Source organism: Rhinolophus sinicus, linkage group LG14 (assembly GCF_036562045.2).
Source record: "Rhinolophus sinicus isolate RSC01 linkage group LG14, ASM3656204v1, whole genome shotgun sequence".
NCBI lineage: Eukaryota > Metazoa > Chordata > Mammalia > Chiroptera > Rhinolophidae > Rhinolophus > Rhinolophus sinicus.
Window position 1 is genome coordinate 50690949 of NC_133763.1, and position 60358 is coordinate 50751306.

The 60358-nt window shown below is 44.0% G+C and overlaps 5 protein-coding genes across 15 annotated transcripts; 3 read left to right on the plus strand and 2 right to left on the minus strand.

Moving 5' to 3' along the window:
• Nucleotides 1–3598: 3598 nt before the first annotated feature.
• ANP32E (acidic nuclear phosphoprotein 32 family member E) lies at nucleotides 3599–33616 on the minus strand. Of its 7 annotated transcripts, XM_019739920.2 has the most exons (9): nucleotides 33484–33616; nucleotides 31524–31770; nucleotides 28842–28958; nucleotides 13879–14028; nucleotides 12857–12979; nucleotides 11913–12078; nucleotides 10646–10824; nucleotides 6621–6678; nucleotides 3599–5941 (listed from the first exon to the last, which is right to left on the minus strand). In XM_019739920.2, exons 2-9 carry the CDS (start codon nucleotides 31575–31577, stop codon nucleotides 5871–5873), a joined length of 918 nt encoding a protein of 305 aa, XP_019595479.1. In that variant the 5' UTR covers nucleotides 31578–31770; nucleotides 33484–33616; the 3' UTR covers nucleotides 3599–5870. The 7 variants fall into 7 exon arrangements, with proteins under 7 accessions (XP_019595479.1, XP_074174951.1, XP_074174953.1 ...); XM_074318850.1 differs by lacking the exon at nucleotides 33484–33616 and having other exon boundaries at nucleotides 3599–5938; XM_074318852.1 differs by lacking the exons at nucleotides 28842–28958; nucleotides 31524–31770; nucleotides 33484–33616 and adding an exon at nucleotides 18216–18236.
• Nucleotides 33432–39462, plus strand: CA14 (carbonic anhydrase 14). Its single transcript, XM_019739917.2, has 11 exons — nucleotides 33432–33559; nucleotides 35507–35527; nucleotides 36592–36771; nucleotides 37154–37296; nucleotides 37518–37613; nucleotides 37782–37848; nucleotides 38036–38193; nucleotides 38290–38410; nucleotides 38653–38673; nucleotides 38782–38866; nucleotides 38990–39462. Exons 1-11 carry the CDS (start codon nucleotides 33505–33507, stop codon nucleotides 39051–39053), a joined length of 1011 nt encoding a protein of 336 aa, XP_019595476.1. The 5' UTR covers nucleotides 33432–33504; the 3' UTR covers nucleotides 39054–39462.
• Nucleotides 39463–39789: 327 nt separating this feature from the next.
• Nucleotides 39790–43168, minus strand: APH1A (aph-1 homolog A, gamma-secretase subunit). Its single transcript, XM_019739929.2, has 7 exons — nucleotides 43034–43168; nucleotides 42320–42490; nucleotides 42088–42161; nucleotides 41724–41846; nucleotides 41448–41575; nucleotides 40921–41044; nucleotides 39790–40594 (listed from the first exon to the last, which is right to left on the minus strand). The coding sequence occupies exons 1-7, from the start codon at nucleotides 43144–43146 to the stop codon at nucleotides 40530–40532; spliced, it is 798 nt and encodes a 265-aa protein (XP_019595488.1). The 5' UTR covers nucleotides 43147–43168; the 3' UTR covers nucleotides 39790–40529.
• A 375-nt stretch (nucleotides 43169–43543) lies between these two features.
• On the plus strand, nucleotides 43544–51768 carry LG14H1orf54 (linkage group 14 C1orf54 homolog). 4 transcript variants are annotated; one of them, XM_074318854.1, is made up of 8 exons: nucleotides 43544–45239; nucleotides 45387–45530; nucleotides 45659–45723; nucleotides 47516–47599; nucleotides 48114–48172; nucleotides 48566–48685; nucleotides 50892–50993; nucleotides 51675–51768. In XM_074318854.1, the coding sequence occupies exons 3-7, from the start codon at nucleotides 45678–45680 to the stop codon at nucleotides 50988–50990; spliced, it is 408 nt and encodes a 135-aa protein (XP_074174955.1). In that variant the 5' UTR covers nucleotides 43544–45239; nucleotides 45387–45530; nucleotides 45659–45677; the 3' UTR covers nucleotides 50991–50993; nucleotides 51675–51768. The 4 variants fall into 4 exon arrangements, with proteins under 4 accessions (XP_074174955.1, XP_019595492.2, XP_019595489.2 ...); XM_019739933.2 differs by having other exon boundaries at nucleotides 50895–50993; XM_019739930.2 differs by having other exon boundaries at nucleotides 45387–45526.
• Nucleotides 51769–53284: 1516 nt separating this feature from the next.
• Nucleotides 53285–56962, plus strand: CIART (circadian associated repressor of transcription). 2 transcript variants are annotated; one of them, XM_019739915.2, is made up of 6 exons: nucleotides 53285–53418; nucleotides 53959–54383; nucleotides 54559–54634; nucleotides 54899–54977; nucleotides 55099–55210; nucleotides 56314–56962. In XM_019739915.2, exons 2-6 carry the CDS (start codon nucleotides 54018–54020, stop codon nucleotides 56836–56838), a joined length of 1158 nt encoding a protein of 385 aa, XP_019595474.2. In that variant the 5' UTR covers nucleotides 53285–53418; nucleotides 53959–54017; the 3' UTR covers nucleotides 56839–56962. The 2 variants fall into 2 exon arrangements, with proteins under 2 accessions (XP_019595474.2, XP_019595475.2); XM_019739916.2 differs by having other exon boundaries at nucleotides 53319–53418; nucleotides 54212–54383.
• The last annotated feature ends 3396 nt before the right edge of the window (nucleotides 56963–60358 follow it).

Here is a 60358-nt window from a genome sequence, read left to right on the forward strand (position 1 = left end):
GCATCATGAACCCATCCCTTAATATTGTTCTAAAAATTGTGTACACAAGAATTCAATTGTCTTCTCCACCTTCAATAACTCCAAAGAAACCTTTCTGGTGTACAAGACAAACCGAAGCAAATATTCTCTAAAAAGTATAAAATGTATAATTTGATGACAGTTTTTCTTCAATAGTTTGAGACGCTTCCAACAAACTACAGCTCAGTTGCCCTAACTGAAAAAAGAAAAAAAGTCCTAAGCCTGCAAGTTGACCTTTACAAGATTTCTCCTATGGAACCAGTCTTTCTTTCCAGGAGAAAGAAGAAAAAGACCCTACAGACGTTAAAGCTCTTTATCATTTTAAATGTGGGCGGGTGTGCAAAGTGGCCTCAGGCCAATACCATTTCCACAGAACTTGAAAAGGTACAAAATACACCACGGCTCACAGTTAGTTGCTAAATTGGACGGTATTCGTGAGTGTGGGGCTAAGAATAATTGAATATTTGGAATTAAATTAGAAAGGAAACAGAAGCTCTGCAAGTCGTTAAGCGAGGATTGTAAAATGTGTAAGTGAATGAAGGAAAGGAAGGTACCAGGGCCCTGACAGGCGAGTTAGAGTGCGCATTGGCAGGGTGAACCCCGCAGGAGGGAAGAAGCCTGCGGGGAACCGAGCGCACCTCCCGCAGAGCGGGCGCTCCTCGGCCCGCGCATGCGCGGCTCGAGGACTGAGCGTTGCGGCCGCGCGCCCGCCCTTGCTTATCTCGGGGAGGGTGGGGCGAGAGCACGTGACCGGGATTGCAGCTTTTCTAGCTCAATTGGAGGCGCTGCGGCAAGCGCCCCTACAGAGCGATTTCGGGAGCCCGCGTTCCTCCGCTGGCTTGACCTCTTTTTAATCGCCTTGCGTTTCGATTCCGCTCTTGAATCGAAGACTCTGCTTTGGCAGAACTTTTTGCCGTATGTCTGTCCCCGAATCACGAGGGGACTTCCGGTCTAAATGGCGGAGAGAGCAAACAGTCTTAGAGAAGCCGAACAATTTGGCCAAGGTCACACAGATGATTACAAAATGAGGGGCACACGCTAAAGTGACGCTGTGCATAGCTAAAGTGTCATTTCTCCCGTTTGAAGGCCCGTTGCTCTCCTCCTAAAACTCTCAAATCCTGTTTCTACTGCTGGAGACTCCAGAATGGCTGGAGCGCGGCGTGGTAAAAATAGTACCCTAAAGAAAGAAAACCTGCTTTGTGTCTCAGGGCTTGAGGATTTCGGGAAATTAAAGTAAAAATGTAGCACTGCGACACATTATTGACCTCACAATACGTGGCCCAGAAGAGCACTTTGCCACAACTTAAGCACTTAAGTAAAATTTCCCGATCTGTTTATTCAAGCCTATCAAGAATCTGAAGTAGTGATACTAGGATAAGATTACCTGCCCGATGTGGTTGGTTCGCCCCAGAGCAGCGGTGACGGGGGTGGGGAAAGGCGTTAGAGAAACTCAACCTTAAGGCCTGGAGTTCCTGAAGTGAGAAAGGAATGGGGTAAAAAAGCAAAATGGTGAGGCTTAATTCTAGAATTCTAATCCTTCACGTACTGACACCTACAGCCCCGGAACCTGTAGGAACCTGTATTGCAAACAATAGTGCAAAAAGATAAAATGCCAAATACGTCAAAACAATTTTTTTAAAAAAAAGGAAAATTTCCTCCACATATCCCAATATAGATCGCTTGGTAAAAAAGTAAAATAAAATAAGCCCCCTCACCTGGAATCCTATTCAGAAATCCTGCTCAATTATTTCCTACCACTCTAAATCCTCCACATTTCAGAAATGAGTTTGTTAAACTCAATGTTCTCAGAAAACCAGAGGCAGGTGTGTGCATAGCTAAAAGCACTGGACTTGCACTGCCTTCTCTGCCCGAGTTGCGCTGTGATGGTTAATTGCCGCTTTCCTTGGGGATTCGTTTCCTCTGGTGCTGCTGTCATTTGTTAACTTTAGTTGCTTCAATTGCAGTTCCTTCCATTACAGTTATAGATTCTTCTACTAATCCCAGTATTCCTCAGTCACAGCTGACTATATAAGTGACATTCAGCTCCACTGAGCACGCTGCTGCTGGCTTCTAGGTGCCAAGAGGACTCTGGGAGAAAATGCTTCCAAATGGAGAAACCCAGTAGCCTTTGTGAGCTAATTCTGGGGCTGTGGAGTGAGTCTGTCCAAGAAAAGTCACAACTAAAGTGGAGGGCACAGATCACGGCCTTCATCTGCAAGACGGTGCAATCTGGGTATTTATAGGAGAATCAGAGAAATGGGGAAGCATTTACAGTGTCAAAATAACTTCTTAAATGGCTAGAATAGGTTGTTTCACCAGCGTTGTGTGCCTCTTTAATGGCCTATGTCAGTATTGACCAGTAAAGTCAATGGATGTGTCCATTTCGTAAGTAACCAGGGCTAAATGATACCTTAACAAGAATTTAAATCATTTGTAAATATTCATGTAACGGAAAAAGTCATACTTGCTTCTGATCCTTTCTTAATCAGAATGAATTCTGGAGTAACCCTGCTTCAGAGTCTTACCAGCCCAAAAAGTGGCTAGATTTGCATGAAATAAAAGTATTTCACCAGTATATAAAATCTTTTTAAAGATTCTCCTGGATTTCAACTCATTTTGTAATTCCATCTTGTGGTATAACCTGTTCTCCTTCAAGTTAGGGTTGTCCAATAGACTACTACCACAAGTAGCTGCCTGGGGCCAAGTTACCCAAGCCAGGATCTCAAATCTTAGGCTGTTTAATACATGAAAAAGGAATGCAGTAGTAGAATGCTATTATTAAGCAACAGCTGCAGAATATCATTGCATCCAGTCCAGGAACAACAGGGGAAATTTTCAGCAACTGGAAGAAGAAATGTCGTATGTTCCAAAGCCTCTCTTAAAAATATAGAACAAGGAATAAACAATACTTCCTTAAAAGTGTTTTGAATTACTCTTTCACAGAATTGCTTCGTTAACACCTCCACCAAAAACTTTTAGTGTAGTTCTACTATTTTCTTTAACCAAGAGGGGAAAGGCTTTGAATTTTTTAAAGATGTCAAACAAAAAAATAACCTACTAATTTCAATAAACAATTCTTGTAGTTGAAATATATTTCAATATTTTCCATCTCTCAGGAAGCGGTTCCATGATTAAAATACCTTTTCATTAAACTGTAAAGCAACCACAAAAACATTACTTAATATACGTGTGCCTTGACTTGATAAAATACATTCCAGAGTTGTCTACAAATGAAACATTTTTAAAAATCACTTATCACAGCAAAATCAAGAGAGCAGGAAAAAACCACTGTTTAGTTCAGGTTTGATTTACTCAAGGTAAACATGCAAGAATTATGTATGTTTGTATTTACATTATCTAAGTATTCTGAAGATAAACAGAAGGAAAATTAAGGGAATCCAGTACTTTTTCTGCTTGTTGGAAAAAGTTAAATAGACCGATGAGTTAAACTTTTAAATTGTAATGCCTCATGTAACATCCAAGTGTTTAAGTGAGTTAACTTCAAGCTGTTTGTTTTTAAAAAGACCTTCAAAGCCCCCAATAGTGTTCAAAAGTGAATGTCAAACACTGAAACTAATCATTAACAACAAATCTTCAATTTATTTGAAGCAATTCGGTTTCAAAAACTTTAAGTTACAGCAGTCACAGAAAAAACAGGGAACAGTCAGAAACAATAAAAGAATAATCAGGAGTACTGCATTTTTTTTGTTTGTTTTTAACACTGTCATGGCTTTATTCAAAACACAGTTGCACAAAAGTATTAACTTCAAAGTTTTTAAAGGAGAGTTTTAAGGAATTTAACACACTATATACATACTGCCATACAAAGAGCATTAAAATAGGACCAAAAACTTCTACAAAATATAAAACCCAACCCACCCTTACTTATTTGCATGAAAATACCACCCACAAAGCTAAATAAGTCTTAAAAAGTTATTTGGAGGCTCTAAATGTTGTTTTCAAACCAAAGAACTCTAATTTTGATTGCACAATAAGATGATTGATAAGAAAGTCAACATACAGATTAAATTTTAAAAATAAGTATTTTATAATCTGGCATACTATGCGATGAGAATTCTTCGGGACTAAAACAGGACATTTCAATTGTTAAAAAGGAATAAAATGTTAGCCATTTGCAGATTCCAATCCCCCCACCAAACTTATCCCAAGAGTTTTATTTCAGTCAATTGTGTAATTATTTTTAGTTTATACACAAATAACTTTCTAATTTTTACTTTAAAATCCCAAGTCACACATTTCAAACTAAAAAAGGAGTACTACACTCAGTAATTTAAATGTGCCCCAATGTGGAAATGTAACTTCAATTAATTTGCTGACACTAATTTAAGAAATTTACAAATATTCCAAAGTGGGGGAAAAAATTTAGAGCCAAGATTAAAAAAGCAATTGCCTTGAACATGGAGCCTCCACAACAAAAAGTGAGATGCACTTGTCTACTCATATTATATTTAGTAGCCATATAAGGAAACACACACTCACACTTATCCCAAATATTTTTCTATTTTTAATGGATATCCACTTGAAAACAAATCTTAATTTTAATATGGATTTAGTTTCAAATATTTTTCCAACTGCCCAATATAAATATTCCAATCAAATGCTATATCTGCTTTAAGACTACAGAAAGAAGAGTTAAAGACTCTATTCAGAAAAATTAGAAATATTTTACAGAGTGGTATCTAAATCATTTGAGAAGCTAACTTAAAATTTTGACTTTGAATGTCTCATTAATTATCAACAGGCAATTGTTCCAACTTTTGAGGAACACTATTGTTGCTTCCAAAAGACCCTCTGCTTCTTTTCTTTCTTCACCCTACTAACACAGTCTGTACATCTTGTCAACCAAGAAAGAGTTACAGTAAAAAGAGTCTGTTGCATAAAACTGTATTGATAACATTATTCGTATCTCAGAAAATACTCAGTTTCTTTCACTTAGCTTGTTTAAAACTGAGACAGGTCTGAAAAGGTGGTTGAGGTATAAGACTAAAGGTTTTCCCGGGTGCCCATAAGTTTCCTAACTTTTTTTTGAGATAAAGGGAGGAGAGTGAAACGGGAAAGGAAGGTGATCGTAAAGGGATTGCTGAGAGGAAAACAAAAAATGCACACACAAAAATACACAACAACCGTTAGCATGTCGACATCTTCAGCTTGAAGAACAAAGGGCTCACCTGCATGTCTCTAAACTTATTATAACCAATTTTTCCTTCAAAAATAAAATCTTAATCACCCGGCTTAGGTTTTCAGAAGCTTCCTCGAAAGCCTTGAATTGTTTTTGAATAGAACCCTTACCTTTCTGCTCTACTTTCCAAGTTACTCATGTTTGTCACATAAACCCTTAGCCAAAAAAAAGTCATTGCCTTCAAATTAAAGATCTCTGGATGACTGCTAAAAACATAACAAACTTATTATTCAAGAGACTACTTTCATTTCATATTCCAGCTGACTGTGATTTCAGTTAATTCATAAATAACTTTAAAACCTTATGAATGAAATGCACTATACTATGCCTGTGTAAAAGCAATCATGTTTTAATTATGGGCTAAAATGACTAATACACTGAGCTTGTATTAGAAAAATTAAGATTCTAAATAAACTGCTAGGGAATTTCACAATGGGGGGGGTCAATGAAAATTTTTCTCTACATACAATATGATCATTAACAGACTAGTAAATCTTATTTGGAATGATAAGGCAAAAATAGTAAAACCACACTTTTCCTATAAAAAGTTACGTTATCTTCTGTAGGGACAGCTATCGTACATGAAGAAACAAAGAAGATGTGATCACTCTATTGCACACCCAGGAAATAGGGAATATGGTCTTAGAATGATCTAGTCATCTTCTTCCTCTCCATCATCTTCAGCATCTCGTTTCCTCTTTTCCCCTCGAAGACCTTCTTCTTCTGAATGAGTGAAAGAAAAAGTGTACAATACTTAATTTTAAATGAGTATTTGTGAAGTTACAAAGTTTTGTAACTATCTTAGTGAAAAGTTAATGACATAAGGAAATTGTTAGTTTCCTTTCTGAATTTCTTTCAATTTCAGCACAGCTTGCTACGCACCCTTGTGGCCAAATCATGAAGTACAGATCCAGAAACTAAGGGCTTGACATTAACGGAATTAATGAATTTTTTTTTTTAAACTTTTATTTAAGTGTGTTTTTCCAGCACACGCCAGCTCCAAGTCAAATAGTTGTTTCAATCTAGTTGTGGAGGGCGCAGCTCACACTGGCCTGTGTGGGGATCCAACCTGCAACCCTGGTGTTACAAGCACCGCGCTCTAACCAACTGAGCTAACCGGCCACCCCTGAATTTTTTAATTTATGTTGAAAGACCTAAGCAAAGAATACCAGAGAGCAAATCTAAAAAGGGCTTATCTGGAGTTCAACTGTTCTCTTATAGAGAAGGCTTCACCCTCTCTAAAATGAAAGACACTAAAAAAATAATAAATTGAGCTCAAAGATCCATTATCTCTTCATTTCTGTTTTGAAAATAAATGTTATGCTTTTTTCTTAATGGAATTAATGAATTAATGAATACCCTGAGAATATTACTCTTTATTTTTATGGCTAATACAACTCACCCTCTTCTTCTTCTTCTTCCTCCCCTTCTTCAACATAGTCATCATCATCTTCTTCATCCTTGAAATCCAAATATTCAGTTTGAGAATAAATAAGCCAAGACACAGATTTTTCCGTTTGACAATAATACAGCCCAACAAGAGGAAAAAAAAACTATGATTATTCTGTATTCTGATAAACTCTGCCTGACTTATATATGTCCTTTTAAAAAACCCAATTAAATCTAGTATCTTTATGAAAATAATATTTTAGACCAGCAATGTTGAAAAACCCTCAATAGAAATGTTTAATATCTGTGTTGTGGTCCAACCCAGTAACCACTAGTCACATGTGGCTACTGAGCACTTGAAATGTGACCAGTGCAAATGAGAAACTTTTTATAAGAAATTTTTAATTTTATTTAATTAGTTTAAACAGACAAAAGTGCCTAGTGGCTATTATAATGGACAGAATAACTTTTGAATATTTCAAAGACAGCATCTTCGATTTTATACATTATGGTAGGAATTACCTGAATCCTGGACCCAACACAGTTATGTGTTGAATAAGTCACCTAATCTCTCTGGACCTCAGTTTTCCAATCAATAAAAGAAAGTATTCATCTAGAAAGATCTATAAATTCCTTCTATATCTAAAAAAATCTACACATCGAAATAGCAAATGTCAATTAAAATCACAATAAACTTGATCTACAACTCTTGTGGAATGAGTTGTTCTGGACAGCTAAGGTTTAAACATTGCCTTGACATATCAACACCATTTTTTTAACTTTAGCCAATTGGGATACAAATTTCTTGCTAAAGTACACTGCCCACTTCTCTACCATTTTCCACTAAACCTAACAAACCTTCTTCTTGAATTATCATAGTCACCATTTTGATCACAAACACCATACTAATTAGTATCTGTCAGCGCCCTCAAAGCCTATTAATATATGTAGGATGATTTTTTTCCCCTTTTTAAAAGGACCCTGGACTCTACTTTGAGTTGTATCTTTTCCTAGTTTTCATGCCTTGTCTTTTGCAGTCAGTTACTATTTCAATTTTAATCTGCTGTGGATTCAGAAAATAGATCAACAAGCTTATCAGAGGATTGAATATAAGAGAAAACAGGTTTAGAATAACAGCTTGAACACTCTCCTACAAAGAAAATGTCTTTTGTTACTTATATTTTGGTTACTCAGAGGCCTTTTACACTTATTGCCTTTTTCCTGGATATGTTCCAAACAGTTGAGTTCTACTATATGTTGGAAAACATGGAACCAATCTAGGGTCTCCCCTTTAACCCCTCAGAGTTTATTGCTCCTTAAAAATACTTTAATTGGCAAATGTCAAGAACTGCTAGGTAGTTAGGGGAAACTTGGACAACCCACCCTTTTCACAGTATCCACAGCCCCATTTGTGTCTAGAAATACTAAACTGAACCTAATTTTCCAGTATTTAGCTAACAGCAAACACTGTAAAGTGTTTCATTACCAGAATACCACCAAGCTACAGGGAACAGGAATAGATGGGGTATAAATGGTACAGAAAGGAACCACAATAAAAATCAGGAGAACCCGCAGGCTTAACCTAAAGAAAAGAGAGGAAGAAAGAGGAGTAGAGGAGACAGCAGAAAGGAAGAGAGAGGGAGGGAGGGACAGAGGGAGGGAGGGTGGGAGACAGAGACAGAGAGAGAGAGAGAGAGAGAGAGAGAGAGAGAGAGAGGTCATTTTAAACATCTTGAATCTGCAAAGAATGATAAATGAAGATATTTAAATATTTATAATCTTTTTAAAAACACTTGAGATACTAATCACATTTATTCCTTGATAATTTAGAAAAACTCAAGTCTGAAAAGCTAATTACTTCTCTGGATTTGTTTTAAACAAAATATGATTAGATTAATTGGCTCATGTTTTTAAGCCTTTTTTGTTTTTTTTGTTTTTTAATAGCATCTATTAGACCACCAGAGACTTGCTCTGTAAAGACTTCAGTCTTTCCCTAATTAGTGAGAACTAAAATGTTTTCTCATTTGTACTATGAATAGTACAAGAGCACCATAATTCCCAAATCTTCTATTCCCTATTTTTCATGAAATATATACTACACTGACATAAAGTCCTTCTTTATACATATTAACGCCTTACCTCTAAAGAGCAGCTGAAACACAAATAACACTCAAACAAAAAATAGCTAATCAAATGCCATTTCTGTTTCCTTCTCATTTCTTTTTAAATCTCAATAGTCTCTGAAGCTTCTGCTGGCTCTTAGTTTCTAAAAACAAGACTTCATTTTAAACATCCAAATTATCTCATCATGACCGAAAACAACTTGTGGTCCCCGCCACCGGGGTTGCACACTGACTTAATGTATGTATTATCTCAAAGGTTTCTGCTCATACTGGACCATGCCATTTTCAGTTAATAATTCCCAATATTCAATGGAGTGATAAACATAAACATTTGCCGTTAGATGAAGGTCATTTTTAAATTACTTAATACTTAGACTTAAGACGAATTACTATTGGCAGAGAAAATAAAAAGCCAAAGGTAAAATAACATAAGTCCCATGAATACTTAAAATCCTTAAAGTTCTATTCTTCTTTATGGTACAGCTCCTAATTCACTATGGCCCCAAACAAGTTTGAGTTCTACTTTTTCCCACACTAGTTTTATATTTAAAATGGTATCAGAGCAAATATATCATTAAATCAATGATATCATCTATCTAGCCAATGTAAAAGGCATTAAGAAAACAAATGAGAATACTAATAATTTCTAGTCTAAATAAGATGTTATTTTTAATAATAAAAATTATTTTAAATTACGAATTATGAAAACAAAACTCAATAGTTGAACATTAGGAGAAAATAACTTATCTAAACTCCCAGGAGCTAAAAATCATGTGTTCACATCCACTGCCATTTCCCATGAGTCTGTCCCGTCAATGTGCTAGAGGCCGAGGTACAAAGATGAATGGCCCTCCCTTAAGGAGCTCACCATCTAGTAGAAAGTGGCCAAATAACCAAGTTTTTATAAAAGTGGCTACACGTAATAGAAGCCTAATCAAAGGTCAAAGGTAATAGAGAAAGGAGTGATTGTCTATGAAAATTACAGGAAGCTTCAAATGAGGCAACTCCAGAGTTGACTTTTTAAACAGAAAAGTTCATGAGGCACGATTTGGGTGGTGGTTACACAAGTATACAAAGATATAAAATTTCATGGACTTGTACATAAAATCAGTGCACTTTACATGCTTTACTGTATTTATGTTTACCTCAGAAATGAGAAAGTTATCACAGGACATGGGTACAAAGTCGTTTCAGATAAACAATGTATTATATGTTATTTACTCTGTATTAACAGAATACTCATATTATATACAGACAGGAGGCAAGAAGAAATAACTTCGTGGGATGATTTAATCCTGTGTTGAGGGAGATAAACCAGAGAAGGGAGGAGGCTAGATAATGAAGGGTCTTGGTGGCAACAGGGAAGCATTCCAGGGTTAAGCAGGCCAGGGATAGGCTCACATTTGCATTCAGACTTCGCCTGCACCTTCAAAGGATACACCTCAGTGGAAGGATACACCTCAGTGGTGAGGCCGTATTCAGAGAGAACACTTAGAAAGCTACTACAGAAGCACAAGCAAGAAAGAATCAGGGGAAAGGAACGTTTTCCTGAGTGCCTACTATGTGCCAGCAACTACTTACATATATTATTGTTAAATCCTTAAAACAATTCTATGAGGTTGGTATAATCTCAGTGTTACAAATGCAGAAAAGGAGGCTCTGAAACATTTGTAGTATGTTTCTACCATACTATGCCTGAGGGCAGAATGGATTTGAAAGAGATTTGGGAAGTCAAATCAGTAGATATTTACGAGTGTTTGGATATAGTATGAACTGGGGGACAGAGAGGGGAAAAGACACCGACACATGTACCCCATTAGAAATAACTCAGATTTCTACACAACTTACTTTTCGTGATACTTAGCCCTATGCCTTAGTAATTAATTTTCAGTGCACGTAAGAAGGGTCTGTTCACCTGAATTTCTTCTTTCATTAAGTATGAGAGGCCCACTTCCTCTTCTCCCTCTCCCAGTTCTGAGCCTGCTTCATCTTCATCCTCGTCCTCATCTTCCTCGTCCTCGTCCTCCTCTTCCTCATATCCTTCAGGTGGACCAGCTTCATCTTCGTCTTCATCTTCATCATCTTCATCTCCATCTTTAAAAATATTTTAAAAGAAGAGCTAATGGCTGGGGAAATGTTTCTCAATAATATGTTGATCTTTTTAACCTTTGCCCCAGTCATTTCAAACTCTTAAGTCAATGGGTGGGAAGTATCTCATGATTTTTTTATCTTTAAAGATGTCCCTTTTGTAACATGCATATTTACAATTTGAGAAATATGGTTTCTAAATAGTGAAATTTTTCCAACATATAGATTTTCATCAAAACATTCATGCACTAAAGTTTGTTTTACTTTGCGGACACAATGTTGTCCATCATTCCATCACTTTATAACATTGTTTATCCATCAAATAATAACAAAGTGTCCCATTACTAATAATAGTTATTTTGTCATCTGATCTGTTAATCACCCATTTATCCAAAAATGTATTATATATTCACCACCTAATTCTAGAACATTTCCATCACCTCCCAAAGAAACCTCAAATCCAACAGCAGTCACCATTCTCCTCTCCCCCAGCCCTGGCAACCACTAATCTACGTTCTGTCTCTGAATTTGCCTACTCTGGACATTTCATGTAAATGGAATCATACAATATATAGCCTTTTGTGACTGGCTTCTTTCAACATAGTAGTATGTTTTCAAGGTTCACTCATATTATAGCATGTACCAGTACTTCATTCATTTTTATGGCTAAATATCCCATTGTATGAATATATAACACTTTGTTTATCCATTCATCAATTAATGGACATTTGGGTTGTTTCTACTTTGTGGCTATTATAGATAATACTGTGATGAAAGGTTCTTTTAAAGTACTATTTTAAAAGCTGCAAAAAAAAAAAACCCAGAAAATAAAGTTGCCACTTTTACTAAGTGGTGGTTACACAAGTTTATACAGATATAAAATTTCATGGAGCTTGATATAATAATTATTAAATTCCTCCAAAGCTATAAAAAGTCTGAAACAAGAAATACAGGACTAGGGCTGTGGGTTTTTAAATGTTTCTTATCTTACATCTTTTTTTTCCCTACACCTACATATCCATTCCCAATCTAATTTGCATGGCTGGAGTGTAGGCTATAATTTTGACACATTTAGGAGTATTAAGAACGATTACCTTCATCATCATCCTCTTCCGAGTCTGGTGCTTCATTATCCTCCTGATCAAATCCATCTAAGTATGTGATTTGCTGCAGCAGTTCAAAAATACTCTCTCTATAATCTTCCAGGTTTGTGATCTCACAGTTAAACAAGTCAAGACTTTTCAAATTTTTAAGATTTTGCTGGAAAAGTCAAAAGTTAAAACTTACACTCAAGATTTAAAATATCATGTTATTTCTTTTTAATTCACAAACCAGAATATATATACTTAAAATCAAGAGGATGATTTTTGGATTTTCAGAATTTTAGAATGAAGAGTTATTATCAAGCACAGCCATTCTCCTAACCAGGTGCTGGTGTGGGAACTCAACGAGAGTAGGGACTTCGTTTCATTCACTGCTGTGTCTCTAGCACCTGGGTGAGTGCCTTACTTATAGCAGGCACTCAATAGATTTTATTGACGGAATCTGTGCACAAATAGGCACGAACAATAACATATTCAGTTTAAACCCACAGTCAAGCTTACTTTCAACCATTTCAACCTCTTCCCAAGCTTTTTAAAAATCAGAGCAACAATTTTCAGAATTTTATTTCCTCTCCTTTTCCTTCCCTCATGCTAGGAAACAAAGGAGCAAATAATGAAATAACTCAACAAAAAAAAAGAAAGAAAGAAAAAGAAAAGAAATGAAGAAGGGAAAAGAATAGAATTTAAGAAAATACTAGAAATTTTCAAACCAGCTATTCGATCCCTGAAGTTGAGATAAAATAAATTTCGCACCAGTTTAAAATTTTATCTGAATGTTTTACCCCAAAGGAAAAGCAATAACCATCTAGATCACAACATGTAAAAAATTCAGAAGTTTCAAAAAAGTGAAATAGAAATCGATAGGATAAATCACCAGAAAATCTCACAGAAGTCGATCAAAAAAAGCAAGTCCAGAGACAAACCTTCCCACTTACCAGAGCTTCTACTGTACTGAGATCTTTGATTTTGTTTCCACTCAAGTTGAGGTAGGTAAGATTTGGACATTTTTCTGCCAGGACTTCCAAGCCTCCAGAAATTATATTGTCACTAAGTTCCAACTATATATTCAACATGAGAAAACAAAAAATGGTGAAGATTTAGGACAGATCAAAGATTTTAGAGTACGTATTATCAATTTGAAGAAGCAAAATAACTGTCATTCTCTCTAGCTTTAAGAGACCGTCTTAAGCTATTCATTTCCAAGTTCCATCTACTACCGCCAAATAATATATTAGAACCCCTATACAAATAATCCTTGACTTATAACGGGGTTACCTCTCAATAAACTCATCGTAAGTTGAAGATACTATAGGTTGAAAATGCATTTAATACAACTAAGCTACCAAACATCACAGCTTAGCCTTGCCCACCATAAATGTGCTCAGAACACTTGCATTAGCCTAGTTGGGCAAAATCATGTGACACAATGAATGTACTGCAGAGTATCCGTTGTTTACCCTCGTGATCTCGTGGCCAACTGGGAGCTGTGGCTCAATGCCACTGCCCAGCGTCATGAGAGAGTATCGTACCACATATCGCTAGCCCGGGAACAGATCAAAATTCAAAGTACAGTTTCTACTGAATGCATAGGGCTTCCCACCATTGCAAAGTGGAAAAAATCATAAAGCAAACCATCGTAAGTCAGGGACTGTCTGTATAATGGGCTCTTCACCCAGATTTGGTTCCAGTTGTGTAACAGTTGGATTTTATGTTTTAGAGAAAAACATTTAGTAGCTGTTAAATCCAAATTCATGCCATACAGCAATTTCATTATTAAATTTAAATTTCTAAAAGCACTATTAGAGCTGATTCCAAAATCCTACATAACCCTTTTACTTAACTTTAGAATCTGAGAACCTCCTAATTAAAAAGCAGGACGGTCATTCCATTTGGCCAAAAACTAGAAATAGCCTTTGCATCGAACTCATAATGCATTCCTGCCCTATTGTCAACTTACCTTTCGAAGTTTATTTAAGCTGGGCAGCCGGGCCAGTGAACTGAGTTCCACATTAGCCATACTCAGAAACTCTAGTTTTTTGAAAGTATCATTCAGGCCCTCAATTTCCCCATTGACACACAAGCAATTATCAAGGACTAACTCTGTCACCTGTAAGAGAGAACATAAATGATTCTTTAGTTTGCAGTCTGTTCAGCAAAAGACCTGGGTCCTGACACTCTGGAAATGTGAATATTAAAACGGCCAATCCCCTTACACATATCCTTTTCGTTCTCCCCCCAAATTGAAATATAGTCTAGGGCCGGCCCAGTGGCTCAGGCGGTTAGAGCTCTGTGCTCCTAACTCCGAAGGCTGCCGGTTCGATTCCCACATGGGCCAGTGGGCTCTCAACCACAAGGTTGCCAGTTCAATTCCTCGAGTCCCGCAAGGGATGGTGGGCTCTGCCCCCTGCAACTAGCAACGGCAACTGGACCTGGAGCTGAGCTGCACCCTCCACAACTAAGACTGGAAGGACAACAACTTGAAGCTGAACAAAAACCCTCCACAACTAAGATTGAAAGGACAACTTGACTGGGAAAAAAGTCCTGGAAGTACATACTGTTCCCCAATAAAGTCCTGTTCCCCTTCCCCAATAAAAAAGAAAAAAAGAAAAAAAAGAAATATAGTCTAAAGTCATCGTTATAAGTTAACCTTTTAAATTTAAACTTGGACTAAGAAGTTTAATGCCAGCTTCAAATCACTGATGCATAAAAAATACAACTTTGAAAACGGTCCCATGTGAAACTTGTTTCTGCCCCTGATGAGAAGGATTCTCAACATCAGGGCCTATTTAGTACCTGGGCTCCTGGGAAAGGATGCAAGGGAGCTTTCCTGAAACAGTAGGGAGAAGAAAGGAAACTGTTTTAGTTTAAACCCCCTTATCTTTGGTTGATAAATGCCACCATAACTCAAAATTTTCTTGTTACCCTTCGTGAAGAAACGTTAGAAGCTCCTTCTGAGACAGCCCAGCTTTCAGATGTTAACTGTTCTACTATCAGGCCACACAGTTCACCCAGAACAACACATCCTTGACAAAATGTTATTATTTCTCCCTGCCATCCTGGTAGCATTTTTGTGGACTTCACCCCATTCTTGGTGGGGAAGGGCTGGATCCTCTCTATTAGGTCAGAGTTGTAAAACAAAACTGTCTGGTGTGGGCTTAAATGGACTTAATTGAGAGAGGGGCAGGAGACCCTGACCCTCCATTCCCAATGCAAAAATATGTTCGAAGTATTTTCAGGGCTAAAAATTAGCAACAAGGAATGCCACATTCTCAGTTTGAAAATGACTTTGACATAATGACTTCAGTGAGCACAGATGGCATCATGATCTGTTTGGAGATGAGGAAGCCGAGGCCCAGAGGATGAGAATGACTTGCCTGGTGTCACACAGTATGTGGCAGAGCTGGGCCTCCACTCTTAAGTCTTCTGACTCCTGGTCTAGCTGAGTGAAGGCGAGAGGGCCACTAGATTTGGTGTCAGAAAACCAGTTCTTCCACTTGAGTAAATAACTGCAGGCCCTGAGACTCCATTAATTTGGATTCTAGAACAATACAATCCACCTTACACGTTTGTCTCAAGGAGGAAAGTGAATAACAAACACGGAAAGTGCTCTTTGTAAACTGTAAAGAGCTATGCAAATACAAGAGACCGTTATTACACCACAGGGGAGGAAGGGGAGGCTGCAAAAAAGCAACGCGTGGCACTCCCCAAACCTGGCAAGGAAGATACCACGATGGGGTGGGTAAAAGAATGGGGCAGGGGGAATCCACTTTTCCAAACGAAGACATAAAAAAGCATTCTAAATGTGTGCTTCTGAGAGACAGCCTTTTCAGTTTTGTTCTTTCTGAAGCCCCTAAAGAGTAGGCCCTAGAAAACTTCAAGCTCTCTCTGGTATGATAGCGACTGTTTCCTCCTGCCTGCTCCTGCCAATTTCTGGGAAACTTTTTTTTAAGTACATAAAGATCTTGGGTTCCCACTCAGCTCCCTGGGCAGACCCTACTCCTCATCCTCTCTGCTGGTATGCACAGGCACCGCCTCCACCCCAGTCGAAAACAATTATATCCCTGATATGCCAATTCTGGGGTTGAACTCAGAGGCCGCAATTAGCAAGACTCCAGGCGCTCGCCTCTGCGATTAGAAGTGTGAGGTTCCTCGCTGGTCACCGGCCCCACTCTGGCGACCTGCCGCTCCGACCGACGGGAAACCCCACACGGGGCGGGGACTCCCCAAGGAAAATAGGGGTCGCCCTCCAGCCGCCGTTCCCCTGGCGCCTCCGCCCCGGACGGGAAGGGCTGAGTGAAGCAGGGGAGGCGCCCTCGGAAAGGAGGCGGAAACGCCTCCCGCCCGACCCCCGAAAAGTCGACCGCGACCCCGCCTCACGTGGCCCCTCCCAACCCCGTCTCTTTAACTAAAGCGACAGCAGCGAGCGCGCATCATTTAGTTTCGCCGAACCCATCTTTAAAGCACACAACTACCACGACCCATTTGTTGAGTTCTGTGAAACCGTTTCCAGGGATCAAATTCGGAGTTGCGGCCACCACGACACGATACGACCCGCCGAATTTCGTTACCCCGCGGGGGGACGAAGGGGATGACGCCTCGAGTCCCCTCCCCACCTCCGATTACTGCGACGGGTCCCAAAACTTACCCGCGGCCGGACAGCCGGCCGCTGACCCAGATTCCGCCTGGCGGCGGTCGGCGCGCGCCCTTCCCGGGGGAGTGGGCGCCGCCGGCAGCGGGTGGTCGCCGGCTCCCTGAGCGACCCCAGCCCGCGCCCGACGCCCAGGGGCCTTGAGGCCGGGGGCGCCCCCCCAGAAAAAAAACAAGAGTTGTTAGCAGCACTGGAGAAAAGTTGGACTAACTTCTCAGGCAACGATGGCTGCGGCAGGGGCGAGTGGGACCGGGGGGTCGCGCCCACGCCTCCCGCCCCCAGGAGGAGGAACTTGGGAAGCGGAGGGCCCCCCAACACCCTGCTTCCCGCTCCCACGAGGCCAGGACGCCCGACTCCAAGAGAGGCGAAAGGGACTAAGCCCCCATGCACACACAAAAACGCCCCTAGAAACTTGAACCCTTCGCCATTTTAAGTAAAAGATTTTAATGATTTAAAACTTCAAATTAAATATTTCCCTCGACCCTAACCCCAGGTTGGGGTTGATTCATTACCCCTCCCTACACACCCTCCCGGACCCCCCGAAACCCGATTCCCCGAATACAGAGCTGGAGGGGAAGGGGAGGGGGCTGAGTCATCTCACCTCCTCCGGGGCTCTGTTCCTTAACTCCAGGTTAATCCTCTTCTTCATCTCCATGTCCTCCTCCTGCTCTTCTGCTATTGCTCTCCTCCCTTACCCTGTCCTGCCTTTCCTGCTACCCCCAACCCTCAAATTGTAAAAGGTGTGGAAATGAATGAAAAGAAACGCAAATATAAACGCCCACCACCACCAGATAGGTGTGGGGGAGAAAGAGAATAGCAAATGGAGTCCAAGGAGTTGGGACTGTAACTCGGCTGCCCCCACCTCCTTGTCTACACACTCGCGCGCGCACTCACACGCGCGCGCGCACACACACACACTCACACACACTCACACACACACACCCGCAGTTCCTTCCCCTTCAATGGCTGCTCCGAGACTGAGCCTCCATGACACGGCACCGCCAACCCCCTGGCCTACACTCCACCCACCTCCCGAATGTATTGGTTAATTCTTCAGCATCACACTATTCCATTGGACTGCACAAATGTCTATCAGTCTTGAGGGCGGACCTGAACCAGAAACGCTGTGTCTATTGGCTACGACCAAGCGCGCAGTTAACTCCGATAGGTCCAGGAGGGTGTTCGTCCGGAAGAAATGATTTTGAATCCCAGTAGCCCCCCTCCTTCTCTTTGTGTGGTTGGCGCGCTTTCCCTAGGCACTCGGGCGGTTTTGATGCCTGTTTGATTTGTTTTGGGGTTCGGTTTTGTTTTTCTGTTTTTAGTGTTACAGGCAGAAAGAAAGCATGCTTCTTACGTGCCCAAGTTGCGATACTGGTAATTCAGCACGCACAGCTCCTGCTTTTACCGCCAAGGTGCACAGCAACGTGCACGTCACATAAAAAGCATGCCTTCGTGACACTGCCCTGCTGGGGACAGGCTTCTGGTCCAAAACCAAAGCCGGAATAAAGACGGTGTTTTAACTTCCACCACGAAGGACTGAAAGCAGTTGTGTGAAGTATGTAAGTTAGGCACCTTTAAACAAATTGTTATTGAGGTAGTTGTTGCTGTAATGAACAATAAGACCTTGGAGGAAAAACAGTACTGGCCTAATGAAAATGAGACATCGATTCGCATATAAACGGTACTGCAGTACCTCTCTAATTTCCCTTTGGTTGGTTTCCATGAAAGTCTTCAGATAAAATGTGCTTTTAAAAGTCTGTCAATGTGGGATAGAAAAGAGCAGGGTAAGAATCATTTTTTAAATTTTTGTCTTGAGAGCCTAACGTTTCTTAGCTCTTGATTAAATTCTGTCCTTTTTATTCTCTTACACCATTATCAGGATAAATACCCAAAGACAGTCCATATAATGTGGGGAAGGAAGTGGGTGAATTAGTCTAACCCCTCTCAGAGCGCAGTATTTGCTATTTTTCCAGTTTCTCAGGTTGGAGACTTTAGGTTTTACCAATAGACTCCTCACTACTCCACCACCACCCCTCTTGCCCCCTACAGAGACACACAGCTCCTCAAATAGGCTTATGTTTAAAATGTAAATATTTAGTATTTAGCATGTTAACTACTTTAAAGGAAAACAAAATAATCATTGCCTTCTCCTTGCTGTTTCCTTTGAATTCCCTGGAAAGGAAATTTTGTGAAGAGGAAAACAGGGAGAGGGAAAGCTTTTGGAATGAAATAACATCTCTAGGGGGCAATTTGGAGTTAGTTAAGTTTGTTAGTTTTAATCAAGCTAAAAGAAGTGAGGATGATATAAAAACTAAAGCAAAATGGACTAAGGAACATTTCAAGGAAGAGTTGAAAAACAAGGGAAGGGAAAAAAGGGCTAAAAAGAAACCTGAAAGCCCATGTTAGTACCAGCTTGAGAAGAAGAAGTCCTGTGTTCTGATGCCACTGCAGAGTCTGGAACTCTGGAATGGAATCCCAAAGAGAGTTCTGGGAAGGAGTACAGACTTAGGAGTCATCCACAGTGATAGTTGAGGCCATGAGAAAAAAAATCAGACTTCCACAAAGCTTGTATATAAGAAAACTATCAGGCAAAAGAGAGTAAAACATGGTTGAGGGGAAAAAGAGAAGACAGGGATTGTCTACCAAAATAGTCAAAGAAACTAAGAAGCAGGTAATAAATAAGGAGGTGAATTGGGGGGGGGGGGGAAGTATGGAAGACAGAGTTTCAACAAGAGATCATTATTGGGGTTAAATGGTAGGGTTTCTGTATCAGAATACATTAGACAGAATGGGAGAGGGTCCTGGAAATACTAAATGTGAGGAAAGGCCCTGAATTCGTTTTACCGTTGGCTAGTAGCTTCCGAAAGTACACCATAGTAAGCACAGACAAAGATCTACCAAAGTGGGCCTTTCTCCCTGTACCTGGTGTCCCCACCCTTATATCATCTCTCATCTGCATTACCTCAAGACCTTGGAACTTACCTGTTTCCAATCTTTATCAAGAAGACAGGATAAACAAGATGCTGGGGGAGGCGAGATTCCCCATAGGACGGGGAAGAGGTTGGATGAAGAACATTACTAGGCTAGTACGTGGACGTATGGAACTAAATGAAGGATGAAAGAATGAAATGCAGTCAGAAGAAAAGCCAAACTCATGAACTAGAACATGCTTTAAAAGGAAGTAATGAGGCAGGGTTTAAATGTTAGAATCAAGAGTGAGGTTAAGTAATCAGGAGGTGGTATGAAAGCAAAGGAGCAAGGAGTGGAATGAGTAAGAGGGTGGTTCAGAACATGCCTTTAATCCACCAATAAGAAGTGTCCACCAGGATATTCTTTAACTCGACGTGTCTTTAAGGTTCAAAAACTAAACTCATCTTCTGCTGCAGAATATCTTCTGTTGCCCGCCAGATCCACTCTTCACTCTGTGACTCAAAACCCCACAGAGTCCTATGAACTTCCTGGGTTTGGGGGAGGGGGAGAGGGCTGGCAGGAGATGGGGAGTTTGGAGGGGAGTGAGGTTGGAGTATTTACCCCCCAACTTTCTCAGTGGCAGGTTGTTACAGGATGGCCTCTACTGAAAGCCACCGATCTGGTCAGGGCCGTGGTGGACACAGAAATGCACGACCCAGGTTTTCCTTCAGGAATGAAGAACTGATTCCCCTCAGTGCCGGGATGACCTTCCGCTGTCGGCCCTTGTAGGGGGTTACCTCAGCTGAAGGAAAGTGCCTTGCCCAAGGTCAGACCTCCTTCAACACAGAGCTATACAGGCCCGGCCAGCCCTTTGCCCCAACTTAGACTAACTCTGAGGGGTCATTCATCAGCGCTCCAGAGCACCCCCAGGGGCCTGCATTGCCATTCACTTTCTCCCACTGCTTCATCCTGCTTCCTTCTCCTCTCTTCCACAGATATTGAATCCAATATCATCCCCCCAATAAATGTTCTGAATGCTATTTCCATCTCAGAGTCTACTTCCTGGGGAACCCAACATGAGACAATGGCCCTCTCCAAAGATCTACCCCCTGAGGAAGCCCAAACTAACGTATAGGAGAGATCACAGGGAGAAGCCTCAAGCCTCTGTGAAGAGAATGAGAGGTACCCACCCAGCCCCCAGCTTCTCCACCCCCTACTTTTTCCAGCTCCAGCCACTGTCTGATTGCAACCACATAAATCCTGAGCCAGAACCACCCAGCTGAGCTCTTTCCAAATTCCTGTTCACAGAAACCATGAGAGGTAATAAAATGATCATTACTGTTTTGAGCCTCTAAATCTGGAGTTGTTTGTTATGCAGCAATAGTAACTAGAACAAGTCCCTAGAACAATTTTTCTGACCAAGTCTCACCAGTGCCATTTTGTTCCATACAAGTCATACAGGCATTCTCCTCTTTCTAGCGGTGCTTATGCTGTTCTTCTACCTTAACCAAAACCATTTAACCTTCTCCAAATTCGTAAGACTTATTAAATGTTCTATTCACCCAGCGTTTGCCCTGGTCTGCCTAGCCACATCTTCTATATGTCATTTAATTTTGGTTCGCCCAAACTCACTGAAATTTCCTAGAGAGAAACCAAGTCAGTAGCTTGGTTTTCTCTTGGTACTTGGCACAGTGCTGAGCACACAGTGGGTACTCATGTTTAGTAATTGATTCTGTACCAAATAACTCTCAGTTGGCAGTTTATATCCATACTTCCGTTAGGAAATATAGAGGTTGGTTGATGCCTTTTTGGGAAACAGGTGATGGAGTGAGAGTGAAGGATAACTCCAGACTGTTCTTCCTCCGAACTTTTTAACCTTTCCCTTTTCCAAACTAGTTAATTTGCAGTCTCAAGACAAAACTACGGCAGTGCAACTAATGCCAACACATTTTCTCCAGAATTCATTTTCTCCAGAATTCAGACTGATTTGGAACCACCAGAAATCACTCCTACACATACCAGGCTAGATGTAATGAAAACTGGCAGAGAAGGTGAAAATCTGTATTTCAACCAGTGAGAACTCTCCCAAACCAACCCCCTTGTCTCCTCCATGCATCTTAAAGTGGGGTGTGCCTTCAGGTAAAAGGTTAGAGGCTTCCTCTCTAAAGAAACTGACCAGCCTAAGAGACAAGTCCAGAAATACTCACAAAATGGTAGAAAGTAGCCAGCTATCTGTGCCATCCCCTCACCATCAGTCTACTAGTCAACAAGCTTCCATACATGATTACACACATCTTACTTTTTCTTAACTTTCGTTTATTCCTTCTCCTGTACGTTTTTGGCCTATATCATTTTACAGCTGTCTGAAGAATTTATTTCTGTTAAGGCAGGTTTACTAACAATGAATTCCTTCAATTTTTGATTTTCAACGAAGCCATTTTCTTCTCACTTTTGAAGGATAATTGTCATTGAATATAGAATTCTAGAATTTTTCTGGCTTCCTTCAAGTTTTTTTGTTGTTGTTCAGATTTCTATAGTCTGAATATGGCGTATCAAGGTGGTTTTTGTTTGGTTGGTTAGTTGGTTGATTTGAATTTATCTTTGCTGGATGTCCTCTGTGTTTCTAGGTTCCTGGTTTGCTTTATATAATTAATGTTTGGAAAGTTCTTAGCCACTAATCCTTCAGATATTCTTGTTACATTTCTTATCCTTTGTTATTCAAATTACATACACATTACACCTTTCGATACTGGACTATAGTTATTTTATGTTCTGTTTTTTGTTGTTTATTTATTTTCCTTCTCAAGGTGAGAATTTCTATTGACCTATCTATATATCTTAAGTTCACTGATTCTTTCTTGAGTCTTCTTTTTCCCCCTTTCTTGTGCCCCCCCGCCGCCTCCCACTCCCCATTCTTGTTAAAGCTGTTGTTGTTTCCACCAGTTTCTCACACGGTAGCCCACGGCAGCCCAGCTCACGGCAGCTTAGCTCCAGAGGGTGCAGCTCACTGGCCCATGTGGGAATCGAACCGGAGACCTCGGCATGAGGAGCACAGCGCTCCCACCACTTGAGCCACCTGGCCGGTCCCTTTCTTGAGTCTTCTAATGAGCCCATAAAAGGCATTATTTGTTACTGTGTTTTGGTTTTATCCCTGATATTCCCTTTTGATTCTTAGAATTTCCATCTTTGCTTATGTCACCCATCTATTCTTGCAAGTCTTCCACTTTTTCTATTACCACCTTTAACATAATTAATCACAGTTAATTTAAATACTCTGATCATCCAACATATGTGTCGTATCTGAGTCTGGTTCTGATGCTTGTTTTGTCTTTTTAGACTGTTTTTTCTTGGCCTTTTTGAATATATTCTTTTTTTTTTTTTTTTTTTGACAAATATCCTGTACTGAATAATGTAAACTAAAGTAAATAGGACTTTACTGTGATAATTTATTTTAATCTAGCTAGGTGTTGGGCTGTGTTTAATGTTTGTTGTAGCTATAGTTATTAGAGGCTTCAAGTTCATCTAGTACCCTTGTCTTTGCCTCCATTCTTGGCTTGGAGGATTCACAAGGTACTACTACTCCTTGGAGAGAGTCTGTGTTCTGCTGCTCTTTCAGCTGTCACTTACTGTGTCATTATAGTGGGGACTTGTTGGTGTGGTAGGAGGGTGTGGCTCAGGGGAAGTATTTTATAATCTTCTGAGTAAGTCTCAGTTTTGGTTTTCTGATGTGTCTCAGGGCTGTGGCCTTCTCAAGGGTTCTGTTTCTCTTCCAGTGCTATAGTTTATTTTTCCCTTTCCTGCTACTCCTTTCCCTGGCCAAAGCATTCCCATTCTATTTCCTTGAAGCCCTGTCTCCTATTGATTGTTTTGTCCCCCTAGATGAGACCAGAAAGCTGGATGGAACTGGAGGAATAGAGAAATTTGAGAAGATTTTTAATTTCTTAAGAAAATCTTTCTCAAATGTTTACCATGAGAACTTAGTTGCATTCTGAACGGAGAGCCTAAGAAAAAGTGGAGATACTCCTAACACTGTGACACCTGAGAATTTCTTCCTCTTCTGCTAGTCCACACTCAGCCTCCAGAAATTTATCAAAATCACCAGTTTATGGCTTCAGAACTTCTGCTCCTGGTGAGAATGCTTCCGTAAGTCTCTGAATACACCCGTCTCTCCAGATTTCAGGGGGGTAGTTTACCCTACAGCTTTACTTCTCTGATGGCCCAGAAAATTTTGCTGATTTTCAGTTTTCCCAGCTTTTTCCTGTTGTAAGGATGGAAATGATAACTTCCAAGATCTTTTCACATTGGATGTGAGGTACTGAGAGCCCTCAAAATCATAGAGGAAAGTAGAACCATGGTTGCTGGGGGCTACATGAACTGTTAACGGGCTTACAGGCGGCATGACAGCTTCACTCTGTAAAATTTTCGGCAGCTCAGGCACCATGCAGCTTTGGTGAGTGGAGGCTTCATCTTCAAATCTGCAAGCTTGCCTGCTCATTCCAGCCAAGAGTCCAAAGCTATGGCGGCTTGATGCTGAGATGCTGAGAGTGGGTCCCAGGAAAGGAGCTGGGCGGGGCCACTCCGGCTGCTCCTGGTACACACTGCCCCTACAGCAGCTTGCTTAAACAGTTGTTTCTTGATCATGTTTGTTTGTTTAAATAAAAAAGGCTCTTCAGCATTTGGCCAGAGTGTTGTGTAGGTTGCTTTATCTATGCGCACTTACAATTATGCTCCAACCAAGTGTGTCCCAAAGATTTCCCATGCAACATGCGTCCATCACGATGGTTTAGGAGGCTTGTCTTAGGCGCCACAAGATGAGCAGAGCTCCACACACTCACCAGAATCTTAAAAGTTTATATAGAGGCCTTAACGGGCTTCAGTCATGTACTAATTACAATATTCAAAACAATATTCATAGAAGGAAGAGCTTGTGAAAATTAAAAATATAAAGGCAGAACTTAATAATACACATCTTTTAAATGCCTTACTCATAAATGTGAACGGATAGGTAAGACCACCAAATATCTTAGAAAGGGTTTTCACATAAAAGCAGAGACCAAAAACAAAAACAAAAACTCCCTGAAAAAAAAAAAAGAACTCAGAGGAAACAGATGGTGCAGGAAGCAAAGAAAACAATTTTTTTAAAAAAGCCTAAGTTAATATCATAACATAATGTATTCATGAAAATAAAAGAAAATAACTATGAAAACAATATTCATAGAATGAAGAGCTTGTAAAAATTAAAAATATAAAGGCAGAACTTAATAATTCAATAGAAGGAGTGACAGATAAAGTTGAGGAACTCTTTCTAAAAATAGAACAGAAAGCAAAGAGATGGAAAATAGAAGGAAAAACTTAAAACTATTAGAGAAGGGTTCAGAAGATTCAGCATACAATTAACAGGAGTTTCAGAGAAAGAGAACATATAAAACAAAATTGTCAAAAAAAAATATGAGAAAATATCCCAGAGCTGAAGAACACAAGTTTTTAGACAAATGAGCCCACTGAATACCCTTCCAAGAAATAAAGAAGACCTACGCCATGGTACATTATCATAAAATTATAGAACACCTAAAAGAAAGGAAAGATACTAAATTGTAAAAAGCTTCCATAGAGAAAAGAAGCCAGTCTAACTTAGAACTGGAGGATAGAGGGCTCCAAGAGAAATATTGCTGTAAAAAAAAAGTTAGGACAGATTACCTGATCTGTTTGAACATAATGAGAGAGGAGTTATATTTTAAACAATAAGTTTAGAGATGAATGAGCAACTAAAAAACTAGAGCCAAAGGGGGGGGGGGGGCCATTATTAGTTCAAAGGAAATTAAAAGTTGCACAAGAGAGGAAATATACACTCCTTGGCTTTGCTGTGAGTAAATATTGATGATATTAATAATTTAAATGCTGAATACTGATTTAACTAAACTTGTGATAAACTATATCAGAAGGATAGCGTAGAAATACGGGTTGGGGAGGGAGTGTTGCATAAAAGAGATAAGTCCTCATCTTTCATAGTTGGAAGTTAATAGACAATAACATCTAAAATGAAAAAAGTCAAGAAACAGTAGTATTTCTAGTAAACAGGTTTTTGGAAATTTGGAGTTATAGACTAGAAGAAACAGTTAAAAAGTTACAGAAATTGTCTCTAGGAAGCAGGAATTTTCTAGAGGAAAGTAGACAAATGAGCCCACTGAATACCCTTCCAAGAAATAAAAAAGACCTACACCATGGTACATTATCATAAAATTATAGAACACCTAAAAGAAAGGAGCATAGAGTATTTCATTATGATTTTTCTTGGTCTATTTGACTTTTTAAACTGTGTACCTGAACTACTTTGATAAAAATAAAAGTCAAATTTAAAAATAATCTGAGGTAGCTAACGATTGACTTGCGAACCTTCTACAAACACAACAAAACATACTGAGTGGATTAGCTGTCCTTAAGCCAATGTCTGCTTTTCTTATTCTGCAGTAGAAAATAAGAAGATAGGTATAGAAGTTTAGTGTGCTAGATCCAAACTTACAGTTATAAAATAGAGGACTTATTCAATGGATATTGACAGGATTTTGGTATACTCTTCTTCCATGTGTTCCAATAAATATGCTCCCATGTTTATTAATACAGTTGAGATTTTTGCCAAGGCTGTGTTTGTGTTTCTATTTCACTTCAGTTCAATCAAATCCGTGGCTTCCCCAAAATACCAAAAGCAAAGTCTTAGTAATCAAAGAGTTAAATGCAATCCTACTGAAATATACTGCAATTTGATAGAAGCCAGGTGACTGGTGCAGTGTGGTCCCTTTAAGCCAAGTTTTCTCCTGCTTGGTTATATGAGCTATTTTGAGAAGCAGTATTTTGCATTAGTATAAATTATTATAATAGTATTTCTTGTAAAATGATGGGTTTACTTTCAATATATGTCCTTGAAGAGCTTGCTACACTCACTAATGTAGACTTTACTCATCTTTAAGCCAAAATTTCTTCCACATGAACACAGCTCTCACTTTATACTGAAAATCATTGAGAAGATGGGATTCACTGTACAAAAATTTAACCTTGATACAAGTGAATTTTATTTCTGTGTGATAGCTAAAAGGTCACAAGGGAGAAAAAAATACTGAATTTTTGCCTAACTGTGGAACACCAATTATAGGGTCCTTTGTTTATCTCTACAAAGAAAGAGTGACAACTCGTGTACATGCCATTGGAAAAATATAGCCTTTATGGAGAGCAATATGGAAAGAAATATAGCAAAAACCCTAAAAAAAGGGCACATCCCAAATTAAAACCAAAAGGAAATACGACTACACACCTATTAGAACGGCTACTCTTTTGTTTTGTTTTGTTTTTTGTAACTCAATATTAAGTGTGGAGAAACTGAGCTCTCATACATTGCTGGTGGGAATGAAAAACAGTACAACCACTATGAATAACAGTTTGGCAGTTTCTTACAAAGTTACACATACACTCACCATACAACCCAGCATTAGGTATTTACTCAAGAACAACAAAAACATATGTCCACTCACAAACCTGTAATCGAGGGTTTATTCATGGTTGCCAACAACTAGAAACAACCCACATGTTCTTCAACTGGTAAGTTGGACAAACAAACTGTGGTATATCTATATAATAGAAAAACTCAGCAATAAAATGAAATACATTTTGATATGCAACAACATAAGTGAATGCTAAGTGAAAGAAGCCAGACGCAAAAGGCTACATGCTGTATAATATAATACCTAAGACATTCTGGAAAAGGCAAAATTATAGGGTCAGAAAACATGTCACTAGTGACTAAAGGACGAGTTGGGGAAGAAAAGCTGACTTCAAAGAGGCAGGAGGAAATTAGGGGGAGGCCAGAGGTGATGAATTGTTCTGTAGTTTTATCATGATGATGGTTACACAACTGTATGTATTTGTCAAAACTCATAGAACTATACACTAAAAACAGTGAATTTTACTGTGTGTAAGCTGTACTTCCATAAACTTGATTTTAACAAAAGGAATGAATTTGAACTTTTTCACAATAAAAAGTTTTTTAACAAAATATATACCCTCTTGCAATTCTACTTCTGAAAAACAATTGGACTAGTGTGTAAATATATATGAACAAGAATATTCTAATTGAATTAGTGTTTGTCATAGGTAAAATCTGGATTAAAAAATAACACAAAAAACCAAACTGTCAAAAGGCAGAAGATTGGTTAAATACATTAGGTTACTTCTATATAACATGAAGCACTTTAAATTGGTGCATCGTGTTGCATCTTCTCTGTCAACATGTTTTTGACAGAGAAGAATGTTCACAAAATAGAGTTAGAAAAAAAGGTTAGAGGCCAATTATGTATATTGTATGGTCCTATTTTTATAAAAAATACAGTATTTATACAAAATATATGCATTTAGACATAACTTTATAGAAAAAAGTTTATGACATCAGAATGTTAACAGTAGTTATCTCTAATTGGGAGAATTTTGAGTGATGTATGTTTCTGAATATTCTATTTTCCCCAAACTAATCAGGTATTACTTGTATAATTAAATAATAATAATTAAGAGGAAAAGCGATAAGCCATTGCCAAGATCTGGTATTCTCTAGCATTCTGGAGCCAACTCCAAGTAGCTATTTCCTTTCAATTGTTTTTAATAGGAGCAAAAAGGTTAGCTCTTCCCAACGTGCATGGATTTATAACCAACCTGCTACTTAACTAAAACGTATGTGACACACGAATAAGCACGTTGATAGCAGAATGATGGGGAGAATACAGGATCTATGAGCTCATTAATAACTGCATTTCACTTTTGTAGATGTTGCCTTAGAAATGACTTGAATCTTAAAAAATGGGCTTGTTGGATTTTGCATTTGGCTTTCCTTCTCAGAGCAATGCCTTCTCACTACTACAGGAAATTAACTGAGGCATCAGCAGCCAGATCCAGAAATGCCCTCTGTTTTCCTTAAAGGCTTTTATTTTTGTTTTGTAAGTATTTTAACACATTCTGAATTAGGGGTCAGTCAGAGCCTGGTTCTTTGTCCTATTAATATTTCTCTGTGACATCAGCCAAGTCACTTTACCTTTCAAGACTCACATCGTTTTGAAAAATGTAGAGAAATTCTGAGAGCAGACTGTCAATGAAAGCACAGCAAGCTCTTTCGCTATAAGGTTTCTGAGAAATCCCAATCATTTGTCACAATCTGATCTGAGAACAGACTTTGCATTCATGGGATGATTTAAATTAGTAATAAGCTACCCATCGTCACAAGATTTTGGTATATTATCCGCTGATTTCTATTTCTATAGCGATTCAGACATAAAAGTTCCTTCAAAAACAAAGAAAAAGTTCTCTTTAAACCAGAATCTTCTCACCTTCTCAGAGGGAAGTGGTAGAAGTGTTACTGTCTTTTGCTTGGGTTGGTCCACAACCTTCATTTGAGTTAGATGAATAGTAGAGAAGGGGAGAACACCGGCAGAATGAGGTGGCCCCTAAAGAAGATGGAACAAATAATTACAATTCTAGGGCACCATGATATCCTTTTTCTTTCCTCCTTACAAAGGAAGCAGTTTATTAAATATACTAAGGAGGAACGGCCGGTTTGCCCAGTGGTTAGAGCACAGCACTCATAACACCGAAGTCACCGGTTCAATTTCCACATAAGCCATTGAGCTGAGCCTCCACAACTAGATTGAAAACAACAACTTGACTTGGAGCTGATGGGTCCTGGAAAAACACAGTTCCCCAATATTCCACCCCCCAAAAAAGGTCCTTAAATTAAAAAATACATATATGTATATATGTGTGTGTATATGTGTGTGTGTGTGTATATATATATATATATATATATATATATATATATATATATATATATATATAAAATCCTGTTTTGACATCACCTATCCTTTGATGTCACTCTCAGAGACAGTGAAGCATGGGTCTGCCTGCCTTGGAGAAGCAATTTTTATGTTCTTACATATAACTATAGAACCTGGTTATACTCCCATCCTGTGGAGACTGTTTACATTAGGTAAAGAAAATCTCAAAAAAAAAAAAAAGAAAATCTCACCGCCAATTGCCCACCTGCCTTGGTTTCCATAACACTTTGCTACACCACAGTTTAGAACTTCTCACCATTGTGTTGCAGGAATTGGCTAAGGGAGCTGCATCTGCTAAGAGATTATGAAATTCTTCAGAGCAGGGATTGTCGTATTAATTTGTTATTTCTAGGGCTTGGCACGGTGCCTACCTCCTAGAAATACTCAATATATGTTTATAAACTAGCAAAGGTATCGTTGCTATCCTCTACAAAGAACAGATCCAGAAGCTGGCATCCCTATAAAGACAGGCAAACTCCTCACTACCTCTGCTTCTCCAGTTGGTGCAGGCCATTGATTTTCGTGTGTCCCTCAGCCTGGTACCATCAGCACCACCTGGTGACCTGTTAGAAATGCAAATCTCTGGATAGAGTCCAGACCTACGGAATCAGAAGCTGCGGTGGGGGGAGGCCCAGAAATCTGTATTTTAACAAGCTTTCCAGGTCAGTCTGATGCACACGGACGTTTGAGAAGCAGTGTGGCAGGAGAAAGTTCAATGGCACCTGTGTCCTTGACCTGCTTCAGCTTGGCAGCAATATGACCAGCCATAGGAGAATCCCTAAATCCCTCAAAACTCAGTCTTTACAGGGTAAACAAGGGAGTTGGAATGCTGCCTGAGGACCCTTCTGGTCTAAAATTCTGTGAAATACCAAAGGTAGAAAGAAAGTAAATAAATGTCCCAATGACTAGATTCATTCATTCATTCAGCAAATATTTATGTACCAGGCAGTGTTCTGGGCATGGAATCAATGCATGACACAAAAATCACTCCTTTTTAATTAAATTTGCAACATTTCACACCACAAACTCTTATCTGTCCTATGTTTATAAGATTCTCATGCTGCATCTGTCCTGAAATGTGAACCAGAAAACTGAGAAAATGATCCAGAGTTCAGACCACCCCCTCCCCCAAATTACTTTGACTTTAATTCTTGGAAGCTTTTGTATTGGCTTAAGGGATTTCAGTACCAATATGTTAGAAAACAATCGTGTGGTAATACATAAATGTGATTATCAAGTTAGAATATCTCTGGGTCTACTTGGCTTCATGGCACAAAGTTGCTTGCACTTTTAGGAAATCAAATTCCATCTAATTCCGTCTCCTCCTCGATTCTCTCTTCTCAGCAATTAGTTACCACCTGTACTGCCTGAGGAAGTTCCTGCGCTGAACATTCTGTCCTTTCCATCTGCCTCCCTTCCTCACTGAACTCTCATATACACCACCATACAATCTCAGAGCGCTGCGTGGGTTCCTGTAAGGTGATTTAGACTAATCGGGATACTCAGTGAGTTTAACTATCCTTTTTCAAAAGGACCTTTTAAGAAAAAGCAAACCCCCAAGTCACCGCACTTGGACACTTTTGATTCTGACCCATTCGCATTTCACTGCCTTTGAAAGGACAGGAGATGGCGCCAGAAGGCAGCGGGATGTCTTGGTTTTTGTGGGGTTTTAGCCACCCTGGAGGTAAGGAATGGACTGGAGAGAGGCAGGAATTAAAACAAAGGTGCTGGAGTTTGAGCAGCAGTTAAGGTGGAGGAGGGGGGCGGGAGGTGTCTGTCTTGTTTTTTTAAAAGAAAAAAATATATAAGAGTCCTTTTAACACCTACCCAAATCAGCCTGGTGACAACAAAAATATCCACAGTAAATCCAAAGAGCAAAATAAAGTCAAATCCCTGGGGAATACTGCTGGGCTCCCTTCTTGCTCTCCTAGAAACCAGGGCCTTTGTCCATGTGGAGGGTGCGCGGGGCTGGATGGGCTGCTCACTCAGAGGTGGGAAAGTGCTGAGTGGGGCTAAGCCATCTTTGGGAAACAATGATCAATTGTGTAGACAAAAATCCCAAAGCCCACCAGCAGTGAAACACTTCCCAGAAGGAATCAAACACAAAACGTTTTAAATGAAAATTTAAAAAATTCACAGCCAACCAGGAGGTGGCGCCTGGCAAGACACACTACCTACCTTGGGAGGTGGAATTGCGGGGCCCCAGACGCTCCCCAGGAACTCTGAGGTCATTGTGTCCGGGCCTCTTCTTTCATGTCATGCCAAAGATGTCTCTGCTTTCTTCTTCTTTTTTTTCCCCCTTTTTTTCCTGTTCCTCTGTGATAAGTATCCTCATTCCCAGGAAGTCTAATTTACACTCTACCATGTATTCTTCTTAGATGAGATAGATAGGGGCTGTAGGGAAACTTCAAAACATAAAACTTTCCTGTAAGGGAAAAATAATGTGGAGGGTGATGCGGAAAGGGAGTGACATCTGCAAAGAGGCTTTGCTTTGCAGATCAATCACGGGGGACCGAAAGGCATGGCGGGCTCCTGCCTTTGCCTGCACACCCCCTATTCATTTCCGTTCATTTGGCTTTTATCCTGCTCCAGTGTTTACCTTCTGCATCCTTTGTTTTGGCTATTTAGTGCTACTTGGCAAGAGCAAGGAGGGCAGAGGGAGCTCACACACGGGAGCACCCTCCTAGCTGGTGACTGGAGAAGCGTAGGGAGTAGAGAAAGAGGTTTCAGTGTCTGGGTGGAAATTATCTGTGGGTTTCACATTCCCTAATGAGGGATTTAGGGTGTACATTCCGATCGGGATTTCCAGTCCCGTGGAGAGCAAGCACCAGCCCACATTCCTGACACAGCAGCCTCTAAGCACCCCTCGCCCAGCTCCCAGGTGGCTGGTTTCACTCGGTTCTACTCACTCTACTCAGCCCTTTGTTGGGCAGGAGGGAAGACCCTGGGCCCCTCTTCCAACTGGGTCACATGGTCTCTCTCTGCTCCCTCCCCTCCCTTTCTTTGGAGTCCGCCTTTTTTTTTTTTAATGATGGTAGTGAATGTTTCTAAGGTCTCCCCAGCTCTCCTCCTGCCCTGGCCTCCCTGCCAGGGGTTGGTGTCCTCTTCAGTGACAAAAGCCGCCCTAGATCTGGACTCCCTGGGGAGGGAGGTGGCTGGGTCTGGCAGTTGAAGCCGCTGTCTCTCCATGGTGCGGCTGCAGCCCCTCCCCCCGCTGGGCACACAAATGGGCTTTATACAGCAAACAAAACCACCCCCCCACCCAGGCCACACAGGCACGTGGACCCAGGCCTCACCGTGGGAAGGGGGTGGTGACAGGCGCTCTGGACAAGCTCTCTTTGCCTCGCTTCTCATTATTTTCCACAGCCCAGGTTTTAGTCCTTGACTTCCTACCCTCCACTTGCACCCTGAGTCTCCCAACTGCTCCCTGTGACCTGTCTCCTAACTCTGGACTCTTCCTATTCCAGACCTGCCCAAATTCTGCAGGGGATTGGGAACCGGTCCTCCGAGCGGCTGTTCCCTATCCCCCAGGGAGCTGCTCCACAGAGGAGAAGCCAGCCTGAGACTGAGAAATCAGTGTCCCCCTGAAGGGGCTGGATCAGACCCCAAAGCCCTGCTTCCCTGTCTCCTCCCGCTCCAGGGGACACCCATGTGAGTGTGTCTGTGTGAAAAGCAGAGGAAGGAAGAGCTCACCCCAGCTGGGCTCCTGAGCCTGGGCCAGGGCTCCTGTGAGTCCCGCAGGCAGGCGGGCGGGCTCTGAGCCGGGCCATCCTGCATGCCGAATCGGCTATTTAAGGAGCTGTTAGCCAGCAACCTAGCCAGCCCCCCCTCCCCACGTACACCCGTCCAGAGCCACCTTAAAAGCGGGAAGCAATTGTGAAGTCGCTGGCCAGCAAGTAGAGTGAGGGCTGCAAGGGGAGATAAAAAAGAGAGGGCAGGAAGAGATTTTTCCTGGGGACCCAGAAACCCACGACACCCCACTGAAAACCAACTCCCCTGGAAGCCCGCAGAGACACAGACAGCAAGAGAAAAAGAAATACCTACACTCCACTTCAGGAAATCTCTCTCTCTCCCTTCTCTCTCTCCCTCTCCCCCCACCCTGCCTGCCCTCGTCCTTTAGTTTCCAAACTCCCAGTACCTTCTGCTCCTTCCAAGGACCATGAGGTTCTTCACGCTCCTGCTAGAGGTGATTTGGATCCTGGCTGCAGTCGGGGGTAGGTACATCTGTGTGTCTGTGTGTCTGTACTGATATCCACATGTCCTTAGACGTGCTTAATGCAGGGAGGAGGCGTGTAAAAGGAAGCCTAGGGGCTAGAAAATAGGCTCGGGGATGGGGGAGAAGAGGGGTGGGGAGGAGACAATTTTCCTTCTTTTCCCTTTGCCTTCCCAGCCCTGCTGCTAGTGGAGATGGGGGAGAACTGGGTTGGGGGAGGGGGGTGGACACACACTGGGGAATCTCTGTGCCGGCTACAGACTCTCTCCGGGGCTCTTCCCCAGCTGCAGCCCTCCTGGCCTTCTTTATTTACGAACTCCTCCAATTAGGGAGCCAAAGAGGCCTGGAGACCGAGAGTCGGCCACCTGCCTAAGCCCGACCCTGCTCCCTGACTCTGAACCTCATGGCCAAGGTTCCCTCTTGAGTCCATGAAACTTTCCCAGTTTTTCCCTGAAAGCCGTAGCAATAACAGTCAACATTCTTGGGCCCTTTACAGTTTACAAAGGACTTCCAGGCGCTTCCAGGAGATGAGGGACTCGGGGAAACCGGCCGAGGTGCTCCAGGGGCATCCCCAGGACCCCTCATTTTTGAGTTTCCTGTACTTAGCACGCAGTAGGTGTGTGGATTAAGATTTGCTGGAAGAACAGGGAGAGGGAGGTGTCTAGAGACAGAAGGGGAATGCAGAGAGGATGATGGGGGTGGGAAGCGAAATGAAGAGTTAGAAATTGCATCTGAGGAAAAAGAAAAAAGTAGGGAAAGAGTCTCCAGGAAGAGATGTAGAATTAGTGTGTTAGACTAGATGTAGGTGTAGAATTAGTGGGGAGGGAAGGACACGGCTGTCCCTGCACAGAAGCCGTGAATTCCCGTTGTTGGGGTGTCCCACTCAGCGGGTGAGAAGCTGCCTCCTGCCCTCCTTTGGGCTACTTTTCAGAGCTGTCTGAACTGAGGGATGGGCCAGCAGAAGAGCCCAAGGTTGAGATCAAGGATATCTTAGAAGTATGAGGAATTTGAGGGAATGAGAGAGAAAGAGGAAGGAATTCAGGATTTCTCTCCAAAGCTTCTAGTAATTGGAATAATGCAAAGAAAACCTGCAAGGCCAACCTTTCCCCTTGAAGCGGTTTGGTCCTGGGTGAGGGCTGGACCAGCAGACCCCCTGCCTCTCAGCCCGACCGGACTGCACCAGAGCCTGGCATGTGACCCAGCTGGCAGCTCTCTTTCCCACACACAATGCTTCACTTTCATCCTGTCCCTGCCAGGCTGGTTGCCTGTGCCCACCCACCACCATCAACCTAGAGCGGACCCTGCTGGGACTCCCGCCTTCTTTAGCCATCTGGAAATCTAGGGAATAGAGGCTCCTGGTAATGGGGAAGTTTCCTCTCCAGTTCCAGGAACCAGGAGGAGGAACTGAAATGTTCCTTTCCTCCTATAGAGGTACTGGGACATGAAGGAGAACATTATTGAAATGTTCATTTCCAGCTCAGTGCCTGGATGCCTGCAATGCTTCAAAGCAAAGGAATAATCGCCCTTCTCCCCTCAGTGGCACCCCCCACTCTGAACCCCTATCCCCTCCCCTTGTTCCAGTCCCTCTGCCCACACCCTCACCTCACCCCAATCCTATAAGAGTTAGATTGGCTCCGCTCAGGCTGGAGGAAACTAAGGACGGCGGATGGCGCGTTTGGGTCCAGGTTAATTTTAGTCTCCAGGCTTTATCTCTTCATTTCTCCTCCCCCTTTACTCAGCAAGCACAAGCACAGCCTGGCTGGTGATTTTAAATAGGCCCCCCGACCTTTCCACCGAGGTGTCCAGTTTCAGGGTTTCCTTTGGGAAGTGCTGGAGCTGAGGGAGGAGACGGAGCAGAGGGAGGTGGGGCGGGACGCCGTGCCCGCCCCAGGGAGGGCCCTGACCCCGGCTGCGCCGCCGCTGTAACCCCAATTCTTCTGCCTTGCAGGTCACCACTGGACGTATGAGGGTGAGAGCGGAACCTAAGGCCTACCCGCACCCCTTTCACACTGGGACCTCTTCACCTGACAGGAAGATTTATGTCCTGGGGTTTCCTAGACCTCCTCACTTCCCATCTTGCTGTGCCCTAGGGTTTGCACGTGTGACTCCTAGACCCGGTTCTAACCACCCAACCCCTCCTCTCCTGATTCAGCAGAAAAGCCAGTTATGTCCTCAGTCTGTGAGATGAGGCAGCTGGGGTGGAAAAGAAACCCGGTGGGGAAAGAACTGTGAGCTCAGCTGCCACTTCACCGTCTGGCTCTTCATCCTAATCAATCCTCCCCCACCCCCTGTATCTGGCATTGGGACGGAGCATGAGGTCAGGGGTGAGGAAGAGACTGGCAGGATAGTTTGTGACCCTGGTGGAGGTGGAACTCAATTCCTTTGAACTTCTAATTAATAACTGAACTCCAGAGTCAATGCTAGGTCCTGGCGGAGAGTAAAAAGCAAATGGGGGAAAGCCAGTAGCTCTGAATCCCAAGGACACTTAATAAGGGGCCCCACAGAGCCCCTGCCTCTCTAGGATCATTTTATTTCCCCCGTTTTCCTGCTCCTACTCTGATTGCCCCTCTCTGGATATGCAGGCATCCTACCTATCCCCTCTTCCCTCATTCAGCTTTCTTGTCTTCAAACTACATGCAAGTAAAAGCCACTACCACCCATTTACCAGGAGAGCTGGGGAATCATTGCACACGTGGGTGGGTGGAGGGAAGTGTAGCATCAGCTCCCACAGGGCCTCCTACCTTGTTTCCCCGAAAATAAGACCGGGTCTTATATTCATTTGTGCTCCAAAAGACGCATTAGGGCTTATGTTCAGGGGATGTCATTCTGAAAAATCATGCTAGGGCTGATTTTCCGGTTAGGTCTTATTTTCAGGGAAACACAGTACTCACTCAGCCCCACACACCGGGGGTCTGCACCTGGGGTGGAGGGAAGGGCATTTCTATCTCCCCACAGATGTATAGCTTGGTGGGGGGTTGCTGAAGGGTGGCTGGGGCTGGAGGGCAGGACAAAGGTTCCGGTAACCCCCACCAGGCCCACATGGCCAACAGCACTGGCCAGCCTCTTACCCGGAGTGTGGAAGCAACGCCCAGTCCCCCATCAACATCCAGACAGACAGTGTGACTTTTGACCCGGAGTTGCCCGCTGTGCAGCCCCACGGATACGAGCAGCCTGGCACCAAGCCCTTGGACCTGCACAATAATGGCCACACAGGTAACAAGCCCAGGCTCCAAGGAGGCGAAAGTTCCAGTTCCAATCTTACAAGTCAGGGGAAATAAGCATTCTCCGAACTTCCAGATTCTAAGAAGGCTTCCTCTATAAATTTGGAGATGTGAGAATGGGGGTGAGGCTCCTGTAGCCCAAGGTAGGAACTGAATGTCGATGAGCAAGTTCAGTGGGTGGATGAGTATCACAGCCTGGGCTTGAGCTTCAGAGAAAGATGAGCTAGAAAAGCAGTGGCCTATGGGAAGAGCTGGGTGCTGTTAGGGAAGGAAGACAGCAGAGGCTGGCCAAGTCTCCCAAGAAGGGTGGCAACCCCGGGGTGAGGATGTGCCCACATTCCTCCACCAACCCCAGCTTGCTGTCTTTCTCACAGTGCAACTCTCTCTGCCCCCTACCCTGTATCTGGAGGGACTTCCCCAGAAGTACGTAGCTGCCCAGCTCCACCTGCACTGGGGTCAGAAAGGATCCCCAGGGGGGTCAGAGCACCAGATCAACAGCCAAGCGTCAGCTGCAGAGGTACCAGGGGGCGAAGCCTGGACTAGGACACTGACAGGCACGGGCGCTGCAGGGAAAAGGAAGGATCTGGAAACTGGGCAAAGCCGGAGTTGGGGGATAATTCCAAGCTGCGTGGGACAGATGTAGGACATGCTGGAGCTGGTGGGGGTGGGAGCTAGGGTGGAAGCCTTTGGGAGGGGGCAGTGGGGAAACATGCAATGATTCCATGCCTCTCCCCTCAGCTCCACATCGTACATTACGACTCTGATTCCTATCACAGCTTGAGTGAGGCCGCTGCGAGGCCTCAGGGCCTGGCTGTCTTGGGCGTTCTCCTGGAGGTCAGTGGCCCCACTCCCTCCCAGGTCTCCCTCCACCCCCGCATCCCTCAGTCCTATTCAGCCCGTGTCTGTTGCTGGTCTCGCTCCCAAGGCAAGTCAACAACCACTCTGACCCTTTGTTCTCTACATGGACTCATGCCAAACTCTCCCCCTTTCCTCTCCTTCCAGGTGGGTGAGACTGAGAACCCAGCTTACGAACACATTCTGAGTCACTTGCATAAAATTAGGTATAAAGGTGAGCCCTAAAAATCTGTTTTAGGACAAAGTGAGATTGGACTTCAGGGAAACTCCCCCCTCCCCCACCCCAAAAGGCCTCAGAGACCTGGGGTGAGGAAGTTAGGTGTCAGGGAGTTCCACTCATGGAGGCGTGTCCACGTCAGCTAGGGTGCAGTGAGAAGGTGACCCCAGTATGTGCTCCGCAGGTCAGAATACCTCAGTGCTTCCCTTCAACGTGCGAGCGCTGCTCCCCCCACTGCTGGCACAGTTCTTCCGTTACAATGGCTCGCTCACCACACCCCCCTGCTACCAGAGTGTGCTCTGGACTGTCTTCAATCGAAGGGCCCAGATTTCAAAGGGACAGGTGAGTGGTGGAGAGCAGAGGCAGAAGTACAACTGTACCAACGCTTTCCCTCTCCTGAGCGACACTTCTCCCCTAATCCCACTCCTGTACCCCCAGCTGGAAAAGCTTCAGGAGACACTGTTCTCCACAGAGAAGGAACCCTCTACGCTCCTGGTACAGAACTACCGACTCCCCCAACCTCTCAATCAGCGACCGGTCCTGGCTTCTTTCATCCAAGGTGACTGAACAGGGCTTGGAACGGAGATGGGAAGCTGGGGGACTCAACGACAGGAACTAGGGAGCCCCTGGGAAGGAAAAGAAGGCTAAGAGGGGAAGGGTTTCCAGGACTTGCTTGGACTGGGAACCAGTCCCCAACCCTGAGTGGCCAGGTGACTTCCCCAGCATAGAGGCACAGTGGGCTGCTCCCAGCTCCCAGGACGGGATCTGAAGTTTCCCTGACCCAAGTTTTCTTCCCTACAGCGGAATCCTTGTATACCACAGGTAAGACGCCTCCTCAGGTATGGGGCAGGGGGTGGGGGCTTCTCCATGAGCGAGGGAAAGGCTCAGTGTCTGTTAGTCCTAGGCTGACACCTTCCATCTTTCTCCCAGGTGAAATGCTGAGCCTAGGGGTGGGAATCTTGGCTGGCTGTCTCTGCCTTCTGCTGGCTGTTTATTTCATCGCTAGGAAGATTCGGTGAGGTCCTACTTTCCATTCCTCTAGTCCTTGCTTTTCTACTGAAAAGCATCCCCCTATTCCACCTCTCATCCGTCTCACCTAGGACACTAGTCACGCCTATGAACCACTTCCCCCATCCAGGAAGAAGATGCTGCGAAATCGGAAGACTGTGGTCTTCACCGCAACACAAACCACGGAGGCATAGACTCCTGCTCGGACATCACGGATGCCTTCCCCTCACGCCTATCGGGGAGCTTCTAGAATGGGGTGCAGGAACTGGCCAGAAAATACTGTAGGAGTAGCAGGCAGACAACCCTCCTTCCTCCAGACAGCCCCTATAGAGAGGCATGGACAAGCTCTTGTTCAAGGAAGAATAGCCGAGCCTTCAGTCTCTCAAAACATATAGATCAGGAGAACCCTACGCTGACAATGCAGAGGACAATCCTTGTTTAGTTGTAGGGGAAGTTGGGACTGTGCCCCAAAGTCCCCCACCTTCTCTCCTTTATGTCCCTTTCCCTAGGTATGGGCAAGCTATCCTCTTAGGAAAAAAACATTGCTGTTTGGGGGGTTATATTTTTGCTCAATGTATTCGGGAATTAAAGTTTCTGACCTCACCTCTGGCCTTACCTTTGGGATTCTTGAGAGTGGGAGCGTTTCTTAATCCCTCAGCTGGTAGAGGTGGGCAAAAGATTGGGGAAAAAGAAGCATGGGTGAATAATTCCTTTTAGCCCAATCCTGGAAGGGGAGATCCATTTCTGGAAAATGCTTAACCCAAAGTTTCTGACGTGTTAAACCACCAGCCCAGATCTCTGCCCTTGCACCAAAGCTAGGTTTGGAGGGGATCAGAGATGACAGGCTAGGAAAGAGGCTAGACGAGACATGAGAGGGCCGAAATTTCAACTAACATGTTGTCCCCTTCCTTAAAAGCCAAGTTCCCCCACAATTATAAAGTCCTTTTTATTAGTCAAAATCACAATCACCTTGATTAAAAGGATGGGACACGCCATCCTCAGCAGAAAATGATACAGTTTATAGAAAACCTTCCCGCCCCTCCCCCAACACACCCCAATTAAAAACTAGAAAAAAATCTGCCCTCCTTCCCTGCGCTGTCACGGTAGGCTGACTCCTCCAGTGGCACTACAGCTCTAGAGTGGGCTAGCTCACCGCAGCACCCTCCATTTCACCTTGGGGAGAGGAGGGATGCTGGTGGTCAAGGAGGTGAAAACATTAGTTCCAGTAATACCAGTTCCCAAACATGCACTTCCTTCCTTTCCCACAAGGCCCGGACCATGGGGAAAGGTGGACAGATATGAGCCCAGCCATGAGGAGCGATTTGAGGAGGGAAAATAGAGTCCAAGGAGGTTAGGAGAAGAAGTCCAACATATCCTCCCTCCCTGCACTCCAAAAAAAAAAAAAAAAGGCAGTTTGGGGTCTCCATCACACCAAAAATGGTTCCCCTCAGACCTGAGAAAAAGACCAAGATGTCCAGTCTGGGGAGGGGGTCCTGGGAAACTCAGAGCTCGTCTACCCTTGAGGCTCCATTAAGTTCGTCTTCATGGCAATGCCTAAGCTAGGCCCCTTTTCTTGGCAACCTGCACTGTCCACAACAGGAGATGGAGAAATACAGGACGAGGAGATCAGAGGAGCACCCCAGGCACAGGGGTCCCCCCCCCAGGTTCCCTCAATCCTCGGGTGGGATGCGCAGGGCAGAATACACCATCACCTGACTGTCCTCCTGCCGTCGGCCTGCAGAGGGGAAGGGTGGTGAGTCTTGCGCAGGGGGAGAGCAGAGCACTGACACATGGGAAGTCCTGGATAACAAGGGGGTCCCCAGATGGTGGGGAAAAGTGCAGATTCAAACCCACCAGTCACAGACTGGCTCAACCCAGGCTGCTCCTGGTAAAGCCTAAAGGTCACCAGTGGACAAAGCAAAACCCTGAAGGTGGTGGGAAAGACCGACGAGGAGACAGAGAATGGTGAACAATGGACCGGGCGGGGGCTGGACTCAGTCATGGGCAGTGGGCAGACAGGTGGGATCTGTCAGGTGATCAGTCCAGGTAGTCAGTCCTTACACGAGAGGCTGCGCTGGATACCTCGGAGGGACCCTCCAGCTGTGATGAAGGCCCAGAGCCCCATGGAAACAGTGACTGCATAGATGGGCAGCAGGCTGGCCTCGTACCATGGGTTCAGGAATGTCTGGGGATGGGGGATAAGAGTAGAAAAGAGGTTAGATTCTCCCTCTGCCTAATCCCTGTATCCTCTTTGGGCCTTTGACCCAAACCTCCCCGATACTTCTCTCAAATCCTCCAGTCCTTCCTTTCACCGCCCCAACATCTTGTGGTTAAAGGGACTTTTGATTTACAGTTCCCTCAAATTCCTCTCACCTCAGGCCATCTGCATGACAGTCTTATTAATCCAAACTCTTCCCCAAAGCAGGTTATATAACCGATGCTGAGGTGAGAGACCTCTAAAGACTCAACTTTTCTACATCCTCTCAAGGTGAGTTCAAAAATGTTAAGAAGTAAGGATGTATTTCCCCTCCATCCCACTCGCCATTAAATTCTTTTCGCTCTAACTCAGGCCCCTGTCCCCAACTCACCAGTCCTGATGTCAGTAGGTGACTCCCAACCACCAGGCCCAAAGTCCAGTACCGTTTCCTCTCACAGGCATCAAAGAACACAACTCCCCAAAAGGTGTGAAGCAGGATGATGGCTGCCGTCAGAAAGGCTGCAGGGAGAGGGGGAGGAGATACATCCCTCACCTTCTCCCCACCTCCTGAGAAGTTAAGCCAGAGATGTCTCCCAGGGACCATCCATAAATCAATCAGAGCCAAAGATGGGTGGGGCACGAAGACAAGAGAGGAAGTATGTCTTACCTGAAGTCAGGAAGTAATACGGTGAGTCTCCATGGATCCCAACCACACCTGGCCCAAGTGCATCGGCCAAAATATTGATAACGGAGAAGACACCACTGATGATACCGAAGGAAAGACCAGAAACTGGGGGGGGAGGAGGGGCCTCATCAATGTCAGAGGTCACTGTCGCCTGATTCCCAATGATCCCTCTGCATTCCCAGCCACAGGTACCCCACACCTACTCTCCCTCCAGACCACCTCTCCTTGGAAGTCAGGTATGAAGGAAAGCAAGTAGCCACTTAGAGCAAGCACATGGATGCTTAGAGACTTCCCTGGGAGAGAGGGGTGTCTGACACCCTCCTCCAGTCCCGCTCCCGTGGCTCACCATAGGCCATCTGGCGGATGGAGATGGGCGATCTTCCGTCCTCACTCAGCGATGCTAACCCCTCATCTGCCTTCCTGGGGTGGGGTGGGGTGGGAAACACGAGGCAGGAATGCTCCTTTCCCCTAATGTCCTCCCTTAGTGCCCCCTCTTCCAAACCACCACCCAGGGGCCGCCCAACTTCTCATAGTGCAATCCACTGCCCTTCTCCCCTCCCGACCATCCATCCTCTTACTTAAGCAGCTTGTAGTAGGCAAAGCGGAACGCCTCCTGTAGAAGGACCGAGACGGCAGCACCAAAAATCAGGAGGCCATACTGGAGCCGGGCATCGGATGGGTCAGTCACATGAACCAAGATGAACCAGACCACAGAGGCCAAGAGCAGAGAGACTAGCCAGAAAAACGCCCTGAGGAAGTAAAGGGACAGTCAGACAGGGAAGGGCACAGGCGGCTGGAGAAATCCAGGAGAACCAACCAAGGCTGCAGCATGAAAAGTGGAAGTTAGACTTCCGGAGGGACAGGGAGCCGACAGGATAGGCGTCTCCACCAAGGGAGTCTGCAGGCATCTGGGAGCAGGGGGTGGGGTCGAACTCTGGTTAGAGTCTTCAGAGCGATGAGACTCAGAGTGCACAAGCCCAGCAGAACGAGGTATCCATTCCTGGACCCTCCCTTAGGGTCGCCGGAGGTCACCACAGCCCCCTCCCGAGTCGTGGCCTTGTGCCTCCTCTGACGTCGCCGGAAGAAGTATAGAGGGAATCTGTGCGATCCCTGGAAGGCGGAAACCAACTGCGGGCAAGGGAAAGTCACCCCAACCCCTGACTCGACCCTTTCCAATCTTTACCTCCCCTCTGTCTCCCCCAACCCAGGCTCCCAAGCTCGCCCCAGTTCCTCCAGCCCCTTCCGGATCTCTCTCTTCCGCACCCTCCTGCGTCTCCCCGACCCCTACTCACCCGGCGACCAGGATGATGACACGAAGAGGGTCCCCGGCCACAGTGATCAAGAAAAGCGCAAAGGCCGGGCCGAAAGCGACAAAAGTGCATCCGAAAAACACTGCGGCCCCCATTGCTTGGCAGCTGGGGGCGGAGAGGAGGCCTGGCCAAGAGAGGCGAATGGGAGGAGCAAGCCAGCTAGGGGGTCCGCGTGGGGTGGCGACGCGACCCCGTAAGGGGCGCGGTGCAATGTCACCCCCGGACCCCAGGGAAGGGGAAGGGGGGGCACCGAAACCCCGAATACGGGTCCGCGCGACTTCCTCTACGGAAGCCGAGGAGGGGACAAACCCCGGCCGCAGCCCTTTGGCCACCTCCCATTTAATCCCCACCCCCGAAGGCCAATGGAGAATCGGCGGGGTGGAGCTGCGGAGGTGGGGGCGTGGCTGCAGGACCTGCTGGGAGTTGTAGTCCTCCTGCGCTTCTGCAGCCCTCCGCCTTGGTCCTGGGAGTGGCTGGAGCCGGTTAAAGGGAATTGGGCCGGAATGGGGCACGGGTTCCTGGGTTCGGTTGGGCCTTGGCCGCGGTTTTCGTTATTTTGTGGAGAAGGGTGGTATCAATTCCACCTCTACTTGAAGAGTTGCAGAGGAGGTTAGATCCTCTTGGAACCTAAGGGACAAATAGGAAGAAAGCACAGGATAGAGGCTGCAGGGAGATAGGGACGGGTATTGTTCTTATTTGAATGAGAGGAAATGGGCTAGAGCTACTGCCTAAGAGACGGTTAGACTAAAAGGTAGGAGCTCTTTGAACAGGCCAGTATAGGAAACATGCAAACATGCAATACAGTGTATCGCTAATGAAGCCGTCATCTGTAATGACAGGAGAATCAGAGAAGGAAGAGGAGCCTGGAGAGCAATATTAGGAAGGAGGTTAGAGGGAAGTCGGAGTTAAAATTGTTTGTAAAAAGCAATTACAGCGATGGGGTTAAGGGAAAACCAGCCCCTCCTCCCTCCCCAAGTCACTCAGTTCCTTTTATGTCATACTTCCTCTATTTCTTTTCTGAAAATGAATATCGGTATTGTCTTTTTTTTTTCAGACTGGGGAGGTGGGGGAAGGACAGTGGTTACATGTTAGAGTGAAAGAAAGTTAAGTAGGAGAGGAGGGTATTGTACCCTCATTTGGGTGGGGGTGGAGTTAGTCCTTAGGGAGGATACCAGGATGGGAAACTGAGGGAATCTGGAATATTGTTTTTGAGGAGTAACAAAGTACCAAAAAACTAGAAATTGTTCAAGGAGAACCACACTTCCTTTCCTTCCTGGAAGTGGTTTATGTTTTAATGCACGTGTGTATATCCACAAAAGTATTTCACATTTTTTCCCCAGGAAATTCTGGAAAGTTGTTGAAGGAATTGATAGTATACATTTACATGGAAAGTCACCAAGCAATTCCTTTCCAATAAGGTTGAGAGGGTGGGGAGCATCCTGACCAATGCTTACGACTCTGGGTCTTGCCTCTGAGCCCAGCAGGCAGAGTCAGGGTAAGAAGAGATGGCGATAAGACAACTCATCTCTCCTTTGAGCTGTTACCATAGCATCTTCTGATGGATGAGAGCAGGCGCCAAACCTATCTTGTTCATGGGGGGTTCCACAGAGACTTGCATAGTGCCTGGTTCATAGCAGATGTTGAAAGAGATTTATTAACTCCCTTAAAAACACTATAATCTTTTCTTATTCCCTTGCCTCTGAATCGTGAATTGCCTATCAGACTAGGCCTAGCACACACCATGCCTAGCACATATGTTACTAAATGTTTCTGAATTGAATTCCATGAAAATGGGACATATAAAAGCAGAGGAAAGGATAAGCTGAACTCCACCCTTGTAGGCTGGCATGAATGGAACACACCAAGTGACTAAAGTGGGAGAAGAGGTGTGGCATGTAGGACAGGGAAAGAGACATCTGCTTTCTCCATTCTTCCCATTTCCAGAAAGTTGAGAAAGGGGTGAGGTGAGGCCAGCAGTTACCAGAGAGGAAATAACTGGCCTTGGTTGAGAGATTTTTATCAGAAGCAATGTAGCAGGTGCTTTGAGAGTCAGGCAATGATGTTGATATTGCTCCCATAGGTCTAAGACAGGCAGAGAAAGGGACTATTTTCAGTCTAGAAAATGCTCATCCCTCCACAGAACATTTCAGCTGTGATGGAAGAAATTGTGCTACTCTGGATGGTGATGGTAAGTTGGGGACAGTGAGAGGGAGGGTGAGCTTTTTGTGAGGAGTGGCAGAGAGGGAAGGTGAGGAGGGGAGAGGACTTACTAAAAGAAGTTCCTTCATAGGGTGGGGGGGTATTGTACTGTTGTTGTTGTTGTTGTTTTCTTTAGTGGCAGTGGGCATCCTGAATGGATCTAATCTAGGGAGCGGGGAGCTCAAAGTACCACTTCCCATCGAAACCCACTCTGCCTGTCCTAATCTGGACATGTCTGGCTGAGGACGAGACCGGTAGTAACTGAAGATCCAGTCAGTGAGTGAGTGGGAGGAGAATTCAACCCCTTGAGAGAAGAGTTGCTGCAAATCCCTCCCTGCTTTGGAGGAGGGCCAGAGGCGGGGTAAGTTTGGTGGGAAACTGCTGTAATTTCCTTCTTTACTTTCACAGCAATAGTGCAGTATCCAGAATGGATGTCCTCTTCATAGCCGTCCTTGCTGTGCCACTTATCCTGGGTAAGTTCACTTCTCTCCCTGAGCTTGTAGGCCAGGTCTTCTACCATAAATGGGGCGGGAGAAAAGTAAATGAAGAGAGGGTGAGAATGACAATATTCAGTGGGGAGTGACAATATTCCCTCATCTGTGCTGGAGTCCAGTGTTGGGGGCGGAAAGAGATCTGGAAAGCAGAGCCAGGAGAGGGGGAGGAAAGCAGAGTCCTGTCAAAGAAGGCACAGCTGATGGGATGGAGCCCCAAACATGGGGAGGGCCTGACAAGCGTGAACTCAGCTCTCCATCACCATCGAGTTGAATAAGATGAGAGGGACTCATGTGACAGAGAAGGAGCGAGGTGGACTCTTTGAAGATGGGGCAGTCTGAGAGTAGTGAGGGAAGCCAGGATATTTTCTTTCCCAGAGACTTGGAGAAGAAAACACTGTATCAGTAAAGACATAGAGGTCGGGGTGACCGTTAGGGTAGTGGAGAACTGGCTGCCTTTAGGGACAGGGTCCAAAAAGTAGCATGGCTCCTTTTCTCTTTGTGGCCAGTCTGCCAGGTGCTCTCATTGTTTCCTTTTCCTCCAGATTCTTGTGTCACTGCTTGTGGTTAAGGGAGAGCATTCACGGAGCTTAGGGAAATGTTTAGCAGGAGGCCTACCGTCCTTGATCCAATCGTATCAAAGCCATGTATTTTAAGTCCTGGGAAGGAAGAAAAATGAATGCAGATGGACCACTTAGTCCAGCTGACTCATTTTAAGAAAACAGATGTAAAAAGGCTTGATCGGAGTTATTCTGCGAGTTAGCGATAAAATGGAACTGAAAACCAAGGCCAAAAGCCAAGAGTGTGTGTGTTATTCGAGAGACACTGATAGGGGAAGATATCTCAGAAGTATATATGGTCTTATAAGTACAGTATGGTGTAGAGCATACTGAATTGCTAGCAGATTTGAAGTTTTGGTGTGTTTTTTTGTTGTTGTTTTGTTTTTAAAGATTTTTATTGGGGAAGGGGAACAAGACTTCATTGGGGAACAGTGTGTACTTCCAGGCCTTTTTTTCAAGTCAAGTTGTGATCCTTTCAGTCTTAGTTGTGGAGGGCGCAGCTCAGCTCCCAGGTCCAGTTGCCGTTGCTAAGTTGCAGGGGGCGGAGCCCACCATCCCTTGAGGGACTCAAACCGGCAACCTTGTGGTTGAGAGGCCACTGGCCCACATATCGAACTGGCAGCCTTCGGAGTTAGGAGCATGGAGCTCCAACCACCTGGGCCACTGGGCCGACCCCCGGAGTTTTGTTTTTTTAATTTTTTTATTGGGGAATATTGGGGAACAGTGTGTTTTTCCAGGAACCATCAGCTCCAAGTCAAGTCATTTTCAATCTATTTGTGGAGTCGTTTTCACTCTAGTGGTGGAGGGCGCAGCTCACTGGCCCATGTGGGAATCAAACCGGCGACCTGGGTGTTATGAGCACTGCACTCTAACCAAGTGAGCCAACCGGCCATAATAGATTTGGAGTTCTTAATTTCTGCTTCCTCCCTTTTTTAGGTTTAGTTCTTGCTTTGGGTTTACAGTATGTGAAGTGACCTGTTTTCTGATCTGGGAGTTACCAGATTGAAAGGGCAAGAGTAACAGACCTCATCCATCAAATATTTGGAGCCTAGAAGACTAAGATGGGTTTAGAGGTGCAGAGACATGGAGACAGTTTGACCCTCTGAGGGGAGGTAGAGAGAAAGGAAACTGATAGAACTGAGGTCCACCTCAGGTGTCCTTCTGTTGCCAAGGAGTTCCAGATGCCCCTTGACCTCTAGTCTTTGTCCCCATAGGACAAGAATATGAGGCTGAAGAAGGACTGGAAGAGGGTGATTATTATCAGGTGATCTATTATTACACAGTCACCCCCAATTATGGTGAGTATGTATAGAGCTCTGACGCTCGCTTAGCAGGATGGAGAGGTTGGGGGATACTTAGTTGTGAGACTTTGCTTTTCCCTTTTCAATGGAGCAACTGAGTCAGGGAGAAATTTGGCTCTGAGCAAAGACTATCAAGGATCAGGATGTTATTGCTCAAGCTAGCAATTTTCAGCTCTTTGGAAATTGGTTGAAACAAGTTGAAAAAAAATTGTAAATTACTAGGTTGGTGCAAAAGTAATTGCGGTATTCGCAATTTTTTTTTTTTTTTTTTAACATTTTAAACCACAATTGCTTTTGGATCAACCTAATCTTTTAGACACTAGATTGGAAATATAAATGCATACACATTCACAAACATTTGTCACATTAAAGTTCAGTACAATTAGATTATACCAGTAAATCTTACAACCTGAGCAAGTTGAAGTGTTCTGGGTCATTTCTTTCTCTTCTCATTTCTAGATCTAGTCATACCTTTCACTTTTGTTACTATTGATTGTTTTCTCCTCCCCAGATGAGTTTGATGAAAATTTCACTCTTGATTACTCCATGTTTGACTCAGAGGACAGGCTGGTGAGTGACATCGACGAGGATCAGGATAGGTAACAGTTAAAAAGAATCTGGGTAAGGTTGAAATGTAAATAATTGGCAGGAGAAAAACTAAGTGAAGTGAAACAAGGTAATGGGCCTAAAATAGACCTGTTTACCACAGCTGGGGAGGAGAATGAAACCAGAACCCAGTAGGTGTGCTATGACACTGATACCTATAGCTTTTGTCTTGAGTCAAGGAAATTGGTGAATTGGATGGGTACATAATCCATGAAAATATAAGGCAGGGAGGATCCCTGAGCTTACATCTTGGGGGTCAAGGGGGACAGGAGAGGTGAAGGAGAGAACTCTAGAGAACCTATGAGGATGTTGGATGGAGGCGATGATAACTCTGTTTCCTAATCCTATGGAGGGTAGAACCGACGGGATAAAGAGTTAACGGAAGCAGAAGAGACTGCTGTCAGTCATGAAACAGAACATGTAGACCATGAGAAGCCTGGAACGGTGAAACCAGTGAAACCAGTGACAGTGGAAACAGTGAGTTAATTGGGGACAAGGGGGGAGGGAATCAGGACATCCCTTACCCTGGATAGAACTCAGAGCTGGTGACATGAAGCAGAGGGAGAATTGGAATACCCAGCTTCAGTGGATGGAGGACACCTGTATTGCATTGCGGGGGTTCCTCTCAGCTTGGCCGTCATTTCTTTCACTGAGATTTAATACTAATCCTGTACACACACACCAGGGAGATTTTGGTGCAGTTAAATTTCAGTTCAATAGTACTTACTGTGTATGTAACCCATGTCGTTATTGCTCTCAAAGTATTTATAAAACTCAAATTTACAAGTTATGAAACATGTAGAACAAAATGAAAAGGTTTGTAACAATGTTAAATTACATATACATTTGAGAGCATACATATGACATAGACAAGTCCTTCAGGAAGTGGTAGGAGAGCAATCAGTATAGGAGTTTCTGGAAGATTTAGAAGATGATTGTGCTTGAGATATACTTAGAAGAATAAGTGAGTTTTTGATTGGTGGTATCTTATGAAAGGATGAAAGCAGTTAGGAGGAAGAATAATTATCCCAAGAGTGAAAGAGCTGCATAGAAGAGGGGGCTAGAACGAGGATAGTATGTTTTATGGACGGGCTATGATTGAAGGAGAGGGCATATGAAAAGGAACAGTGGGAAATGAAGAAACAAACAAAATTTACAAGGCTCCTAATGTTTGCTCGGCAATTTCACATATGGGAAGATAGGGTGAAACTATAGAGTCTGAAGTGTGAGGCTGAAGTTTGGACTTCTAAGAAATAGGGAACCTAGTAAGTTCTTTGGGGTGGTAAAAACACCATGAAAATGGTATTTTAGAAAAATTATTTGTCTGGTTGTACGCAGGAAGCTATGGAATGGAGAGGGATGCACATCATTCCCAAAACAATCCATTAAAGGCTTGTTCTAGGACAGTGGCATTTTGAATGGAGGGGAGAAAAATAAGAAGTATTTTCTCAGCCACAAAAAAAAAAAAAAAAGAGTGAAATCTTACCATTTGCAGCAACATGGATGGACCTAGAGGGTATTATGCTAGTGAAATGAATCAGGGAGAAAAAGACAAATATCATATGATCTCAGTTATATGTGGAATCTAAAGAACAAAACAAAACAAAAAAACCAGAAAAAATATTTTGAAGAAAATACATTGTTTCAGTGATAATTTCATATGAGCCCTCAAAAGAGGAGAGAATTAAAATAACTTCGAAGTTTTAACCTGGGTGTATGGGAAAGTGGTTAACCAAAATGCAAACTGTGGGATATTAGAGTGGTTTAGGAAGAAAGTTATAAATTTGGTAACGGCCAAGCTGAATTTATGGTGGCTGTCCTCAAGGTAGGGGAAGTAGGCCAAGGCTACAGTTCTAAGTGCAAAGTCACGGTTATGAAAGCAGATCAGTGCAGTAGAGCCAGTACACACAGAAGACCAAAAGGCCATGGCTATGCTTATAGTTAGTAAAAGGAGAAAGAGAACTCAATCGAGGCAATCTGGGGAGTTGATTGGAGAGGTAAGCAGACAGCCAAGTTTGTATTCTATAGGGTCTAGAAGAGAACGTTTAATAGAAGCTACCAAGAGGCCAAGGAGAAGTTCATTGTTAACCCTCCAAAAAAGCAGTTTTAATTGCATGGTTTGAGCAAAATCTAGATTTTTTTGGAGTCAGAGAAGAAGTACATTGTGAGGAAGAGTATAGACCAACCAATTGTGAAAACTGGTGATGAGAAAAGAGAAGCAACAGCTGGAAAGGGCCACAGGACCAAAGTGCTGCCTGAATATAGTTGAACACAGATGGGAGGAGTCAGCAGGAATGGAAAGCCGGTGATTGACAAGGACAGAGAAGTATTTTAAAGTATACTCATGTAGTAGGCTTCCATTAGATTGTACACTTCTTGAGTGGAAGCCATGTCTTAATCATATTTGTATCCCTTCTATAACATGTAGGACAGTGTCATGCACATACAAGATAAAAAATACATGTTGCATTGAGTGGGGCCTTGTGGTATGGTCAGGGATGGCTGAAAAGCATGGAAGAAAGACCACTTTATGGTGATGGGGAGGAGGGGTGGATCTTTAAGCTCAAAGGAAAGGAAGACAAAGGTTGGTATAAATATAAATAGATGGCTGTCCTTCCACAGGGGGAGGAGGGTGGTTGGAAGGCTGGCACTGGCCTATTGTGGGGGGATGTCTGTATTCTAGCAGAGTCCAGATATGAATGATGCTGGATCCAGTCTGCAGAGTCCTGTTCCCCTTCTCCTGTCCTGGGTCCTGGTTCAGGGGTGGATGTATTTCATGTAGAAGGTGAGTGTAGCCACTGGCCTTGGAGTCTATGAAGCAATTTTTACCACTGTCTCTGGCTAGTGTTTCCAGCCTGGTCAATTCTCAGCTGCTTAAAAGAAGAGGGATCACAGTTAGAAAGATCTTATTATCTACATTTAAGGAAGTTTAGGAGCTGTCGAGCCAAAGACTTTTGTAGTAAGAGTCATTATATTTTCTGAACTGGGAGGATTTCAGGACCTTCCAGAGCAGAAGCAGGTGGAATGGGGAAGAAACCACTCCAGGTTTCCAGTCTGCCTTGAGGAATCAAAGCTGGTTCCAGCCTGGCAGTGGTTTAAGGCACGGCAGGTGCCAGAGGGCAAAATGGGAGGGGCCCTACAACCTGGCAGAGTCAAGAGGCAAAGTTCAGAGGCAGAAGGGGTGGCGGTTTCCTAATGTAGGGGAGAGGTGGTGGGGGAAAGGAGAAGGGCATAGAAACCTGGATTATAGGGAAGCGATTGAAGCTGGGATTCAAAATAACTATGGAGCTTTAAGAGATTTAGCAGAAAGGAATGAAGAGGGAAGGGGACACATCTTCCAGGACATGTCATAGGAAAATCTAGCTCAGAATATGAAATCTGGGGGGTTTCATAGAGGTGGGGGGCATGAAGGGGTTTCCTGAGTCCCCTGAACCTGGTTGTTGTTTTTTCCTCTTTGCTTTTTCAGGAGAAAGAAGGCTGCAATGACTCTTTGGATGGGGATTTAGGAAGAGGAAAGTGGAAGAGAAAATAAATAAATGAAACAATCTGGTTACTCTCTACTCCTTCATAAGGGTCTGTTCATGAAGCCACAACACTAAAGAGAACACTAGGATATGGGGGTGGGAAGGGCGGATTAGAAAGGGAGTCAGGTGACAGTAGTATTAGAGGGAATTATTAGGACTGAATAAACCAGAAATTTTGGGAAGAATGGAGAAAAGCACCCACAGACAACATGTTTATTCACAGTCCATAATTTCCTATAATTCTGTTGCTTTATTTTATTATATATGGGGTTGAAACTGTTTGGGGAGTTTACGTTTCATTTAGCACACTTTTTTTTCTTGTTATAAAATAAGCACATTGTTAAACATATGTAAAATATACAGAAATACTTAGAATAGATTTTAAAAATTCACACCCTCCTCCACTTACCCCTCCCACCCCAAACGTGCCTTTTCCAGTCAGTAATTAGGGTAGGCAGAGACATACTTAAAAATTTTTTTTTCTCTATCCTCGGGACCCTAATCAGAACTGGGCTGCCCCCTTGCGGTCTCTTCGATGTCACAGCTTCAATCAGCCTACCGTCACTGGGCCCCTATCCCCTTTCAAACTGCAAAGGGCAGCGAATAGTAAAACTCCGGACTTGACACTTTCCCTCCTTCAAAGCCTTTCGAGTATTCTCCAGGGACAAATGAAGAAAGCGAAGCGGGACAAAGGCATAACCTAGGTGATAGGGACACCCCCCACCCCCCCGCCCAACTCCTATCCCTGTGCTCGGAAAATCAGAATTCAGGACATAGAGCCCGAGAAGCCCGGGATAGAAAAGTCAGAAACAACGGAGTTCGGTTTTGACCTCTAGAGTCGTGGCAGGCTGGCATCTGAGCTGGTAACGTGCGTGGCGGGTTATGTAAGGAAAGGGCTGGAGGAGCCGCCCCAGCAGGAGCCCGAGAGAGGACGCGGTGTTCTCGGCGGCAGTCCCCACCCTCCTCACCCAGCAGGGCAGGAGACACCCAACTTGTAGGAGAAGGAGGAGGAGAGGATGAAACAGACCGGGGAGTCACGAGGGCTGGGCTGCCGAGAGAGGGAGACGGTACACAGTGGCACGCACCCATTCTCGCACACACGTTGCAGAGGCAAGTCGCTGATGGTTCCACGTGTTGCACTCGTGAGAGGAGGCGCTCAAAGAGGGGGCAGAGGGGTCGGCTCGCGAGGCAGAGCCAGGAGCCCCACATCTCGAAACGCGCGCCTCAGGTCACACAACCAGTCTGCACACTCTCGCCGCGCGTCCCCGGCGCACCACCATCCTATTTAAGGCCACGGGTTCCGCCCTGTTCCTCCCGTCCCTTCTTTTCCACTCTTTTTTTCCATCCTCCTCCTTTCTCATCACCGGGTCCTCCTCGCGAGCCACATGTAGGGGCGGAGCACGGAATGCTGCCCTTCCAGCCAATCGTCACCTGACTGCCTCTCATTGGCCGAGCCCCTGTATGCTGTAGCAAATGGGATCTGAACGTCAGTAACGACAGTCACGTGCCACCGACCAATGAGGGTGCGAGGTCTGTGTTCGCAGGGGGAAGGCACGTGCGGAGCTGCACGTGTCTGGGAGGGCGGAAGGGGCGGGACCCAGTGGGAGAGAGGCTTAGGTAGGTAGCCTAGACCCGGAGTGTCTGAGCGGTGGCTGGAGACAGACTGGGCTGAGCCGATCGACAAAGGTGAGGAGACCGGGAGGCCGGTGAGCGGTCCGCGCGGGAGGACTAGCCCTGGAGACAGTGGGTTTAGGGACTTTTTGGTATTGGGGACGGGGGTCGTATCACGTGGCAGGGCGAGCGGAGACGGTCCGGAGCAGGGATCTTGATCAGAAAGACTGGGAAGAAGTGGGAGAGCTCTGTGGGAGGCGGTTGCTGCAGAGTCACTAGGTGGGTTCGGGGGCCGGAGATGTAAGGCTCGCGGGTGGCGTGACCTCAGGTAGCTGCGGGATCAGGTTGGGAACAAACAGACGAACAGCGGCCGAACTGGGGAAGGTGTTAAGTCAGGTATTTGTTCTGAAGTGAGGGAAGAAAGAACAGGGTCCAGGCCGGATTCTTAATGGAGGCGGAGAGGCGGGGGAGATGGCTTTTTCTATTGTCTCTGACTCTGGCAATATTGGGGAGGGAGAGAAGAGATACGATTATGCCGCACAGTACACCCCAGTCTCCCAGTCTATTTCCTAATTCTCAGATTCTGGTTTCACACTCCTTCGCTTTGCTCTTCAGTTGCAGGTCCGATCTTTGCGTACTCCGGGAGCTGCTCTCCAGCCCCTGCTTCTGAACCTATGGATTCTCCATCTAGCGTTTCATCCTATTCTTCCTACTCTCTGTCTTCTTGTTTTTCCACCTCGCCAGTGAACAGTGACTTTGGCTTCCCCTCCGATAGTGATGGGGAGGACAAGGGGGCCCGTGGCCCCATGCCTGCCACTGCTAGGCTGAGGGGAGGTTCTCGGCCAAGCCCCGGTCCAATTCGTCACAGGCAGCGACCCAAGGTTTCCAGTAACCAACAGACAGCATCTGACGCGGAACAGCGGGGCTTGGCTTCTCCTATGGCAGGACCTGGGATCAAAAGATCAAGAGATCGTCAATTGGAGACCAGTCTCAACATTCAGGGTAGCACCACAGAAGGAGACCGGCTCTTTGCTCAGAAGGTAAGAGAGAGCTGGGGGAAAGAGATACTACTGGCGTGCCTTAGCACCCAGCAGGTTTGTAAGGACCCTGTGAAGATAATATTGGCTCAGGGATTTGGAGGCGGAGGAAGAATTAATCAGTACTGCGGTGGCCCGTGTTTGGTCTTCTCATAGCCTGTGTCCTGTTTTCCTACAGTGTAAAGAGCTCCAGGGATTCATACGCCCTCTCACAGACCTACTGAATGGACTGAAGATGGGTCGCTTTGAGAGAGGTAATTATCTGATTAGTTACATTCATCTGAGCTAGATTCAAACCTTTCTCTCTATGCCCCCCTCCCCCCTCTTCCCTCTCTTTTAAAATATGTTTTAAAGGTGTATTTCTCTTAAGTGTTTGTTTGGGGCCTGGATTATTCCTTTTTCGCTCTGTGATTTAATTTATTTAGGTGAATGAATTTTAACCCCTTCCTGTCCTTCCTTTACCTGACTTAAATTCTTGAATCTCAATCTTTGATCTCTTTCTCTCTCCCTGATCCCAGGATTAAGCAGTTTCCAGCAGAGCGTGGCAATGGACAGGATCCAGCGGATAGTAGGTGTTTTGCAGAAGCCACAGATGGGGTAAGCCCCCTCATCCTTTTCTCAATATTTCATAAAAAAGTAGACATCTCGAATCTTGTCCTGTTTCTTTTTTTTTTAACACTGAATGACCTTTTTTTTTTTTCTAATGTCATTTTCACAGAGAGCGTTATCTAGGAACCCTGCTACAGGTAGAAGGGATGTTAAAGACTTGGTTTCCTCACATAGCTGCCCGGAAGTCATCATTGGGTAGTAGCAGACACCAGCTGACCAAGGTAAGAATTTAAAAACCTGAGGAAGAGATGGGAAAATGACCAAGGAAATGAAGCATACATGCAGAAATGGGCCCCCTCTTCCATTTCCTTCTGGGCCTTTTCCCTTCTCAACAAGTTTCTTTTCAGGGAAGGGAATGCTGAAACTTTCTTCATTGTCTTGATTCCTCATTGTTCTTTTCTTCTCTTTTGTTTGGATCACTGCAAAGAATTCCATGAACTTTAATCCTATCCCTTATGTGGCAGCTAATCTGCTTTCCGCATAGATCCAGAAGGCTTCTTACCTGGCCAAAAGATTTATGCAGGCAGATGCTTCAGCTTCTCTCTGCAAATCCTTTCTCTTCTGTTGCCCCTAAAACACTTTCCTTCTCCCTCTTTTGACTCCTGCCCAACTATGCTTGTACGACACCCTCTGGAAGCATGGGTTTCAAGGACTGGTCCTAAGAAGTACATCACTGGGGGAAAGGAGGGCAGCCATGGGGCACCCATAGCGGGAGTGTTGGCTAGAGTCTTAGACCCAGTGTGGAAGTGACCTATTTTCTGGGCCTTCACATAATAAGGTATTTAGGGGGCATTCAAATGATAGGGAGGGGCAAGTCTCCTATAGATAATGGACAGTTATCTTGTTTTCAACCAACCACAGTTATTATTGCTGTCAGAATAATCGATTTAAAAATAAGCAGGAAGCTCTTGCCTGAATATTAATTTACACTTCTTAAGGCACTCAACATAGGAAATTAGAATTTAAAATACAGAAATTGGGACATGATGATTCCAATTAAAAATAGATTTTTTAAAAAGAAATTCTAAAATGAATTATTTTTTAAGTAGTGAGAAACTATGGGACTGTTTTATTTTGTGTCTGTCTGGATAGCCAGTGCCTAATATAGTATGTGGTACATCGTGGGCCCTCAAGTATTTGTTGAAAGTATAATTTGGTTACGAAAACTATTACTTAATTATGACCTGGTAGGAAATTATCTGTTGTATAAAACAAGGTATGTTTGCATCGCAAACAGAATTCCCAAGGAAAGCAAAGGTTTAATCAACCAGGTAGAGTTAATCTGAAAGCTTTCTCATAATTTATTTTCTCTTTGCCTCCCTAGCATTTTCCAAGCCACCGCAGTTATCCAACTGCTTCCTCTCCTGCACCTCCCACGGAAAAGATGGAACAGACACAGCTAGGACATGTAGTATTGAAACCAAAGCAGCCTTGGCACCTCACGGAATGGCCAGCTATGAACCTCACTTGGATCCACACCACTCCGATTTGTAACCCCCCTCTCAGTTCCCAAGGTGCCGTTTCCTTTAGCCATGGTCCTTTAGGCACTGGAACCAGCATTGGTGTCATCCTTCTCCTCCAGCATGGAGAGCAGCCCTTCACCCACTCTGCCCCAGCCAGTCCAGTTCCACCTACTACAGCATCTCCTGTCACCGCTGGTGACCCTAAGAAACTATTTGGAGAGGGACCTCGTTGCTACAGTTTGCCAGTAACTCTGCCGTCAGACTGGAGCTGTACCCTATCCCCGCTTGATCCAACCACCACAGCCAGAGAGATGACCATGGGACACCTAGAGCAGACGAGAAGCCATCCTCCAGTTGCTCCTGCTGTCCATCCTCTCAACCCCTAATCCAGGACTTGAGACTGTGTTTTCTAGTTCGTGTAAATACATGTCTATATATTTTACATTTAATGTGTGCATTTGTGTTAAAAGAAGAGAAATCCTTTCTGATTAAAGAAATTTTATACCTAAACAGTTTGCTAATTGGGGGAAATTGAAACCTGCTTCACATACTGATATTTATCCTCTGAGCTGCAGAAAAGAAGAAAGGGGATAGGGATGTTTGTGAACTGGAGCTCCACCAAGTTAGAAGTCTGGATGGGACAATATAAGTCCTGTGGGAGAGGAAGAGGGCCTCTGCTGCTGTCTTCCTAGGGGACAGTTACAGGGCTCAGAGTTGCCTGTGTTTTTTTCATTTAGGCTCAGAGACTAATACCTTTCCCTTTGTGTCTCTCACTCTTGTAATCATCCAGCTGGCCCAGACTAGCAGGTTCTTCTGCTCTGGGATAGGTCTTTACCTTGATGGGAGCTGTTGATGCTGGTGGTTATATAAATGCATATGTAATCTGCCAGAGGAGGGGCACGAGCCAGAACAGGCACTGTTGTTGGCAGTTTTGAAGAGAAAGCAGGGCCCTAGAACCTTCAAAATGAGGAGTTCCCTCAGACACTGGGCCTCATCTTTAATAAGAAAGCTGCAGCTGCGGGGCAGCCGGATGGCTCAGTTGGTTAGAGCGTGAGTACTCAACAAGGTTGCCGGTTCAATTCCCGCATGGGATGGTGGGCTGCGCCCCCTGCAGCTAAAGATTGAAAACAGCAACTGAACTTGGAGCTGAGCTGCGCCCTCCCCAACTAGATCAAAGGATGACTTGGAGCTGATGGGCCCTGGAGAAACTGTTCCCAGTAAAAAAAAAAAAAAAAAAAAAAAAAGCTGCAGCTGCTAAATGTATGCTAGACTAAGGAAAGACAGTGTTATCAAGTGGCAAAAATGAAGTCTGTGAAATGATCTGTAGCTACCTTTCTCTGTATAGTACTCTTTCTGATTTGTCCCACTTTCCACCCAAACCACATCCTCTCCCATCCTAAGCCTTGCGCCTTGCAGTGTATCACACTACTCAGTCATTTTAGTTATTCTTATTGGCTACTGAGCGTGTTTCTCACAGCTAGTCATACATTTTTCCCTATGTCTCAAGTCCTCTGGTCTCAGTGAATAATTGTCCCCTTTTATTTTGGGGAACATGACCTCCTTTCTAAGGCAAACCTCTCCATTTGTGCCTTTGGTTACCTCTCAATTCTGGAACTTTGGCTGTATCACTTAGCCCCTCTTTATCTTGTAACTTCACTTTGTTATTGAATTATGTATTATTTACTCATTTCTCCTACAAGTTTGATCAGGTGCCCCCCTTCTTGAAAACCTCTCTTGAGCCCAATTGCCCTCTCTCATCTTTTCTCCTAATGCTTGACAGAATAGTCTAATCAGCATCTTTCTGACTCCTTTCTACCACTCAGTCCTTAACCTCTTGCAGCCTAGCGGGTATCACTCCCCTGCACTTTCCTAAGTCACTAGCGAGCTCACAGCATCAGCATTACAGTGTAGCTTGCACCCAATCAGTAGCTACATCCTGGGGCCTTTACAAAGGCTTCGTACTTCATGCTCTCTGTCTCATTCGACACTCGATGCTGCCTACTGAAACTTTCCTCCCTTGGATCCCATGTCAGCACACTATCCTAATTCTCCCCTTACCTATCTGGCAACAACTTCCATATCACTTAATGGCCCCACTTCTGCCCACTCCTGAGTGTGGGTGTTCCCCTAGGCTCAGCTTGGCCCTTTTATCTTCTCTGACTACTTTCTTTCACTTAAATATTTCATCTCCTTTCATGGCTTTAATTATTGCCTCGACTTAGAAGACTGCAAAAGCTTCATCTCCAGTCGCAGTCTTTCCCCTGAGATAACATAGTGAATGTTTAAATTTCTGCTGCACAGTTAGTTCTATTTCCCTATTAACACTTAAACTTACTGAAAATTTTGGCATTTTAGAACCAAGAGGTACCATTTGTATTTGATTCAACCCCTTTATTTTTATAAATGAGGAACCTCAGGTGGCTTGTGCAAGATAACACAATGTGTGGTACAGAATTCTTGTTTTCCAGTGTGGTGTTTTTTCCATTGCTCACCAATCAAAATATCTTTCCTTTAAGATGCCCTCTTCTGCCTCTTTAGTCTCTTTTTCTTCTGTTAGTGCTTTCTTTGGTGCCATCATTTTCCCAGACAAGTAGGCTTAAAACTTGGTGTCATTCACTCACCAAATCCTATTTATTCTGTATTTGGAATATCTCTTAAAATCCATTTCTTCCTATCCATTCCATTGCCACCTCTCCAGACTAAACTTTGACTACAACAATAGCCTTTCCTACCTTGAATCCCTTCTCACTGACAATCAGATAAATTTTCCTAAAACAGTGATTTGCTGTCATTTTCTATTCAAATCCTCCAATGGCTCTCCAGTGTTTGGAGATGTAAAGCCAAACCCTTTAGTCAAGATCTCTATTTCTCCCTCTGCTCCCGAATGATCCCTCTGTTCCAGTTTTCTTATTTGCCCCTGAACCCTCTGAGCCTGTCTCTGAACTCTGCTCATGCTGTTTACCTTGTCCAGGCTTTCCTGCTTCTGTTGACTAAACCCTACCCTTTTTCAATGACTAACTCACATCCTTCTTCCAATTATTCTCTCTGTTAAACATGACATATAGGTTCAGTCTTGAGCCCTTTACTTCATTGAATGAGATCATGTACATAAAATGACCAGTATAAGGTTTGGTATATAGTAGGCCCTCCAAAATATTACTTTTCCCCTTCTTTCAAGGTATTTTATATTTTATCCCATTTGATTCCCATGATGAATTTTGTGTGATTGAAGGCAGATATTTGTTCCATTTTACAGACGAGGAAATAGACTGGGAGTTTAGGTCAGGGATCAGCAGGAGCCCGATAGTAAATATTTTAGGCATTGTGGGTCATACATCTCTGTTGCAACTACCCAACTCTGTCATAGCCCAAAGCAGCCAGACCTATTAAATAAACAATTGAGCACAGCCGTGTTCCAATAAAGTTTTGCGAGTATTTACAAGAATAGGGGTGGAGTTGAATTTTACCTGTAGGCAGCAGTTTGCAGACCACTGGTTTTAGTGACTTGTTCAAGGTCAGATGCCTGACAAGTATCAGAATTTGGATAGAATCCAGATCTGCTGACTTCTAATCAAGTGCTTTTCCACCATGTTATGCTGTTGTTGCCTATATAATTTATTTTGCATTTATCATATGCTACCTTGTTTTACTATTTATCTTTTATGTCTACAGAGTGTTTTTGGTGATCAAACAGTACCTGACACCCAGTAGGCACGCAATAGAAATTTGTTGATACGCGTAAGCATGGTCCAGTCTATCTCTATTTTGATACTTTGAACCTGGCTTACTCTGAAGCAGGCCTCAGTTTTTGTAAGTTTTATTAGCATAATTGATGAGGACGCATCTGGGTGTGTGTGTGTTTGTCCCTGAATGTGGTTAGGGGAGGTACTCAAAGAATCTTATTAC

Excerpts from the sequence above, each read along its gene's own strand:
- CA14 (XM_019739917.2), top strand. The coding sequence starts at position 33,505 with ATGAGGTTCTTCACGCTCCTGCTAGAGGTGATTTGGATCCTGGCTGCA. Across the intron at positions 33,560-35,506 it reads GATCCTGGCTGCAGTCGGGG|GTCACCACTGGACGTATGAG; the intron begins GTAGGTACATCT and ends TCTGCCTTGCAG. Across the intron at positions 38,674-38,781 it reads GGAATCCTTGTATACCACAG|GTGAAATGCTGAGCCTAGGG; the intron begins GTAAGACGCCTC and ends TCTTTCTCCCAG.
- LG14H1orf54 (XM_074318854.1), top strand. The coding sequence starts at position 45,678 with ATGGATGTCCTCTTCATAGCCGTCCTTGCTGTGCCACTTATCCTGG. Across the intron at positions 45,724-47,515 it reads TGCTGTGCCACTTATCCTGG|GACAAGAATATGAGGCTGAA; the intron begins GTAAGTTCACTT and ends TTGTCCCCATAG. Across the intron at positions 48,686-50,891 it reads AACCAGTGACAGTGGAAACA|CAGAGTCCAGATATGAATGA; the intron begins GTGAGTTAATTG and ends TCTGTATTCTAG.
- APH1A (XM_019739929.2), bottom strand. The coding sequence starts at position 43,146 with ATGGGGGCCGCAGTGTTTTTCGGATGCACTTTTGTCGCTTTCGGCCCG. Across the intron at positions 42,162-42,319 it reads GCCTACTACAAGCTGCTTAA|GAAGGCAGATGAGGGGTTAG; the intron begins GTAAGAGGATGG and ends ACCCCACCCCAG. Across the intron at positions 40,595-40,920 it reads TATCCAGCGCAGCCTCTCGT|GCCGACGGCAGGAGGACAGT; the intron begins GTAAGGACTGAC and ends TCCCCTCTGCAG.
- CIART (XM_019739915.2), top strand. The coding sequence starts at position 54,018 with ATGGATTCTCCATCTAGCGTTTCATCCTATTCTTCCTACTCTCTGTCT. Across the intron at positions 54,384-54,558 it reads ACCGGCTCTTTGCTCAGAAG|TGTAAAGAGCTCCAGGGATT; the intron begins GTAAGAGAGAGC and ends GTTTTCCTACAG. Across the intron at positions 54,978-55,098 it reads TTGCAGAAGCCACAGATGGG|AGAGCGTTATCTAGGAACCC; the intron begins GTAAGCCCCCTC and ends TCATTTTCACAG.
- ANP32E (XM_019739920.2), bottom strand. The coding sequence starts at position 31,577 with ATGACCTCAGAGTTCCTGGGGAGCGTCTGGGGCCCCGCAATTCCACCT. Across the intron at positions 28,959-31,523 it reads CCGCAATTCCACCTCCCAAG|GGGCCACCTCATTCTGCCGG; the intron begins GTAGGTAGTGTG and ends CATCTTCTTTAG. Across the intron at positions 6,679-10,645 it reads TAATGAAAGAAGAAATTCAG|GATGAAGAAGATGATGATGA; the intron begins GTGAACAGACCC and ends TTGGATTTCAAG.